The sequence below is a fragment of the Teleopsis dalmanni genome, chromosome 1 (genome assembly GCF_002237135.1).
Source record: "Teleopsis dalmanni isolate 2A chromosome 1, ASM223713v2, whole genome shotgun sequence".
Lineage (NCBI taxonomy): Eukaryota > Metazoa > Arthropoda > Insecta > Diptera > Diopsidae > Teleopsis > Teleopsis dalmanni.
In genome coordinates, this window is record NC_051846.1 from 206819460 (window position 1) to 206891548 (window position 72089).

The window sequence follows — 72089 nt, forward strand, 5'->3', positions numbered from 1 at the left end:
ACTCAGAATAATAATAATATGAAGAAAGAGAAATACTATTTGCTCTTTCTTCTCTTTGGAAGAATATGAACTGAAAAATGATACTGGTATAAAGCTACACATAAAGCAACCTAACCAAATTAAAAAAAACAGTAAGTGTTGGTTTATATTTGGTGGGATTAGAATACCATATATTATTATTATATTATTATTATATATTATTATTATACTATTATTGAGGACTCAAAATATATCAACAGTTTTTGTATGGTAATCGTACGGTTTTGATAAAGCACAATCGGTTTATCATTTCTATACACCTCTACAGAAATATATTATTTTTTCAGACTATATTACTACAAATAACTATAAAAATTCCTTGCTATCACTTTATATTCAAAACTAACTATTATCCCATGTACCTAAAAGCATTTATGATACAATTGTCTTTGCAAATTTCATTAGTTTATTTGTTTGAAATCTCAATATGTTCATTAGATCCTATAAGAAACAATATTCTTTTTCTTTTATTTATAATTAAAACATGTTCAGATTTCAAAGTTATAACACTTTGGTCTGACAATTTATTTATTAACAGTTTATTATGCTGACTCAAAAGTTTTATGTTTTAGTTGAAGCAGAACTTCCTCTTCACTTCAAGTACCACATAGGGCCTATTTTACTATAATAAATCTGAATACGAGATTCTCAATTTTTGAAAACAACCTGGTCAGTTTATAGAAGAGAATTTTTACAGAAGTTCATAGTTTAGAATGCTTAAAAACGTTAAGATACAGTTGAATACCACAAATAAAGTAAACTATTAAAAACATTGTATCGGTAAAAAAAATGAAAAGAGAAATTGGGAAGAAATTTGACCCACTGAAACCTGAGGTGGTATGGAAGAAGAGAACTTCTTTTTGAGTATATTGCTTATAAATAATCATTTCACAATATGTTACAGAAATGAACAGTTTTCTATAAGCTCAATTGTTGAATGATTATCTTGAGTACCAACATCTTTACTCTTTTTTATAGAAATAGAGAATATTTTATTTCTAAAAATAAATTTTAAATCTTAATATATTTATAATAAATATTTCGATATCATACTTTAATGTTACATTAAGATTTATATAGTGACTTATTTATAAGTCAACATGGCTTCCTTCGTTAACAGGAAGTCTTGGATTTTTTTCTTCTATAAGTGTGGAGTTTTGAAGTTTTTTTATCACCACTTTCTACCATGTCCATTTATCGGTCAATGGTTTTTTTATGAAAATAATCTTCAATGCTTTAAAACAAATCGTTGCAAAGAGTAAAATGAATAGAAGTAGATTATGAGGACGAGTCTTCAACAAAATATTAATAGAGCCCTATGGATATTCTTATGAAAAGAATTTTTAATACTTTAGAACTTACTGATTAAAAAGAGTAAAGTAAATGGAAAATGTGAAAAATTTTGATGGCTGTATCAGTTGCAGCCACTGCTTAGAGAAATGACGATCGGTCTCCATGTATACCATCAACAAAAAAAATATTCTTAAACCTTAAGTCATTGCTTTAGTAAACAACAAGCGAAGCCTTAAATAAAGTGCAAGATTGAACAAAATATCGAAGCACAATAAATAAATTGCATTTATAATACGTCACAACTTCCTTTCAAGAGTAAAGGATTAAAAGAAGGAGAATAATGAAGTACATCATTATTTCTAAAGTGGAACTTTAATTAATTATATGTTTTATAGGGCTTGATTTCATTATTAGTATATTTGATAGTCTTAACATATCTCCAGCATCCTCATAAAAGAAACAGATTAACATTGTATTGTATTTATTATGTTTAGTAAATTTAATACAGAAGATGAAGAAAAAAATAAACGAATGTGTGTAATTTCATTTCTACTTTCATAGTGATTTTTTTCTGCTCTTAAAACATAAAAGAAAAATAAAATATAAAATGAAAAATACTATTTCTTCTTCTACTTTACTTTATATAAGTAGAACAGAATTGTGCTAACTTTAATGTAAACTTTACTCCTGCAAACTTTTCAGTAATTACAAACAAATTTTTAAACTTCATTTACTTGATTAATTATAAAGTAAATAGCAGTAAAGATATTCCCATTCCACACTATTCTCTAATTTCACACTATTTTTAACAAACTTACGGTGCATAAAATATTTGTGAAACATACAATACATTTGCAAAAGTCTGGAAAAGTATCTTATCTCGTCTGCAGAATTGACTGACTGATGAATGAGAATATTTAGAGCAATGACAAAAACCTGTTAGCAAAATTAATAACAACTCATTGCCATTTGGAAACTGTACTACATTTTATCCCTAATCCTTGTGTTCTTGAATGAGCACATCAATAAATTGGAGCAGAGCATCAGAAGTAAAGTGAGTAGTTGAAACCACCTTTGGGTTTAAGATTATCAAATAGCAAAGGCAAGCTTAACTGAATTTTAATTAAAATGATTGCATTCAACGTAAAACCTTTGGGGAAAAAAAATCTTAAATCTAAAAAGTAAAGTGAAGAGAAATCCATGTACCATATATTAAGTAAAAAGCGAAAAATATTTAATAATGAAATGAAAAATGGAATAACACTCATACGCAATGTTGTGCAATGTAAATGCAACGCCGCGCGCCGTTCGTTAATTTTTCCTTGTGCAAATATGAATTTCAGTGCGGAATTGTAAGTGGATATGCATATATACATAGTAAATGGATTATTTTTTTCGTTTTCCATATGAAACATAAACATTGCGAGGAAAATTTTAATATGTGTATCTTTCTTTTACACGTCATGTACTCGTAGATAATTGCAAAAATATTTTCGTATGGTGAAGTCGAGGCGTAGTGTTCTTGTTTTTAAAGCAATTAATTAAAAATTATTAATGAACAGAAACAGACTATTTTTGGGCAATAAAAGCGACTTTTTATCTATCGACGCAGGGTTCCACTTATATAAATAAAACACTTTTTTCTACACAAGCTAATATATATTAATGCACATATTTATTTTATCTTAACGCGTAAATTTATCACATTACCGATTTCAATAACTGATAATATAAATAAATAAACCAAATTAAACGAAAGCACAACCAAATGCGACGAAGTGAGGAGTAGAGTGTCGTATGGAAAAGCTATAGCAGAGAAGAAAATAAACAGTAACATAATATCAGAATCAATAAATCACATTATGAATAATATTGTATTTATTATGATCGAAGGTTTTAATTTATTAATACTGCGAATTCATTGAATTAATTATGACAAGCGATGGTTTATTTATGGTGTGCCCAGAATGTGACTATGATTACGTTCAGCTGACTACGTTGACTATGCTGACTATGCTGACTACGTGGCCAATAAGTGCGATGTGATGTATGAGTAATTGCAAAAACTCAAACAATGGAAGACAAAAGATATGTAAACAATACAAAAGGAATTACTGGGAACTGTGAAAAAAATGTAAAAATTCGCAAGAATTAAGTCCAAAGGTGGATATTTAATCGTTTAATGGATATCAGAAGTATATGAGTGTACGACAATGCCGTAGTCCATCAATTTTCACAGGTGAATGCAGCTGTGAAATTAATGCTCTTTTCACTGTAGTAATTAAACAATTTTTGCAATTAAATGCAGCAATCAATTACTTTTTAATTAAAGCAAAATGAATGAATTATGGGATTAAAAACCATTTAAATAAATGCAAGCAACTGTAATGTTAATAATTCGAAAACCTCATTTCATTATGTGTCCTTCGGGATTCTGTTAAACGTGAAAGACTTAACAGATATTATTTATTATTTTAAAAATATATGAATTTTATGGTTTAAATGACTTTATTTGCTGTTTTAACTTTCAATTAATCATAGTCTTCTCATTTTCTAAAATATTAGTAAGGTTTCCAGTGTTCTTATTGTTATATGTATAACAATATAATAAAAATTCCAATGATTTTTATTAAAATACTATAAAAAAGGTTATGATTATAAAATGCTAATTAGTAATTAACAATTACGAATTTTTAAATAAAAAAAAAAAATATATGAAAAAACTAATAAAATAAATTAGAAACAAATACTAGTGGCTTTATCTTTCTCTAAAAAAATCTGAACTCAGATTAATCAGTCGTTTCTTATCTAGATATTAACTAAGAATCCAGCTACCATATAACTAACTATATATCGGATAAAAGATCACTATTATCGGGAAATTCTGTGAAATATAGTGTGAAACATTACACATTTCATTTGCATCTCCCTCTGGCTTTTATTGAATGAAATGAAGAGTTTGGAGTATACAATTAACAGACATTAGAAGTAGTTGAGAGAATTATCAGTATAAATAAATCTATACACAGTTTTTTTACTGATTTCTTAATTAAAAACATTCATATTAACTATCATATTTGCAACATAAGATGAAAAGTCACTGATACTAGCAGGTTTTGTGAAATACAGTGTGAAACATCCGCCTTTCTTTCTGTATCCATATCTGCTTTTCATTGATATAAAGAGGTCTGGAGCTTTCAACTTTAATATATGTTATTTAAAATTATTAAAACCTGCTAACAGATTCTATATATATAAATCCATATTAATCATTAGTGTACTTCCATTTGCAATCGCATTTAAAACATGAGATTTCAAGTCGACACTTGCAGATTCCAAGAAAACTAATGTGAAACATCTTTTTATTGTATCTGTATTTTTATCTATCTTTCATTCAATTAAGTAAAGTTTGGAGTCTTCAACTATTAAATATTAAAATTGCTAACAGGTTTCTTAACCTTAATACACCTGAATTCAAGTTATTCAATGATTTACTGGGTGCACTTCCCTAAATTATCACAATTTAAATATAAGATTAAAAGTTGAATATTTCAAACTGGTAACTGCTCTTAATTCATTTAGGTTAGGTTAAGATACTTTTTACAAAAATAGGAATAATTGCAATAGTTAGTCTGTTACACGATGTCCTTCCATTCTTACCGACTTTTGCTATCCTGAGCTATTTTTGTGAGTTATTGATTATTTCTTCTATCTATCTTTAGAGTGGCTGTTCTTTCTGCATTTTATGCTTTAGAGCTATTCTTTAGTATTTCTAAAATATAAACCAGTATATTTTAAAATCTGCTTCTTTATAAATGAAACTATATTCGTCAACTTAGGCAGCTAACTGTTGTTCTTCGCTAATTCTCTTCGCTTATTATTATGTGTTCATTTTTATATGCTCTAAAAAAATCCTTGATATTTAATGGTCTGAATGTTTGACCAAAACGTTAGTCAATAATGAGAATAACGAAAGATTTAAAATTTATTTTAATCACAATCAAAATTATTTGCAGATTTCTATATAATAAGATACTATATCTACTAGTAGTACTAATAGATGATTTCAATAGAAATTTATTTTTATTTTTATTCTATGCTTTTAGTGCAGTTTGATACCATTTTTTATTTGTTTTTTTTATTCTTTTTCTTTTTTTTTTACAGGTTATCAATTCCATCTCTGTCTATATAAAGACATTGTCAATGTCTTCAACAAGAAAGGCTTAGCTTTGTAGTGATTACAATATATTTATTTGAAAAGTTAGTAAATTATATTAAATACTATTCTCACTCTCCTCTTATATCTCTTCTATTTCCTATCTTCTATCTATCTCTACATCTATCATACATGGTTCGCTTTGTAATGAATACTATGTATTTATTAGAAAAGTTAGTAAAAGTATATCTCTCTCTTTCTATTTTCTTCTATCTTCTAAATTAATTAATTATAATGCACCCATAAGATGTATTGAGTTTTAGACGACTCTCCAAACATTTTAAAATGTCCGGTCTTGCATCGTTGTTTATTATATTTATGATTTTGTGGCAGAAAAAAGTGTTTACTGTATATATATTAATAATAATATAATAATAATAATTTTAAAACTTTAAACAATAAGAATAAATTTAGAAGAACAACCAAAAAATTTATATTTAAGTAACAACTAATAGAAATTGTTTCTAAAAATGATTTTATGATTTTATACATGGTAAAATTCTATTAGATATATATTAATAAAATTACTTTAAAAATCATACACATTCCAAGAACACATTTAATGCATCTTATACTGATTATGCATATTTCATATGAACATTAAATAATGGAAATATAAAAATTTTATACATATCTCAAAATACATAATAAAAATAATTGTTTAAAAATATTTAAAAAAGTATATGTATTAAGTTCTTATTTTTTATATAATTTTTTCTAATGATTTAATATAATCATAAAAAAATTGTTTATATAATTAATGTGTTTTCGTAAAACAAGTGTAAGAGTTAATTATTATTATAAATCTCAAAATTTTTTTAATAATTTATTTCAAATAAAAATCGATTGTCAATAATTTTTGTTTATTTTTTTTTGTCAGTAAAATAATTTTATCGTTTTCCTGCGTTCATTTTTTTTTTAATGGAATAATAATACAGTATATATTAACTTAATATTAATTTGCTATAAAACTAATAAATTAGCTAAAGTATTCTCTGTAAATATATAAACTGTTAATTATTTGTTTATTAAACATTTACTTATTTTAATAAATAACTGATTATATCTGTATTTCAAATCAATTATATCTTTGATCTATATTAGCAAAAATTATATTTTTTAAATATTTGTATTTAAAAATAATCAAAACTTTTACTTAAGTTTGCAGAAATAATATTTTTTTTAATTATATATTTAAAACAAAAAAACGATAGTCAATAATTTTTATTTATTTTTTTGTTTTGTTAAGAATATTAAATTAATTTTCAATATTCTTTGTTATAAAATTTTAAATTAATTCATAATATTCATTTTAATAAATATTTGTTATTGTTGTTCATCTTTTTCGAAAACCTCCACTTTTTACTAATTTTATTAAAATATTAAAAACAACAATAAATTTTAAAAATTCATAATATATTTTACTATTTAAGTTTTTTTAATTAAATGTTTTAACTATATTTTTTTTTTAATAAAAATTGTTGCAATATTTACCGAAAATTTTATCAACATTCATTTGTTTTTTTTTTTTTTGTAAAAATGAAACTTTTTGTTTATTATAAAATTTATTTGTAATCAGAATTTTCATAAACGGTTTTCTTTTTTTTGAATTTTCACAATGAAATGAAATAAACTTTCATTCACTAACGATTTTTTATTTAAAAATTACTTTGAAATTCCGCCAAACTTTTCCGCCTGCCTCAATATTGGACTTTTGTTGTTCAATACGCTATGAGTTCCCGGGAAAAACTGTTATTCACTTGATGCATGCAAAACCGTTAAACTGACTCGAGCACAGCCAGCACACATAAGAACTGTAACATTGCGTGAGTTTTTCGCTCCAGGAAAAAGCGCTACAAGTGCACAAAATCCAGAAAACTGCGGGGTAAATGAAAGCGAATTCGATACAAATGTACATGTACACGCACTGCACATTCAACAAAAGAAAGCTTTTAAGCTTAAACCTGGCTGCTGTTGTGTAGTAATGAATGAATATAACATTCATGTAGCTTTCATGTAAACAGCAAGAGGCAACAAATTTAAAGCTTTAGTCCAATTGAATTTGAACTAAAAACTGAAAGCACAGACGATGGGAGAGGGCTAACCATTGTAACCATTGTATGTAGCGCTACAATTGTCGGTGGGAAAAGTAAATATTAAACAATTGAAACCGAGCAAGCTTTATAAGAAAATGCCAAAGTGTAAACTTGTATTGTGGTGATTAAGCTGAGGTTGGCGTTTGAGGTTGTTAGTCTTCGCTGAAGATTGATGTGTGTGCGTGTTAGCAAGCTGATAGCCTCAATGCTTGCTTTTGTTTTATATATGCACGTGTGTGTGTGTATGTGTTAGTGTATGACAAAAAACAATTACGCGTTATCAACTGCTTCGCTTCTTAAAAGAGTTTTCTTTGTTAAGTGGTAGATGTTGTGGTGGTAGTTGTTGTTGTCGTTGTTGTTGTTGTTGTTATATGCTTATATACAACTTGCATATTCGCATATTCGCATATTCGCTGTTAGGCTTTTAGTGTATGCTGCATGCATGTCTGTTATTGTTTGCTCTTAGTGTATTACGGCTGAGATTTTGTGTTTTCTCATATGTTCGTCGATTTGTTGTTCCACTGCATGGTGAGTTGCCGTTTGTACGTATTTGCAAAAAGAAGAAGAAGAACAAATCATTTTAAAAAGACGTTGTTGCACGTGTGTGCAGCAAAAGAACTTAACTGTTGCAGCAACAATGTTGAAAGCGTACGTCGGCTTGTGTGCGTGAATGTGTTGCTTTGTAGTTAAAAGTTGTTAGTTATTTGTTGTTGAACAGAAACTTTTTGTTGTCTACACTTTTTCAAACTTATTTTTGGTTTAATTAAAAGTTTTTTTTTTTAACACTAGAAGGAGTACAAGGATTTCGATTTTGTATGTTGATTTTAATGAAGCAGATTACAGTTTCACATTTTTAATAAATCTAATAAGAGCAAAGTTTCTTCTAGAAGAAAGATTTCTTGAAGGTAAACTTGAGTGCAATATTCACATTTACACAGACACACATACGCACAATCTGACAGGTAAAAAGTTTTAACACTTTTTTAAAATATTTTTATTGTATAAAAAAAGTTCGACATAAGCAGTTTATAGAAAGATATACTGTTCTGGCATTTATTTTCTCAAAGACTGAATAAAAGGCATTCCACAGATATTTTTTCTTTTTTAATTCTATGCTTTTAGTGCAATTAGCCAGCACAAAAAAACATATACAGACGTTTTACCACAATCTTTTCTGTTCAACAGTCAATAAACGGCTCACTGTAGCTGTCAACCTAGAAATTAAGAAGGCTTTCCATAAGGTGAAGGTTGTAGGACTAATTTACAATTCAGTTCGATTCAATTTACCGCATACTCTATGCAGCATTATTGACTGAAGCCATTTTCTAATTTGCCGTACCTTCCAGGCCCGTGTAGGTTCAGAGTTATCTCGATTCTTCTCCACTTTCTCTGTAGTCGTTTCAAGATTCTTTACTGGGTCCGCGCCTGTTTAATATTCACACATTAAATATTCTATTTCCTTTACTCCCCATTACGAAACTATGCTACGCTAACGATTGTCTTATATATATGAGTTAAAAAACCATACGCACGATCTCTGATGTCCTTAGCACAGTTACATGATAGTATTCCACCTGGACATTTAAACTAAACCTAGATAAAACTAAACCTAGAATGCAATTTCAGCCGGAAACTTTTCACAGTCTGACAGCTGCTATCTTCACAATGTATTCCTAAGATATGGTTTTTGTGAGTTCTAGTCTCCTATATTTTTAATATAGGAATTGACTGCATGTGGGAGTAAAGTGAAGAGGTTTTTGTTGCAATTGTTGTGAATTCAATTTAGGAGACCGATTCATATGCAGTATGAAATTTTCAATGTATGACTTTATAAGTGATTAATAATTAATAAACCGACTATTTGTCGGTATGTGAACTTATTATTTCGATTTAATAATATAGTCAGAAATATATTTTCATATATATCGTATAACTTTGATACCATAAACTACAGCACACTGTAGTATACAAATAAAATATGTAAATTACACTTGTATTTAATATATTTTAAATGTTAGATTATCATTGAATAAATAATATTTTATATTGTTCATTAAAAAAATATTAAACCTCATTTTTCAGTGAACTGATTTTAACATTATTGAACTGAAATTCTAAAAAATTAAATACTAATAATAGAACTGTAGATAGAACCATCATAAACCCCACAATGATTTCAATTTTAATTAAATTAGCTTTAAGTAAATGCAGTTATCAGTTGCAGGCACTGAAATAAATAGTAAAAGAAAAAACAAGGGAAAAAAGCTTTACACTGCAATTTTGTTTAGATTAGAATCCGTTTTTACTATTAAATAAACGCCAATGGCAAATCTAAATCTGTTTACAGAGTTTAAGGATTTTTATTTGTATTATTACAGACATTCTCGCCTTTCCATAAAAATGAAATTAACAATAAAAAAGTGATTACGGAAGCTATCGAGGGAAAATACTAAACAAAAAAATGTATAAATAAAACAGAAATAAAGATAGTCTGATAACAATACAGAAACTATGGGATCCAGTATCGATTTTATGTTTCTATTACATAAACATTACAGCATTTGGATTGTTGTGGCGGTATAGAGAAGGCAATTAAAATCAGCATTAACCGGGGAAAAACTAAATTCATCCTATATCCATATTAAACAATATATATAAAGATTTATAAGAATTAAACATATAACATATAAGTGTAGATTTTAAAATAATTTAGATGTATTTCATTAACAGATAGATAGGTTAGGTTAGTTTGGGTTATACCAGCGATCCTAATCGATTCATGTAGGTCTATAGGCTCAATGTGCTACCTTACCGAATAATTAGAAATTCAAGATTTAAAACCACTTAGAACTTCTGGCAAAGCTTATAATGCTATTTGGGTGGAGCTCTTGCAGTTCGCAAAGATCCTTGAAAAAAAAGCCTCTAAAGTGATAAGGCGGCGCCGCACATGTGCTAGACAGAAAAAAACAGATGAGAGGCACTTTCACCGTCCTCTCCTCAACTTTGGCAGGTATGATTGATAGTCTTCTAGCATGGATAGCTGATAAGACTGATATCTCTACGGGGCATCTCAATGAGAGAATTGGATTTCCTTTTAGTGGAACGTGGCGACTGCAAAAAAGTTGAGTGATCTTTTATTAAGTGATCTTTTATTAGTGATCTTTTATTAAAAGACTCCGAACAGGAAGAACTCAGTGACAGTTTGCATGATTGCAACTTTATGGAACTTTATGTTCCAAGTGGTTTCCTGAAGCACGTCGTCGGGCTAGGTCGACTGCTTTGCAATTGCTGAAAATATCCCTATGACCGTGAACCCATATGAGAGAAATGTTGATCTGCGTCGGTATCGCGTTTAGAGTTGTGTAGTAGTAAAAGACTGTCCTAAATGTAAAATGGACTAATTTCAAGGACTTTAAGGCAGCTTGACCATATATTCCTATTAAGTCTATCATCTATCCCCAGACAAGCTATCACCTCTGCCTGAAATATACCTACTTCAGTGATCTGGAAGCCTGTAGTAAGTAGATGTGTGTATTTGGATAGGTAGGATATACGTATGTGTGGGTCTTTGAAAGTTGATTTGCTTAAACTGATTTGCCTCATTATGATACCACAAATCTCAGCAGAACTTCTAAACAAATTATCAGCTTTCATTGGTAGCAACTTTATTAGAGTCATGTTATACTAAGCAGTAATGTGTGAAACCAATTAACCCATTACTGAAAAAAACGCTAATAATGTTCTTCTCGGCAATTTAAGTATCCGGTATCCGAATAAAAAAATAAAAATATATATTTTCTATTTGTTTCTTTTGTTTAAATCATTAAAATAAACAGACTTAATACTTTAGAAAAACTATGCTTCCACTCTAAGCATTACTCGCATATGTTGAAGGATTTTTCTTCTTTTAATTTTTCAAGCAAAAACTGTAGTGACTAGGCAAGAGTAACACAAAATCCTGTCAGTGCTTTACAATAAAACAAAAAAACATAAACCAGAAGGATCAACAAATCAAACAACATTAAACCTTAATTAAAATTAAAAACAAGAAAGGCTCAACCCGACACCCACATGATTAGGTGCTCGCGTCAATCTTCTGTGAAACTAAACCAGCAAAGGATGAACTGCATTGTTTTCTGTAAATGAAGTTTATTTAATTTTTTGTGAAGGATTCTTAAAGTTTAATGCCAACTTTCCTGCGGTTACATATATTTACAGACGTAAAATTGTAGTTTTTAATTATTGGCTACTTTAATTTTAAACAAATTCAACCGGAAATTATTTAAAAAGGGTCAAAGGACTCTTGTCGCAATTTCGACACTAATTTAAATTTTAAAGTAAAAGAAAAGGGAATATTTCAAATAAAACTAAAGTCAAGTGGAATAGAAAAGAACAAGGATAATGAAAGGAAAGTAAAATGAAATTTAAGGAGCTTGTTTTATTGCCACTTTATGGTTCTTGATTATTATCCCATAAATTGAAATTTAAAGTAGTTTTTTGGGTTCCATTAAGGATACTTTTCCCCAGTTTTTTAATAGAATAGTTTGTATAAGTGCTTATAGGATTTGTAACAAAAATCGTTACTTTTGCAACTCAATTATTGTATGTTTGTATGTTTTCGAAGCTCCTCATTTTCAGCAGACTAAAAGGGAACATAATAATTTAGAAAAAAATTCACTTAATTTAAATAAATTTTAAGCCAACCTTTTGGTAGAAAAAGAGCAGATATAGATACAGTATATGTCCATAGAATTTAAATAAAATTGAAAAAGGAATGCAAAAGTAGCAGTAGTAATCTATGTTTATCTGACAAAAAAAAAAAGAAGAATAAACGTCATTGCTTTACCATATACTCGTAAGTACCATATGTATATAATATTCAATAAGATTAATTTTTCTACTGCAATACTAGAGAATCAAAAAACTTTTTTAAATTTGTAATAAATTTGTGTTAATCTAGTACAGTCGTGTTAATAAAATATTAAAAATTAAATTATAATAAAATATCTCTTAGAAAAATATGCTTCCAAATCTTGTTTTATTTAATTTTATGGCTACAGTATGCGCATTAAAGAGGATTAAAGCAGTTATGGAGGTCAAAACTTTAATCTAGTTACTAAATAACATATTTACTATATAAAATTTAAATCTCTATCAAATGGGATTAAAGCTAAATCCCACCAGATTAAATATTTAAGTTTTAAACAAAGTGAAAAATGTGTTGCAGTAACGTCTTTATTTGATTTATAATACCAAATATATGTATGAACACAAGCTCGAAATATAATGTAGGCAGATCGTCGAAGAGGTCATGATTCATATTGGACTCTAGTGCCAAATAAGAACAACTGTGTTGCATGATCTGTCATGCTTCCAAAGTTGATTGATAATACCAAATATATGTACGAACACAAGCTCGAAATATAATGTAGGCAGATCGTAGAAGAGGTCATGATTCATATTGGACTCTAGTGCCAAATAAGAACAACTGTGTTGCTGGATCTGTCATACTTCCAAAGTTGATTGATAGTACCAAATCTATGTATAAATACAAGCCCTAAATATAATGTAGGTAGATCGTAGAGGACGATATGCTTCATAATAAACTCTAGTGCCAAATAGAAACAACAACAGTGTTGCTTGATTCGCAATACTTTCTATACATGAGTATAACTCCTTAATTTATAAAAGGCTATAGTCAAAGAAGTCAAATTTGATACTGGATTGCAGTATTAAGTGTGTTCTTTGTTCCACATTACATTAGATACTTAGTACTATGTTATTAGACAATAAACGATGTGAAAGAGTATTCAAAATGAAATAAAACTAAATTTTTTAGCATTTTTATTTAAAAAAATTATTTTTCCAATATAGTTTTCTATTGCTATATATAAAAATGAATTTGTCGCAGTTTTCAGATAACAAAACATTTTTAAATCTTTCATAATAAATTTCTCTGAATTAATGGTTCTCCTTTATCCAATAAAAATAAAAATAGTTTTCAATAATAATTCTTACAGTTATAAAAATCAATGCTTATGATATATACTAAACATTTTATGTGTAGTATACAAATGTATATACTTACTTTCACACAAAATATTATACGTTCTACGTTATATACTACACTCTTGCTGTATTTATTCTAAGGATATTTGTATCTATCTACACTCGTGGCATTTACTGTGAGTTTTCGTTTTATAATAAACTCGTACGATTTTCTTCTTTTGATTTCACATGCAATTTCGCTTTAACCAATTTAATAAAAGGAATTTTTTATAAAGTTTCCATTGGACTCATCCAATCTAGCTTCGTTGCATGCCAAACTGCATTCCTTGCTTTTATTTGGTCCTAATCTTGTCTTTCGGCAACTTAACTCAGTTTTCGTTGATGTTGATTAAGACATTGGATGCATGCATACCTAATTCCCTGGTAGATATGTCTCAGCATACGTAATGTCTATTTATATATGGTATATAATCTGTATATTAATATATATGCTTTTATATGTATAACTCGATTAGAAGTGCAATTTTCGTAACTATTCGTATATTGCTTAGAGTAAATGCATTTACTTAAATATTTTGTAAATATCTTGAAGCAACTATTTAATGATAAAGACACACAGATTTAAGGCAAATGATTGCAATGAAATACATGGAATATTTTTATATTTATTTTTAGAGAATTAAACTAAAATATGGAGTTTAATTTTTACAAACAAAAATTTGAAAGAAGAGAAAATATGCACATTATTCACTTAGAAATCCTTGCCTGAAGTATATAAATATTTACTGGTTTTATTTTAAATTCACTAACTACCAAGTGTAGTGAAAGTAAACTATATATAATTCTAAAAACATATGCAAGCTTTCTCATATGCATTCCAACCTCTATATTTATGCACTATTATTTAAAGAGCAAATATTGTATTTATCTAATAGTTGCATATAAATCATATTTACGTGTAGTTATGTGTAGTTATGTGTAGTTATAAGTAACGAATAGCTGAGACATGGAATATTTCTAGTACATTATTTAGCTGTCAGAAATTTGGAAAAATGTTGGTTGCAAAACTTTTGCTCGTCACGATAAAGTAATTTTCCATTCAGACAAGCAGTTAAATTCCATTCGGAACTTTTCCCCGGTAAAAAAAAAAACTTGGGGAACTTGGGGAAAACCTCAAACGACATATATGAACAACATAATGAATTCCGTTACTGTCAGTGCAATTGTGTGTCCTACCAGGCAAATGGGCAGCTGAACCACATCACACGGCATCTGTTGAATGCATGCCATACGTGAACGAACACACAAAACCATAACCACAGTGCCTGCAATTGTGCTCAAAGCACCCGAAAATAAACCCTTCCATATGCATTATGAACACATGGAAGGATGCATTCTCCAATGCAAGTGCATTGCTTAAACTGAAATCATTTTCGTGCTTAGTCACTTATGCACTTAACGCACATGCAAACATACGTGCACGTACACGACAGGATTTATGCACAAAATTGACTTTAATTTTGGTTGCTCATACATGCAAGTAAACACACCCGAAGTGCTGCAGCACTGGGAGTACTGGAAGTACTGGGAGTACTGGGAGTACTGAGAGTACTGGGAGCACTGGGTAGTGGTAGGACAATCTTTTAAAATATTTTCGGTAGTTATCAGCAAGTATCTCACATGTAACTCTTCATTTTATTTAAGTGTAAAACAAACATAATTCAATCAATATAATCTTACCTTTTTACAGACGGACGACTTAGACGCACTAAAATTTTGACCCACTGTTGCTCCACGCTCCACTTAAAGCTATACTCGTACGCCAACTAAAACAGCAATAGCAGCAACAGTGCGGCAGCTGTGCCAGCAGCCTTAAACATATTACCTCTGAACTTCTAAAGTACATTTCAAGGCTTCAGGAAACGAAAAGTTTATTATTTCTGTTTAAGTACGAGCATTTCGGAAAGGTATAAAAAAGTAACATAATAACACTCGTGCTTATCGTTCCTGAAATGTGGAAACTTCGAAAAAAGGTATCTTTCTCGTCAATGGCAAAAAGTGTGCAGTGTGGATAAGAGAAGGCAACACAAGGAGTAACAACTTCAGCAGTAGACGTGCTTATATTCATAACAACAGCAATGGAAACATTGTGGTTACATGGAATCTTTTGCAAACTTTTTGAGATGTTGTTAACTATACTAAGCTCTGTCTTAGTTACAAGAGTAGTTAGTTATAGAAAGTGGAGCAAAAATGTGGAGGAAAATTTTGCAGGTACAGTTGCTGCAGTACAGTGGCAGCAACAAAGTTTTTAATTCCACCTGTAATTGTGTTGCAGACCGTGAAGACGACAATTGATTGTTACAGTTACCGCATTGGATGAATACGTATAAGTGGCCAGTAACCGCAAAGAGTCAAGTTTTTGAAGACCACTTCTAAGTTTGCAACTTTGAATGTATTTCATTTTAATCAAAAACTTTTTCCCAAGAAAAATAATTTAGTGCATTTGTAGTTGAGGTCAAGAAATAAGCATGAGGTTAATTAAAAATTAATTAAATATTAAAGAAGAAGTGCTAATGTTACGAAGTAAAGTTGTATGAAAATAGTTTACATAAAATTCATTGGTTTCATATCTTAAAATATTTCATAAAAGTATTGTAAATAAACAGCAAAGAAAATTTAATATAAAGGAAATATATATCAGTATTTTTTTACAATAGTTATTGTGCATTAATAAGTCTAGTATTAGGTTGGATTCGAGTGACGACTTTAAGTACTAAAACAGAATAGAGCAATCAGGTAGCAGATTATTGTAATCAAACTCGGAAATAGTAAGTGTAAACAGAGGGACAGGAGAAGGAAAAACAAAAAGTCACTATACTTCTAAGTTTCAGAGTTTTTTAATAAAATTAAGAAGATTAAGTACAGGAAAGTAAGACCAATGCTATAAGTTGTCTACATACTTAACCATATATTGATATGTTAGTTCTGTAATCATTCCCACCATCATCAAATTCTACTTAACCACAAATAATAGTTTCAGATGATTTAGCTGTATTATTAGTGGCCACTAATAAAAGCAATAAAGTAAGGAAAGTTGGTATGTTGGCCCGACGGCAAGCACTTTCCCGATACCGTTCTTTACGACAAAGTCAATCGCACTGACGAGATTCTCCCGACGGTACCACACCCGGCATAACTCTCTCTCTGACATCTCTACTCCTAGCATTAATCTTGCAGACCTCGTTACATTAAACGATAATCATAAAATATAATTATAGAAAATCGCTATTTTGGAGGAGGTAATATTTTAAGTACAGTAGATGTATTATCAGTAAGAGAGTACGCTGATATCCTAGATGACGTTGATTCTATGATTTATCACATAGTAGAATAGATTACTAGTCACCTATAAAAGTACGGTTACGAATAATATGACATTCAACTAGGCAAGAGATGCTGTATTTCTATTTATTGGACACATCAAATGGACTGCGATCTACAGTAACTTTTTCTCAAATTTTAAACAGCATCTAACCTACAACTCAACAGCAAGTCACTGGCCTAATATGTAGGGCCCATACTTGGTATTAGTAATCCATTAAATGTGGACTGAATTTTTCAATAGTATTACTTTATATTTTCAAATTAATATTGTTGATATGTATTCGACTTTATATGATAATATTTGATTGAAAATATTTATTTTACAATGAAAATGTGAAAATTGTTGATAATGAGATCTGAAAGTCACTAGTCTGAAAATTAACAAATTTATCATTTTCATATTCACAAAACAGCATTAATTTAAGTTGAAAGTTAACCCATTTTCAATGCAAACATCTAAAATTATGAAAAGCATTTCACGTAATCCAGAACCAAAATTGAATTTCCGCTCCTACTGGGCTGATATAAACATGCCTTTCTGACCTCAACGCCTAAATGTTAGTGGTTTTTAACATTTGCTTTCCCGCAGTGAAACAAATTTTACTTTCAGATACTTTCACCAGAGCAATTTGTGTTCTGGTCAATATTTTGATTCCGCTCAGCTACAGGCGACGCATTGATTTGCGAAATCAGCAGAGTTAAACGCCTGAAACGTAATTGTAGTTGCCGAATTAATGCAAATATTTTATTCCAATCACGTCTGGTACCTTAGCTTGTTTGAGGCACATATATCCTGAAAAAGAATTTCTTGTTACGAAAATGATTTTATTTATGTAATTTATTAGGATTTATTATTTTGACTTGCGGTACGTTAATGAAATACAAAAAAAAGCAATACCGTGAGTGAGCGTGTGATGGTTACTTGAAAGGATTTAGTTCCATTTTGAAAAATACAAAATGAAAGCAGCGGATTCATAAAGTACTTTTATATAAAACATAAGTTCAACGGAAATGACTTTTGAATCTTTCACCATTGAATCAAAACTGATCAGAGAATATAGAGCTGGAAGTCAGTAGGCTAATATGATTTGTAAACTCTTCACTCTTATTTGGATTTCCAATCATAGAAACATGACTTCGATTTATTTTTCCCTGCGGGTGACGGTTTACATTTCCTTGGAGACTGGCTTTTTCAATCTTTAACTATTAAATGAAAGCTGATCAGAGCATATAGAGTGGAAGTCAGTAGGCTAATATGACTTGCAGACTCTTCACTCTTATTTGAATTTCCAATCAAAGAAACATGACTTCGATTTATTTTTCCCCGCGGGTGATGGTTTACATTTCCTTGGAGACTGGCTTTTTCAATCTTTCACCATTAAACGAAAGCTGATCAGAGAATATAGAGTGGAAGTCAGTAGGCTAATATGACTTGTACCTAGACTCTTCACTCTTATTTGGATTTCGAATCATAGAATACATGACTTCGATTTATTGTTTCCTGCGGGTGATAGTTTATATTTCTTTGGAGACTGTTAAAAGGACACTTATCTACAATTTCATCTTCTAGCTAATAATAAGTGGAAGTCATTTAAAATTTCTCTAAGCCCCGAACCATCTGGAATTCGTATAATAAAATGAAATCGTTAGGAGCCTATTAGCTGTGACGCTCCTACACATTCACTTATTGCAAAAGTTGTGTTAACTTAGATGGAGAAGAAATAATATCAGAAAATCGTGGGAATTAAATATATTAGAGTTAAAATACAATATATCGATATGTGCTTATCAGCTAGGTCAAAAACGTTTTCCCAAAATTGTTATTCGATTGCAGACTAATAATTGTCTACAAGTTTTATAGTTAGCGCATTGGAATATATTACTTACCTTTTCTTCGTAATTGTAAAAATTTTCTTCTATATAAAAGATATATTGAGCTACGGCATATATTATTTTGTATATACTACCAAGAATTGACAATTTTTCTAGATGATTTATTTTAGTTTATTAATCAGATGAAAAATTTTTCATCCCAATTTTCCAACCCAATTGAAGACTAAGTATTGTCTAGAAGAATAACCAACAAGCCCTCGCAATTTTTCTAAAGTTTTAATTCGAATTACTTACAGTTTATTTATCAGATCAAAGATTTTGCTGTTGAGGACTAAATATTGTTCAGAACACTTGCCAAGAAGTTTGGCTAGGTAATTAAATTGGAGTTTTAGAAGTTAAACAAAAACTTTTCTGCTGATATGTTATTTAGTTAAGGAATGAATATTATCCAGAAGAGTTACCGGAAAGCTCGTGTAGGTGTTATAGTTAAAAGTAATTACTGTTTGAAAATAATCTCAAAAACGTGTTATTCAGTTCAGGATGTAATATTGCCCGTAAGATTAACCGGAAAACTTTGACGATTTTTCTAGTTGAAAATACTTACAGTTTGAAAGTTAGATTAAAAACTTTTATCCGAACATTTTATTCAGTTGAAGACTGTATATTGTGCACAAGATTTATCAGAAAGCGTAGAGTGATTCCTTAGATGTTTCAGTACTTACAGTTTATAAGTCATATCAAAAACTTTACTTCTATCCAGTTATTCAGAAGAGAATTAAATATTATTTAGAAGATTTATCAGAGAGGAAGATTAGGTAATTCTTCCTTTGCTGTTTCTTAGTTCTTTAATATAGGAAATATTTACAGTTTATAAGGAAAATTTATTAAAAACTTTTACGCTAATCTATTGTTCAGTTAAAGACCGAATGTCGTTCAGAACTCCTTCTTGAATGAAAGAGTTTGAACATATCAAGCAGATTTGACAATTTTTATGAAGTGTTACAATTTAGTAGCTTTATAATATTTAATATCGAATATACTTATAAGGTTCTGTACTTTTATACCTTATGGCTAGATATTTTTTAAGTATTTTTTTTTTTTTCTACATGTGAACTTAGTTTGCAAGTTCTATAATTTATTTGAAGCTTCATACGTTGGAAATATTTAACCATGTCTTATGGCTTGAATATCGTTACAAATATGAATTTATTGCCTTAATGAATACGTTTTTGAAACTACACAATTTAATGAAATTCAAAAAAATGATCATAAAAGAATCACGCATATAATTTTACTAATTTAGTGGTTATGGTTAGGAGATACATAAATTTGGGAGCTCAATTTCCTGGTGGCAATATACAAACAATCCGTGCAGCATGAAATGAAATTCGCAAAATTGATAAAGTGAAATGTTAAATGGTGCACTCAATTACGGAAAATTAATATTCTAAAATATTCTAAGCATATGTGGGATACTTCGGTACACCACATTGGATACATACACCTACACGCGTAATAGATTCAGTGCTGCAGTACAAGTACAGCTGGCACTGCTGCTGCTACTAATGAACCTTGGCAGTGGGAACGAGTCAATTGGTAAACCTCGAATTCACTGCTTGCCGCAAATGCCGTTAACGTTGAAATTAAAATGCAATATTTACGCTTCATCAATTGGAAATCGATGCATGGTTTTATCAATTAATTTTTTTACTTTGTCTTTAATTTTATAAAAAAAAATATATCGTATATCGACATTAAAAGTGCTATAGGCGAGATAACTCAGTAGGGAATACAATTCAATCAGAATAAATTGTGTGTGCAAATACGTTGGTGCGACGGATGGAAGACGACTGCGAGACCAGAAAAAAGCAGAAGTGCATTAAATTGGAAAAATTTTATATATTTAATAATATAATATTTAAAATTTTTTGCTTTGAAGAAGAGACAGTTTTTCCTGCGGCGGCATTTCCACATGCTTTAATTTCTGTATTTAAGTCAAATTTCCAGTGAATTTAACACGAAAATATTAAAAGTTAAAGGCAAATAATTGCATAAACAAACCTGTAAATTTTTTTTACTGCATTTTTAAAAGGATTTTCAACTGTTCTCCGCATATTCTTTTTGGTTGCCACATAAATTGTCCATAAATTAAAGCAAAAAATTGTTAAAAGCTTTTTCACCAATTTTTTTAAATTTTAACATTAAATTCTTTTTGTTATGTTAACCTCATCATTCTCATCATTTTTTCATAATAAATATTCTTTTGTGGGCCAATTTTAATATGTTGCTAGGAAGGATCTTTCCGCAGCTGTGATTAAATGCCAACACGAAATCAACGCAAGCCAGGCAATTCAGTCGTATTCTTTACGATATTCTCTTTTTTTAATCAACAAATATTTTAACAGGTTTCCACATACAGTCACACATATACTATAAATTATATATATATATATTTATATATCGTGTATCTATGTTTATATGTATATCCGTGCCTACAGAAAAATCTCACCGCATTCTTAGCTTAGTTGAGCCTTAATCCTTGGCTGGCTTGAATGCGGTCTTAAGTATGTGCACATTGGCACGTTTCAGATGTCTAATCTGTTAACGAGCCATTCAATTCATCATTGAATGACTGACTGAATGACTGAGTGAATGAACAACGTAAATGAGTAACATTTTTGGCATCAATAATTGTACTTTGCTTGTTGTCAAATTCCTTTGACGTGAATGTTTGAGATACAATGCCGGAAATAGGAAGTGTGCTCATGTAAAAGGTGTCGAAATATTTTCCTTCCTTTGTATTCATAAAATGAGTTTCGAAAATGTAGGTTGAAATAAGTAAATAAATTAAATACAGCAGCAATATTTTTATGAACTTGAATTTAGATGCAAAGCTTCAGCTTCTCTGGAATGATAGTACTTTTAACTCTGTCTTTTATTTTGTTAGTTGAAATACATATTCTGAGTTACCGAAAACTACTCTATCTTAGCTCTAATACTCTTAAGCTAGAGTAGTCTACATATGAGTATAAGTAAATATGGGTGTATGGTAAAAGAATGAGAGTCAAACCTATGAGGATAGACAGTTATCTATCTTGTTTTGTCAAGCTTTCGGAAAATATTGTTTACAGAACCCTACTACTAAATTTTGATGCTTGGTACTAAAAAATGGAAAAGGGAACAAACAAAACTCATTTATACGACAATTTAGTTTAGAAGTTTAGTCATCTGATAATTTTTAGATAAATAAAAGATAAATATTTAGATAATATTTTAGATAAATTATTTTAATTCAATTCAACCAGCATTTGGAAGTATTTAAAAATAGAAAATTAAAACTAAAAATAAATAATTCATATTGTATCTTAAAATTTATATGTTTTTATAAATTCAAAACAATACAAAAGTATCTACGTTCATTAATATAAATAAATAGATAAATCTCCAAATCACATAGCAAATGAAAAGACCAAAAATCCTTGTATATTTTTAATTTCTTTTTTCCGTTTTGCGTTTTTCGTTAACTGTAAAGCAGAAAGTGAAGAAATGGAAGAGAGAAATGCTTTTACTTTACGCTTTCATTAATCATGAAATCGCAACATATTGGATTTTGAACGTCTGCTGCTGAGGAGCACATCTGGTCAGGAAAGCGTCTCATTAATGTATCCTAATGCCTGTATTCGGCGCAGGATATTATTTTATTTTTGACATTATTGGATTTAGTTCTGTTTTTAATAAAATCTTCTTAATCTTACTGAAAGCTGTAGACGCGGCACTATATAAAAATTGAAAGTAATAAAAATTAAATATTTACTAAAAGTATTTAGGGAATATTTATTCTTTTAAAAGACTTATAAGAAAGATTTAAGAAAGTTTTTCTTGTGGACATAATCTTGACTAAGCAATATTTTTTTTAATTCCATAAAAAATAATTCTTGGTCTTTAAAGAAATTAAATCATATTATTTATAAATTATATGTTATCATTTAGGTTAGATTATACTATACCAGCGATACTAGGGTTCAACTTAGGTCTATTCCTATTGAAGCCTTATGTTACCGCATAAACACCTGAATCTTGAGAGCTTTAGAAACTACCTGGAGTTTTCACCAGACTTTAAGTTTTAAAAATAATCCCCAGCATAACTGAATAGAGATGCCCGTGTGCATGAGGAGATTCAATTTTCTCATGTGGTTCCCTAAACGACTGCCATCTAGCAGCGATGAGATTGCTAGATTTTGGCTTAAGAAAATGTGGCCAACTTACATACAGATGTAGCAAATCGTTGAGTTGTTCCATCTTGTAATAAATTATTTCAAAAAGGATGATTTCAATAACAGTTCACATGATACCAATGGTATAAATAAAATATTCAAAATATTAAAACATTTCCTTACAGCCTCGTCCGCCTTGTGTTCGGGAATACAGAGAATAGAATTGTTCAACGGCATTTTTGGCACGATTTCGACATAAACGGACATCTAGTTGTTGTTGGTGGAAATTTCTAACTTCAACAGACAATACATCGGAAACTAAGGTATTTGACATATGACAAAGTGGTTGCTTAAAAAAATCTTCTGTCATATGGGTGTTCGGAGTCTTGCCAACTTTTTCATTGAACTCCATTTAATATTTATTTATAGCAACAGACAGACGTGCGTTTTTTGTAAATCCTTTGTATATGTTTCAATCGCTTGTGCAGAAGTGTTTTCGATACGTATCTACTTTAATTTATATGTCAGTATGTATTGAATTATACGGGTATATAAGAGTATAACAATGGTACATATTCGTTCATACATATATATTCCGAACAGTATGTCCACGCATACTTTTGGTTGGCTTGGCATAAATTGCTGTCTGATATTCAATGATGTAGCCCAAATGTATCTTTGCCACAAGCGCAGAACGAGAATGTCGGGTAAATAAACCTAATGAAATAGTATAGCGGAGTCGTAAAACAATTGAGCAATTTGTGGCAATGAAATCGATTTTGTGAAATAATAAAATACTTAGTTTGGTTAAGGAAAATACTTATTCCTTTAAGCAATCTGCTTTAAGAGATATAAAATACATATAACAAGTGTGGAGTGTAAAATAAGCCAAAAAAAAGTGAAATCCAACAGATTTTTCCAGGCATATTTTGATTGTTGAACTCTTATGTTCTGAAAGGAATTGCAAGAAATTGATGGCTCTAAGGACTTGTATTAAAGTGCTCTTCTCTAAACAATGTGCACTGGATTTTTGTATTAATTTTCAACAATATTTACAACGAAAAATGTATTTAATATCAACACTCAGACAACTTCACAAAACATTTTGACTTGACTTTCTAATTGATTTGCAAGCTCATATTTTGTAGAATTTTACTTGATGTAAGTATCAATTTCTGACTGGTGTTTTCTTAAGTACCTGAAATTTTTCCGAAAATTTGATATTTAACAGGACTTCTACTTAACACTTACATAAGCTTCTAATCTTCTTATATTTTTTTTTTGATAGTTTTGGTACGTGCACATAAGCTTAGAACCTAAGAACATTAAATCCTCTTCAATTTAGATTGTTTATGAGTTGATATCTTAAGTGATTGTAGATACAAAATGTTTTTAAAATTGTAAAATATTTCCGTATGGTTGTGAAAAAAAAACATTCTGTTGTTATTGAATAAATCAGTTTATAGAAAAACTATAAACGATTAAATTTAATCCCATATTGAAGCACTTAAATGAAAGTACGAGTAAAGAAGTGGTAGCCATACGAGTAAATTATCTTAAATACAGCATCTTACGCACATTTCATTGTGGCATATAATACCTACACTTAATATACAGTTCTGATAAATGGCAAATATATATCAATCGTAGCCTTAAGTTACATATTCAGATACTATGAATTTACTTTAAGACGATTATATACATCAGATAGCAATTAAGAGGATTGTGTGAATCTAAGTTGCTTACGGCTTAGCTGGAGTATTTGATACTTTTTTTGGTAAGCATTCAGCGTACATAAAACAAGAAAAAATTATTCAACAGAAATTGATTTTTATGTATATAACCTCCAGACAAGCTATTATACATTGTGACCGAAAAGTTTTCGGAGGTTCTCATTTAAAATTCGCGCGCTGTATATTTTTCGATATTTTAAGTTTATGTAGTTTGGCAGCACTGTCCTTAATTACTATGCCAAAAATGAGCGCGATCTGTCAGACAGTTCGTTTACGGCAGCTGTTGAAACCAGTTCACCTCAGTAGTGCGTTGCGAAAAAAACAATGGAAAAAAATATTGAACAAAGAGTTTGCATCAAATTTTGTTTTTCGAACGAAATTTCGTGTGCAGAATCGTTGCGAATGCTACAAAAGGCTTATGGGGAATCAGTTTTATCGAAAACTCAAGTTTATGAGTGGTACAAAGCCTTTCAGGACTGTCGTACGACCGTCGAAGACATGCCGCGTTCTGGACGACCTTCGACCTCTACCACCGACGAAAACATTGAAAAGGCAAAGGAAATCGTGTTCAAAAATCCTCATGTGAGTGTTAGAGAGATAGCACGAGAGCTAGGCATCGGTCGTGAGATGGCTCGTTTGATTTTGGTGGACAATTTGTGTATGCGACGTGTCAACGCCCGGCTTGTTCCGATTCACCTCAATTTGTTCAACATTATCAACGATTTTAAGGCCAAACATTCAATAAATACCATCGAACAGCCACCGTATTCACCTGATCTTGCACCGTGTGACTTTTTCCTGTTTCCCAACCTCAAATTACCACTCAGAGGAACGCGTTTTGAATCCATAGAAGACGTAAAACAGAATTCGCAGAGGGAACTCAAAGCCATACCGGAAAGCGCCTATAAAAAAATGTTTTGATGATTGGAAGAAACGTTGGCATTTGTGTATCGCTTCTAATGGAGCATATTTTGAAGGAGATAAAATAAATATTGATGAAGATTAAGAATTTTGCGTTTTATTTAAAATTTCCGGAAGCTTTTCGGTCACAATGTATTCAAATAAAATATAGTTCAGTGTAACTAATTATCAAATATGAAAGCAACTTATTTAGTATTTAGATAATGTCAATTGGAATTTAAAGCAATTAGTTCACACAGGATTAGAATAATATAGAATAATATTAATTTGTTCTCCAAAAAAATATATCCTAATATAATTGCTTGGATTATAATTTATAGTTTATATAAAAACTCAATTAAAACTTTTTTAATATTGTTTATAAACTTTGAAACCACTGATGATGGATATTTTTTGTGATATCTGATATAGCTGTAACATTTTATTAATATATTTGTTTCAAATAGCACAGAAACGATTTACAATTTTATTACTTTAGGTTAGGCTTAGGCGTGAGTCTTCGAGTGACTCCATGTAGACCTCTTGATCCATTACGTTACCACATGGCTCTTATTATTTCGATGTTCATCATCATAATAATGAGTTGTTCAGGAGGTTATGGGAGATGAATTCCTGATGCACGATTTACTTTCTTCACGATTTTAGATATCAGTTTCGGATAATGCTTTGAGGTCCTCAAAAGACACGTTTTCAAGAAAATGCAACTCCACTTCTTGTCAATAGCTGATATCAATGATATCAATACATATTTATAAAAGCTGTTTAATTTGAGTTAAATAAAGTTTTTTTTTAATAGTATTCTTCTACTCTGCACCTTCTATTAATATTGTATCTACCATATTTCTTTTCCTATATTTGAAAGTGTTTCCTCATTTCCTTTGGTTATGAAATCTATTTAAAATTAATATAGATTGCCATGAATGTCAAAAAAATAAAATTTTTTTAATTAAATTATTTTCATTTGGAAAAAATTGTTAACTTCTACTTACATATAACAATTCATTCGCACGACATAGTCATAATTATATCTCTCCTACCATAAAAGTTGCATTGATCAAAGTAAGTAATTTTTTCTTAAGTAAAAAAAAACAAAAAGTCTATATTTTTCTAAACTTCAACAAAAAAGAAAATCGTAATTGATAGCGCTGAAGGTATATGTCTGGCAGTACTAATACTTTTGCATGCTGAGTACCTAACATTATAGAGATATAATGTGTTCTTCCTGGAGAAAAAGTCTCTAACATACCAGTACAAAATAAACAACTGATTAACCTAACAATATCTTTTGGTTCAAGATTCTGGACCACATCCAGCCTAATAAAAGTCAGATAAGCAAGCATATAACGCAAGCAGAAAGCATATACGAATATTTCTGTCAAAATTTTCGTAATCTGCTAGTGTTAATTATTTTTAATTACAATTTTGAAAGGTAGTAGTATATAGAAGTATGTCTCGATAGGAAATCGCTGATTAGGATCAGAGCTATTCACATTGTATTAATGAAGTCATATTGTATTATGTTAAGCCTTTGGCATGAACCCATTCTCCTATTATAAGCAGAATGGTACAGTTGCCTGCGTTTTTCAGACAAGTATTAATTGTGCATCCTATATAATCAACTTAAATACAATTGATCGAATATGAAAGCGATTTTATGACTCTTTAATCTTATCTTACCTTATCAATCTTATTGAGCCCTTGCATATAACATAATCCGTGACATTCGTATTGTTTTATTGAGAATCTCAATTGTACTTTAATTAGTGGATAAAAATGTGATTAATATATATTAACGCAAAATTTATTTAATTTTATTGAAGAAAGATTTTTAAGTCTGAAGCTTACTGAAAAGTTTTAGACATTTTTCCTTTCTTATACCGACAAATGAAGCTTTTTTTATTTTGGTTATCAAATCTTTTCAAAATTAACTTGGGTTGCGATGAATGTCAAAATAAAACTTTTTTAATTATATTAAGTAAAAAAAAAATAAAAATTCTATAACCTCTATTTACATTTACTAACTCGTTCCCAGACATCACTTATATAAAAAGAAGCTGCTTGAACATAGTAAGTCAATTCTGGAATTGAACTACATTAATACATACCTAGATATAATATATTATTATCTTATAATACAAAAAAAAAACTTAAGACTTTTCTAAGCTCCATTTATGATGTAAATCGTAATTACTAGAGTAAGAGTTATTGTGTCGGTGATATCTGAGTTTAAGTCTCTTTGCCTATTGACTTAATGAAAAATGGGTCAAGTAGGTATACATACTAAGAAAATTTAGCTCTATTGTATTTCTAAGGAAAGTGTCCTAAACTAACCTGAACAAATTAAAAAGATTAATAAATATACCAATATGCATTGGTCGAAGCGTGAAGACCTCATTCAGTTCAATGAGAACCAGGTAAGGTTTTGGCTTGGATATGAGAGTGTGATCTGATATGATAATAAGCAGACTTTTCACTTCGCATTTTTGATAAGCGGTAGACAGCAGGAGAATGTCTAAGAAGTTTAAATTGATTTGTAAAAGATATCAAATCATAAGGTTATTTATTAATTAGCATAATTTTTGATCATATGTAGTCCCAATTAGGGATGTTGTGAAATAAACAGTTTGGTATATCTTTTAAATTTCAGTGAAGTATGACTTTAAATATAATATTATTAATCATAGATATCATAGTTTTAATATCAAATATTTACTTCATTAAATAAAATTTTTTTTTTATCTGAAACAATTACAGAAGTGTTTGTTGCAGGATATAATCATTACCGCTGTCACTCAAATCTGATACCAATAATATTAATACTTTTGTGTATTACTCTATACTTTTGTAAATATATAAATTTGTTTTTAATATTTATCAATTTTAAAATCATATAATATATTTTATAGGTTTGTACTGAAGATAACGTCACTAACCATCCCTCGTCTCATTTTCGTTGTAATAATCCAAGTAACTATTGGTTGCTCAGTTTACACAGACTTCTATTACATATTCGGTAAGTTACATTATTTCCAAAACATATCTGTATTCTGCGCAAATATCAAAGGCAGTACCATGCTTCTGAATATGATATATAAAACTTAGTGATGTTAACACTTTCCTTGAATATCTTTATAATAATTTTAAAAGATGTACCGAGTTATTCATTTATAATTACATATAACAATAATATACTATTTTAATGGAATCATTACTTGTGCATACTATTTTATCAGATAGAGTCTGTCTAAGTTATTCTCTGCAATATTGTTTTATTAGTTAAAGATCTCAATCTAGAATGTATTTGCTGGAATATTCACTTAGTTCATCTAAGTTCGTCTGACGGAAAAGTTTTAAGGATGTCAGTTAAAGTTCTTAGATTTGCTACTAAGTCCATGAAATGCTTTTCTTTCATTAATAAATGAAAAGGTAAAAATCACACTTTGCCCAGTCAAGTAAATGTCGTATGTGATTGATCTTATTAATGATTTAATGATGCTGCGTGTAATTTCTAATAAATTGCCTATTATTGCCTACTATATTTTTAAAATGTTATGTTAATAGTCCTTACATCTCATTTACTATTAATATATATAATATTAAATAATTAAATAATAAATTTTAAATATTCCAGATTCAACACACCATGTTTGCCAACGGAGTGTGAGTTATTTAATTTATCTACTACTATACTTAATTTATATACATATACATTAAATATTAAAATGTTTTTCTGGTATTTAATACTTTTCTATTCGTATATAAAACTGTTAAATTTTTTTTTAGTACCACTTCTGTGGAACCAGAAATTAATCATCATTTGGAAAAAGTGAGTAAAAATTTAAATTTAGAATAATAAATAAAATGTTTTATTCTTATTTTCTTTAATAAAGTAATGTTATGAAATAATAATTTTTATAAAAATTTATTTATTATTACAAAATATTTTTTATTACAAAATTTTATTTATATTCTTTTTACAAATTGTTTATAATGAACTGTAGTTAATAAGAGAAAGCGCTATAGTCGAAGAAACAAATTACCACCAATGTCCGTATAACGCATATCACAAGATCTCTGAAGGGAAATTTCTGGTTCATTTACCAAAATGTGAAAAGTTATATAAATCTGATAATAAAAAAATCTGTCCTTATAATATAACTCATATAATAGATGAGCATGAATTAGAGGTTAGTTAAAAATTTTAGTTTACTTGCATAAAAAATTAAAAGAAATATTTTAAGGCTCATTTGATTACCTGTGAGACCCGTCCTATCTACGATCGTTATATGAGATCTCAAAAATTAAATCAAAACAACAATGTACCAAAATTTGAACCTCTTACTTCAAAAACGTCCTGGGATGATGAGCCCCCGGTTTTGACGTACAATCCTCAACAATATTGTTTGGCCAACCCAGTTTGTCGTAGCTTAAAAGGTGCGTCTAGGCTTCGCAGGCTAGCATTTCGAAAATTCGAACGCAAGCGTATAGCGGCCATAAAAGCTCGTATTAGTTCTGAAATTTAGGATTATTTTTTTTTTATCGTTTGGTTAAATTTTACAATGTTAATTTAGATTTTAGATTTTATTTTTACTCTAATACTTTTCTATATTTTTGTACACATATTTTTATTTTCTAATAATTAGGATTTTATTTGTTTAACGATTACATTGTTTTGTTAAGAAAAATAGATATGTATTAGAAGATAATCTAGATTCATTGATTTAACTAAACGAAAAAAGTCTTCCATTAGTTAGTAGACATTTCATCAAAACACCAAAGAAAAAAGTTGAAATTTTGCGTCATTAAGACCTTACCTTGAGTCTTCATTAATATGTATAACTGTATTTTGACAGTAAAAATCCTATCCATAAGAAACAAAATGATCCCGATAGAACCAAGATTACTATCAGAATTAAAAAACTGTGACCAAAAACTTCAAATGAAATCCATTTTTCATACATTTTGGATAGTCTATAGAATGGATTTTCAATAGATCGTTTAAAAAAAAGTTTCCATAAACTATTTTCGGGATTAATACACAAAAGTTGTTTATTTCATTGATCATTGGTTCTATTACGAGTTACATTTTTCCTTTCGTTCGAAGTTTTCATAATCACTAATTGATGGTAGCAAAGCATATTGTTGAGGATTGTCGATTTCACTGGAGCTCAAAAATACCGACGTGATTCGTATGTGACCAAATATTGAAGTAAGCAAATTTAGACATTCATTTCATTTGTTACGGGTTAGTTTTTTGGAGTCATTACGATCATGGTAACAATCTTAGCAGTTGTAAGATTGTGGTATGTGGAGTACAGAAATGTGGTCGGTTTGTCCTAGTGACTTGCTGACAGTGCAGCATCATACACCTGCATCTTCTCTCCTGCAGTATGAGTATCAGCAAGTCCAAATAATAGCTGATTGGACTTTCAAATGATAAAGGTAATCTTAGAAATATTAGAAACATACTAGTAACAAAATAAATTGGTAAACTTTACTTTCATTTTATATAATATGAAACCTATCTTCTATTTAAGTCTAAACACTAACGACGATTGATGACACCAAACTGTCGTATAATTCAACATTCTAATACCTGGGAAAGGTTAAGATATTTAACGCTGTTAATGTTATGTGGATCCTCACCAACGAATTTATATCAAATGACATATGGCATTGACATTGATGTGCTAGGTTTTTCCACGCGATAATATCATAGACTGAAAAATGCTAGCAAGAAGCTGGTGCTGCTGCAGCGACAACGAATAACTTACATGAATTCGTCTTAAACTTCTATTGAAGTCCTTCTCAACTCCTCCAACTACTAAATTGCAGCTGGTGTAAACTGGATTCCAATTCTTTGCTGCGGTTATCACATTGCGATGGGAATTGGTTTCAAATGTGAACTATGTGTGCTTGAGTTATCGCAGATGACAAATACTGCTCATATTTCATGATTGTTCCGTGTCATTTGCTGCGGTTATCACAGCACCTGATTAATCAGGTCTTTTCACCTGATTAAGGTTGTTATTATAGAGGTATTATCACCGATAAATACTTTTGAACTATGGTATGTTGCAATATATTGCAGCGTGATTGTTTTGGCAATCTAATGATTTAAGAGATCGATTCAGAGCGAATTCTCCTATGCTGTACAAAATAACGTATATCGACGATGCTAGATAGCGATGTTGTCGACAAACTCCCAAATCAATAAGTATCTCGTCACCAAACCACTGAAATTTTTATTTTCTTTTGCAAAAATCAAACGATAATGGCTGATTTTTTTCGGTGGTTAGCTTCATTAGGAATCAAGCATGATCTTACCACTTCTTAACTGTGAAAAGTGGAATAAACCTAAGGACTGACTAATAACTGTCAATGTACATTACAATACGGACTGCGCAAGCTTTTCCATGATAGACAAATCAGTTACCGTAATACATTTTTTAATTCTCCATCAAAGATTTTAAAGTAATTCAGTATACGAATAAACGAATCCAGCATATGATGGACTTCTGGTGAATATTTGTTATAAGATATCGACCTTTTTTCAATGGCTTCAAGTCTTGAATAATAAATCTCAACTATACTATTAGTTTTCGAAGCAGTGTTTACTATTAAATAAGAGAGCGTATTCAAGCCTGGTAAATCTGAAAACTCAATATGTTGATAAATACATCTGTTTGTCGGAGAATATTGTTCCCGAGACATTATTAATATCAGTAATTATGAAATCATAGACAAGTGGTAAAGAGGCGAAGGGCAAAGAAAGAGCAGTTATACAATATGGAATATAGGTAATTGTGGACAATTACTTTGTAATTATTAAATAAACAATTATATTTTTAGATACATTTTAATAATTATTCTGGGATAATAGCAACTATCTTTGTGGATATCCGATTTCATTTCACAGCCATTCATAAGTACACACTGAAAACCGGAAAACGAAGTTTTTCTACGTTTTTTTTCAAATGCAGAATCAATTGTGATTGATTTCCTCCGTTTTCTTGTGTATTAGTTTATATATATATATATATATATATATATCATTCATGAGTTTGCGCTATGTTTTGTTATGTCTGGATTATGGTTTTTTATTGATTTGTTTTTGTTTACTTGTTAGTTTTTAACAAATTAAAACATATTTTAATACTGAAGTCCGTTCTATTTATTTCTATCATACTTTATTTTAAAATGAATACTTTGGAAGTATGTATCCAGTTTAATTTTTTTATGCAGCATTTCGTTTTGCAGGTATTTCCATTAGTATCAATATTGAAAAAAATATTTGTCAAAAATTGAAACCTTTTTTGATTCTTATGAAATATACATCCTCATACACCATGTAGATTTAGAAGTTTAATTAACCTTTAATTTAAAATATCCATATCTATAAATCTTCATATGCAAGTGTTCATTATCGTCATCAGTGACTTATGTTTTCATACTTTCTTTTAAGAATTGGAATAAAGTAGACTTCTCATTATTAACGATTTTACATTAAAGTATCAGATGACAAATTTAAGCACTCTTGACTATAGCAAGTACCACCAATTGGTTAACTTAATATCCCAAACGCAAGTTATTCTTTGATTTGATACTGCGTTCCAATGGGTATTATCATCCTTGAGTTCAGAATTTTTTGTTAACTCAACGCTTAAGAGTAAAGAATTCACTTAGGAATACTAAAAACATACGTTACAATCTTAATTTTGTAGTCAGAAACTAAAACGAACAAAACATTTACAAGTTTTTATGTAAAATATGCACATGGGAATTATTTTTAAACGTTCAGACATTTTTAAGTGTCCATTTTAAAAATTTAAATTTTTAAATAAGTAAAAAAAATAAATTTGATAAGAATATTCAAACTGTTTACAAAAGAGCTGCAGCCTGTTGCCGGGCATAACAGGGTATACCCGGAGCACAGAAGGTTTATTAATGTATCAGTCAGTTTGAGTTTATACAACACAAAAATTTTAAAAAAAGGATATACATTGTGTTAAAGCTAACATAGTTGATTAGTATAAATACTATTAAGAATTGTGAAATCTATCCTACAATTAGCATTAATAGAACATTTCATGTTTTCATTGAAAATATTAAATAAGCATCGTTCTAGCTAAGTTAATTTTTTAATAGCCAAAAAAGCCTTTCAGATTTTATTTAATAACTTACTTGAGCAGAAATAAGATTTCATTATAAATCCATTATTAAAACATTGTTCATACGCCAGATCAAGAGAACCACCAAAACAGGTATAAGGACGAAAGCAGATGGTTTGAAAACAACTGTGTATAACACTTCCATTTAGATAAAAATAAAACAATCTGAGAATTTTTGAAGTTTTCAAACAGACAGAGATGTTTTCTACTTTTTAGAATTTAATGATATATTTTATTTTGCTAACAGATTATATATAGAAGCATTTCAGTACCCTAAGATGTTAAGCTTTTGGAGCGCTTGTCAGCTAGCTTTGAGAATACCATATATATAAATGTGCACAGCAATCGTCTTCAGCTGCTTCAACTTTGTGCAAATCTTCTACAGTCGCATACGTTAAGTGCACTACAGCAATTGTGTCCATTTAAGATATTCTTCCATGTCTCTTTCTTCTAATTATGTCTCTTATACGTTATTAGGTGAGGCATTGTTTTTTAGATTCATGAGATGACTATACCGCTATTGCCAGTGAATATGTCAATAAAGTCAATCAATATGTCAATCATTATCATACATATTATTCGGAAGCAATATTCGTCTCAATCTGCTTTGAACACGAAGTGGAATCTCATCATTCTCTGATAACACTCATCAGTTAGTTGTTCAGAACTAGTAAAGAATAACAGATCTTAAGAATTTTTCTTTCGAATATTCCTAGCAGTACCTTATTATGCTACGATAGTGGCCGTGATTGTCTCATACAGCAGCATATGTAGATTGAGTGGCCCCTGCAGCGTATCTTCGCTGGCGTACAAAGAGTTCAACATCTTAATTGCCTACCGATCCCGTAGTATCAGTTATTCACAATGAGAATTCTTCAACTGATTTTTTTGTTGGCATTAGTTTTAAGTCAACAGAGAGTTCTACATATTAACTATCTACCGAATTTATAGTATCGCATATTAGCTAATGAAATTCTACATTCGATGCCTTGAGTGATATGGTTTATGTTATTTGTGCAGACCCAGACCACGTTAAATGAAATTCTTGTGAGTTTCAAATATATAGCCACAAGGCAGTACTCGGTCATCTAAGTGACATATGTTTCTTCCTTCCGTTTTGTTATTCTTAGTAGTATAAAGACAAATATGCAAGAGTCGAAAACTTTAAGCTTATAAAAATTTGATGGAATTTTTAAGGTTGATATTTTATATACTTTAAAGAATTGCAACTATTAACTTATTTTTACCCTGTATATTTTAAACTCAAGAGTGTAGAAAAGTTGAAATTAAAAAGTTGAAGGCATCGAGAAGGCCGTTGACAGTTTTGTAGTTTTATTTTGCTTTTCGTCAGACAATCGCCCGCTATCTTATGCATCAGAATAAACTACGTCATCTTTTGTTGCTACTGTTTTTACAGTCCCTCGATGACGTACTTTGTTTGTTATTAAAAATTATTTTACAATTTTGCCTCAAATATTCCATGTTCCCTTTTGATTTTCCAATGATTGCAATTGATGATTGAAAGCTAACAAAGTCAAAGTTATGAAGACCCTAAGGAAAAAATATCGAATAATTTATGATTGCATAAACAAGAGTATTTTTAAAAATGTGTTCCATATCGAAAGATAATAAAAGTAACTTATGTAAACAATTGTACCAGACACATTTGCATGATCACAAACCATTGTGAAATTTATATAAAAATTGCTGTTAAACTTAAGCCAATTTATGTGCATTGCAGCTATTTTTGCTGATGCTGACCCATTTCAGGGACACTTGTGAAGTGTCAAGTTAAAAATCTATAAAATAAATTACTGAAGTCTTGCAGAATATATAATATAAGCTATAAAAATTGTTTGTTGTCAGCAAGTTTTTACAAATAAATCAGCACTACAGTGGAGATACGATTCTGGACATACAGTGCGTATGAGTAATTAAAAGGCAGAAACAAGGTTTGGTGTTTTGTTGAGTGTTTCTTGGGTAAGGAACGTTTAAAATTTACTTTTTGCATAAAACCAAAACTAAATTAAGAAGAAAGTCCGTTGTGTTTCAGAATATTGTGTTTCAAGTAAGAGACCTTTATTCCAGCACTTTAGTTCGTATTTTCCTTTTAAATGTTAAGTTTATCAGTCACCAAAGTCAGTAACTCTTTTGTGTCTAAGATAAGTCTTGCAAGCAATTGAGTTAAAAAAGAATGTTGAGGATTGAGAAATATTTTCAACTTTCTGGTTGAGCTTTAAAGAATTTTGTTCGAAACTTCTAGAATTTGTGTTTAAGATACTTTTGTTGTAATAAATTTATTACTGCATCCAAACTATTAAAACTTTGAGTATAAAATTGTAAAATTGTTTAGTGCTTTCATAATTACACATGTAACAAGGAACTATACTAAAAGCTGCTCCCAACAAACGGCTGTGTGAGGGACTATGCTGTTCCAGATATGCTGGAACAGATATCCTTTTATCTGAATTTAACTTTTTAATAATTTAAATTTATTACTTCGAAATGCGTACTCTCTGGTCCGCAATTCTTGCATGGGTGATGGGTGAGTAGTTGTATTATTCAGAGTTGAAGTTTTTATTTGTTATTTTTAAATAAATTTATGCAAATTTATGCAGCTTTTATTTTTGGTGTTGTTTTGTTAATTGAAATACAAAATCAACACAAGTTTTTAGGAATTCACAATTTATACTTTATACTTTCCACTTTAGAGGAGTGAAAAAAAGGAATCGTGGTAGTTTGAGCAATTTTAGTTTGTTAAAAATACACAATTCTTATTTTATTCTCGTCCTGGACTCTGTTACTTTTTATTTTTCGCATTTTAATTAAATTCTTCACTGAATTTTATTTAAATTCTATGCATATTTAAGTAACCTCAATTAAGAATATCGCTCGAATTCGCGTACTGGGCGTAGGAATGGCATTCAAATAATGGCATTTGGCATTTTTTTACAGATACTTTTGCGTGAGCTTTGGAATTCGTTGTTATCTTTTTATTGATTGTTTATGTTTCTTGTTTTATGGCTTTTTGCTGATTTAAAGTTTTTTATTATTTGTTTAAATATTTACGTACCATTGAAATTTTTTAGATATTTTTCCATTTTTTAACTCCTTTAATAAAGCATATCTTTGCACCTGCAAAAACAATAAATTGCGCTTTTCTCTCGAACTCAATAACATCAAAGCTATGATAATAAAAATAGCTTTGAAAGTATTTGAAAAATCCATACAATTTTATTATTTCTAAAGAATAAATAAGTTTAACTCAATTTCATCGCTTTGGTATTCAATTTTTATGGTATCGAGTTATGCGTAAAAATTTTATAAACAAAAAATGTTTATAAATACTATAGATGCAAGCTATCGAGATAAATAAGCAAGTTTTTAAAAATAATTTATATGTTCCATGAGTGACTCAATATATAAGTGTTATTCGAATCTTTATTTTATAGTCAATCATCCAATTTAATTTATGAAATCTAATCTTTGAAATATATGCATGAGAGCAGATGTGATAACAGTTTTTTTTTTTAATTTTATAAAATATATTTTCAAAAATATATGAATAGAGTTTTATTACTGAAATGCATAGTAAGCTTTTAGAATAAATAGAAAATAGGGTAAAATGAAACTCTGACTGTATACATTGTCTTGTAAAAGCTAAGAATGGTGATTAGGATGCGAAGAACTATAACTACTCCACTTCGATAAGTATTGTATTCAGCACCGTTCAACTGCATTTCAATATAAGTATTTAGCTCAACTGTCGTTATAATTAGAGTTTAATTTATAGTAAAAATTGAGTTCTTGAGTATTTTACGCTATAGGAAACATAACACGTATTCCCACTTTTTGAATTTGATATATATAGCAGATTTTGAATAATGTGAAATTGCAAAAATCTTGAGAAACTATACTACATATTTATATTTATATATTAAGCCAATGGCATTTACATTAGATTAGGTTGAAGCGGCGGTCTTGTGTATCAAAGGTCATTTGAGTATAAACAATAGCTCCTTTTGATATTACGACTGAGACACTGTCCGTATACTGGACCCAAAGCATTACCTTGAAGGTAGAATATCAAAGCATCACACGAACAGCAACACTTTGATGCAGTAATACTTACCTATTATAGTAGTATATCGTATCTAGTATAGTATGTAGTATAGTATAAGTGTATAAGTATTTTTATTATTATATTATTACATATAAGAAATATGTAACATGGCAACTCTAGTTTGTTAAGTTCGACTTTCATTATATATCATTGAATTTTTAAGTGAATAAAAATATCACTGATAAATAGAACAGTTCGTTTCAACTAAATTTTGAGTGTTATGGCAATTCATAGTCTGATGTGAAAAGTCAAATTTAAAACTTTGGATCTTATAGTATATGAAAAGATGTTCCTTGACGTAAGGATACTTATTTCCTTTTAGTAAGATTGTACGAAAGCTTCCAATTTTCATATTTTTTGCAGTTTCGGTTTAAAGTCACCGATTAATGTGTGTAACTGTCATATGGCCTCCATTCAATATTTAGACTGCTTGTTAGCGGTGTTAAAATCGTACTGGTTTTATACACAGATCTCCGACATTTTAGTGCAATGAAACTAAATAACAAATTAAACCGCTAGCTTTGTAAATTGTGATCCAAACGTGATGGTTAGATAAATCGATTTTTGAACTAAATAGATGTTACAGAGTCTCAAACAACGAAATGAACTACTTCGAATCAGTGTAGTTTACATGTTCCCTGTATATTTAATGTTCTGGTTTTTAATTAAAGAATCAATAACCACCTGAATCTTCTATAACAAATACTTCTTGTCATGTGCCAAATTAATTTAGATGTGCCAGTTTCTAATTAGAGCATCAACGACAAGGTGTATCTACTATATTAAACACCTTATATCTTGTATTGAAAAGTTTAGTTTTCTATTTTAAAGCTACTGCAGATCAAATTGACTATTATAACTTTGAAATGTGTCAAACAGTTTAAATTCAACTGAGTCCCGGCAAACAACATGAGCAATCGTATAATCATAAAACAATAATCTAATGAATAAACACACATCGGAAAAAGTAAACAGTATTTCCATAACTCCCCAACAGCATATCAATAATGCTTCCTAATACGATTTATCAAAGCAAGTATCTCAGATTGACAATTGGGAAAATTGATATTTGTGGAAAATCAAATGCTCCGTGTGCATAAGTCAAGCAAATTCATTGGCTTCCCTGTCAAATGTCAACACATACGGATGTGTGAGGTGTGGTATGTTTGGACAAGAGTTCTTTGAAACTTTGTTACGTAGCTTCATCTCTTTATGAGCACTGACAGAGATTAATTTGCTTATATTATTAAAAGGAATTTTATATGTGAAGTAATTTAAATATTTTATGTTTTCGATGTGCTCAAATGTGTTATAAGCGCGCATGTTTAATGTTTGGAAGTCCAATTTTTAAATTTAAAAAAATATATTTACAATTCTTAAGCCTGCCAAAATGGGATATTACATATTATATTCCATTGTGTTGTGTTGTGTTGTGCTGTGCTGTGCTGTGCACGTCCTTAGTTCTGTATTTCTGTGTTTCTGGTTTCTGTGTTGGTTAAGCACATCGGCAAACTGCCAAAAACTTACGTACGAAAAGTAAACAATATTTAAAATATCCTCACACAATTTTTATGTTTTCATGTAATAAAAATGTAGGAAAAGCATAAACAAACGTACGTCATACCAGTCACATCAATAAGAATGTAACCCATATCAAAATTCATAAAGCCCTGACAAAATAAACAGACGAAAAAGCCAATATACACGCACACAGATACGCGCACACATGTGCAATAGTGAAAACACAATAAATTTCACAGGAGGCGGGGAGTTTATGAGGCAAAAATTAAATTGATTGAAATTTACCTTAAAGTTGATGTGTTCATATGAAATATTTGCACTTAAAAGTGCACACGGGGCGTATGAGTATCGCTTATGTCTGCCGCTCGGCATATTAAAGCTTGTTACGTATACGCACCGCAGGACGATGTGTTGATACAAATGTGTTGACATATGGGCACAACGCAAAGGTAAGATATGTTGCACATAAATAACGCACAAGCACAGCAACAAAGCCTGAGAAGTAAACAAGTTGCTGTGATGTGTAAACAAGCTTCTTTGATACTCCATTTTTTTTTCTTCTTTTTCTACTTCTTTCTTTTCTTTTATTAAAATAAATTTTTCCTTCCGGCAGGTAATGCACTGTGATAAACTCGTACTTTACTCAAACGCTAAAACACCTTCAATTACCGGCATATAAAATGTACATTAAGTAACATGTAGCAAACAAACAACAATACAACACGGGCGAAGAGAGAAAAAAACAAATAAACTCTTAGCAAATAATAATAAAAAATAAAACAACAACAACAATCACACAACACAACAACAAGCGTATTTACAAATTGGAGGTGTGCACACAATTCGAAAAAGGATGTTGTGCTTGGCTCTGCTAAGCGCTGCTCGGTTGTTAGGAGATTTGCGCTATTTTCACTTGTTTTTGGTTTTGATTTTGTTTTTGCTTTTGTATTTATATTTCATACTGGCGTCGACGTAATAATGGCGTCTATGTTGTTGATAACAGCGACGACAACAACAACAACAACAACAAATTAGGGTAATGTGTAATTAGGTTTATGTAATGTTATCCTACCTACCTGCGTGCTGTGCTGTGCTGTGTTGTATTGTGTTGTGTTATGCGCTGTCAACAATCGAAGTTGTTGGTTGGTGCAGTTTGGTTGGTTGGCATTGTTAGATTCTTTTTTTTTTCCTCAGCGACGTTTTCATTAATAAAATTAAATGCGACTACAGCAGCGGCAGCGGCAGAGACAACGACAACGCCAACGGCAACGGTACTGACGCTGACAGCAGCACCTGTTGTGAAATATTGTCGACGTTAATTGTAAGTGGGCGATTAAATAGATTCCATTTCAAAGTTACACTTTCGCTGTGCCCTTGTAATTTACTCGCGTGCTTTCATAATTCGTTTTTGTGTACTTCCCCGTTTTTTTCCTTTTTTTATTTTTGTTTTTCTTTAATTTATTTGAGTTTTTCCTACTTACGGCGTTTTAATGAAACGATTACATTAAATTATGAATCACTGTTGACTTTTCTTCGATTAATTTGGCAAATTATTGTTGCGCACATTTATTAATTGAATGGACGGATGGACGGACGGACGACGGTAATTTGTTGGGAGTGGAGTACGTGAGGTAATTAGCTTAGCACAAACGATGTAATTTTTAATAAAAAAAATGGAACTAATTTTTTTTTAGAACTACGCAAAAATTCTTTTACAAGTATTAGAGAGAAAAAAATATTCAAATAAAAAAAAATAAATTCAATTAAAGAGACAGAAAGACATATGAAAAGGATATCACATAATCGATTAGAAAATCAAAGACTATCTAAATAAAATTATGAAAAATAAAATCACATAAAATTAGTAGATATGGAGGGTACAAATGTATCAAATTTAGGTGTTTCTATTAAGAAAATAGAGTTTTTCGTCATAATTTAATTTAAAATCAAAATAACGTATTTTTATATTTGATTGCCATTGCATTAATAATATATTTCAATGTAGTTGTAATATAACTAAAATCGTATACATGCCATATATGTTTAACATAAATCACATCATAAATACTGATAAAATTTAAACACCAACATATTATCTGATTCATTGTATATTTAAAATTATGTTAAACTCAATCAAGTGGCTATTTGGACGGTATTATGTTATGTGAATCGAAAACAAGCTACTAGTATACAAGCAGATATTACTTCCAATTTGGATTTACGAATCTTAACTCTAGGTTTGCACGTCTAAGCCAAATAGACAGATGATCTAACGATATTAAAACAACAACCTAAGAACAATTACCAATGCTATATGTATGGTCTATATTAATGGTCTATAAATCTTTTATCACCCTATGGTACATTCTTCTATGCTCCAAAATAGTTCATTAATTAATATTTGTAGCGAGGTACCGGTTTCATTTAAGTACATTTCGGAGCCTTTTCTAGCCATCTCGTTAGCTAACTTATTCCCATCAATATATCTATGCCTAGAAACCCCGCCAAGATTACTTTAAGAGCTATTCGAGTGACATATTGTGTTAACTTATACTTGTCTGGCTGGTTTTTTGATTGCGTATAACACGGTTTAAAAGATTCTGCTGGTAACAGGAAAGGTAAGGTATTACTATCTTGTATACATATCTCTTGAGTAGATATTCGTTACCCTTCTACTATCCGTCTTTAAGTCATTTGAATAGTTAGCAACTCCAGAGTTATCTGTGTGAGATCCCAAATCCCAACTTTCTTTGGTACGGTAGAAAGTTCGAATTCGAATACTTAAATCCAAAACTGTTATCATGTAGCCTACAACTGACTCCAGACCAGTCTAAATCTGTGCTAACTGTGTTTAAATCCGATATACAGATGTCAATAAGACCTTTAGGTGCAATCGAAGTAAATACATGTGTCATTTGAATTAATTCCAATAGCACACCAATAGTCCTAGTCCCAGTTCAAAATAAATCTACAATAAAAGTAACTTAATAAGTGGTTTCGTTAGTTGATGTACAAGATTATTAAATGTAAAAAGCAACTAAAATTCTAATTTGTATTTGAACTTCATCCATAAAGTTTTGCTTGGTTCATAGTTTTTGTTTTCTTGCTTTTATTGCTCATAGTGGACAAACAGGCGACTTCCAAACTAGTAAATACTTTTGAAATGATGCCTTTATGTCTTCTTTCAGGTGTGCTTTATTTGCTTTCATTGAAAGTGATTATCTCCAAACAAAGTTAGTTCACATTCAAATCTTAGCTTAAATCAACTTAAATTGAGTTTGTTTCCAACGCTGTGGTACTCCCGACATTCTGAGGGGAAATGATAAATTTGCTAAGTCAATGCGAGTAAGTTTTTATTTGCCAGCATTTCATACAAACGTTTATCGAGTGATTTATTACATCATTATCATCAAATTTGCTTCAAATGACCACCTCAGTGATAATCTACGGACACGTTCTATCTACGGCAGCGTGTGGGAAAACTTCATGGAATCTTCTTATGCGGAAGTGTAAGAATTCATTTGAGTGTGGGAGTCGTACATCAGATTAACACTGCAGCTGGACACAGCAGTGAATTCATTTAAGATGTAAACTTAAATTGAGTGTGTAACTATGTAGGATTAAATTTTAATGAGCAGTGTTCCTGTTAAAACGAAATAAATTATCTTCTGTCTCTTTGAGTTGCTGCAAAATGTAGTCAGTTGCTATGCAGGGAAACATCAGCAAAAAATTAAGCTATTTCTACATCATTCACGATTTCCTTAGTAAAGGATGTTAACGTATGGCAAGCTGCTTGTATCTTAGCGACGGATATGTGGGAAAAAGTTTCAACAGCACGCATATATATATTCTGCATACATGCATTTTCATTTGTATACATATTGCGATTGTGTTTCTAGTTGGATTAGGAGTCTTAGTAGAAGTGTTTATTACTATGCTTTGGAATGAAGAAGAGTTCATAAAAACCAACCTATGCAGTTAACAAAAGCCGCTGCTTGAAAGTGAAATGCCTTAATCTGGATAGTTTTGGGAATTTTCACTAAAACTACTCAATAGTCCCATTTTTACTTTCTGTGCATCTCTTGGTCTGGTTCGAATAGATGTCAAATTGTTTTAGTCAGGTTTCTATCGATTATTGACCTATTAAGACTGTCGTATGTTCTAGGAAACCGTCGTTCTCTATGAATTGTAAAGCCATACTTTGTGATGCTAACTTCAGCTCTCAGTGGTCTTTCATCTAAGCTCTGTTGTTAAATGATTTGAGTTGATAATCAGACCAGTTGATAATTAGAGAATAATATTCCGTAAAGTGTTTTTTGTTGAAAAGTTTCATTGCCAGGCCATGTGTATGTACTGCTACGTCGATTCGTAACGTAAGTCTTAAGTCTTTTCGTATAACCCTTTCGAACACAATTGGTATGACTGAACTGACTGTGTTTGTAGGTACTTTTGGAAGGCTTGCCGTAAGTTACAGTGACGTAGAACAGGGCCGAACTGTGTTAATCTCACAACAAGGTTTTAAGTATGTTTTTGAGTATTTTTTAATAAAGTCAATATTGTTTCTTTTGCCGATTCCTATTCGATGTTTTTGATTACTGCTGGATTCGCTTACCTGCAACTGTAGTTACTTGCATTCCCTGGTGCCATGGAACTCTAACCAATTATATAAAGTATTGATGACTCACTTATCTCAGTTGATGGCTGCACTACTTGACTATCTTTGAGTGTGTGCTATAAAGGCACAAAAAATAGTAGTTTTACGTTTGATTGAAATGTGTAAGTCATTAGTTTTAAATATCTTTTTAAAATGTTCAGATCAGCAGAAGTATTGGAAATCTCGTTGTTTCTTAATCGATTTGCTCAGCTTCCTTTTCAACAAATACTTCTGTTGGAAGGCTCCAAAAACGTTGGAACGTTCTTGCTTAAATTAGGTAGTTTAGTTTTTTTATAGCAAACATCTTAGCTTGAAAGACAATGATAATATAAGATGTGAGAATATCCACTCACTCTTTCGAAGTAGATTTATGCCGGAATCTACTTTAAATTCTGTCTTGAACCATCCGTGTGGTTGTGGTGACACCATTGAACTATGTTAAGTTGTTTTTCTCGTAAGTTGATATGATTTTTGTTCACAGAAATTGGGCTTTATTTCTCAATTGCCTACTTAACTCGAAGAAACATCTGTTAGCAAGAGTGATCATCATTTAATAAACTCAGTTATATCTTTTTTTTTCCCGTACCTTTATGGAGAGACTATGGGTGGAAATTCTTGGATTACAGATTACAGTTCAAGTGAGTTTGTGGGTTCACTAGAGTTAAGTTGTAGCTCTTAAGTCTAATCTTTCCACATCAATTTTTCTTTAGTCTCTAAATGGATATATATATGCAGTTTCAATGGAATTGTATGAGTGAAGAATGTCTGCAAGAATTAATTAGATAAATGTGTCATAGCCGCAGTATATTCTATGCGTACCTGTGTTTATTCTTTTAAAGAAGCCAGTAAATTGGAGCTGTATAAGTATAACTCTTTAAAGATATGTTAAATATATGCACATAATACTTTTTTCATATTAAATTTCACATTTTAGTAAATTTTTATGGTTCTTTGAATTGCATGAAGCAATAAAAGATACTACATTTTTAAGTGTTTACTCGTACCATTCTGGAGATAAAATTACATCTGAGTTTGTAATTGAAATGTTCATAAAACTGCGCTCAGTAGTCTTCAACTATTTACACATAAGTTATATTCTTCCTTCATAATTATCTTCTCACTTTTCTTAAATTATTTAGTTAAGATAATGGAAACGACTGCAATAAAATAGGAAAAGTAATAAAAAGGATAGGAGTGTACAGCTTTTTGTGCAGAAGATGTGTGATGAAATTCACTACTGAAATTATTTTTTTTAATATATTTTATACTTTCAACAGCATTTTGTAATTAATTTTATATGCAGTAAAGTTTCGAAAAGGATATTAAACTAAAAGTTATAAATTTTTAAATAAAGAACTCATCGAAGGAATGTAGGAGTGACGGAATGAAGGCGATGCTTACTGTCGTTCAAAGTGAAACTGGTAGGAAAATCTGCTAAATTTTTTAATGACTGTTTGAGGTGTAAATGTGAATAGTTTTAATATGCAAAAAGGGCGAAAGTATAAAAACTGCTGAAAATTAAAACAGCATCTGGCACAATTCTAACTTTTTTACGACGGACGATGAGATGCTCAAAGTTGAAACGACGATAAGCCAACCATGGAACTGCATTTCACAATATTCAATCAATTTTTACTGACCTATCAGCTTCATTCAAATGCGATGAGAATGAAATTCCATGACCTCCATTTCAATGGGTGTAGATTCATATTCATATTAGTACATGCAGACGTATGTGTATATCGTATGCTGTTCATGTGTGTGTGTGTTTTTGTTAACATACCTTTCGATACTGTAATAAGAAAACATTGAATTGGTCTTTAAAACAACAAATACAATAACAACAATAAGAGAATTAACTTGCACAAATAAAATACCTTATCATCGCCGTACAATGCAAGTTAACAGAAATCATTTTATAAGCATATTCGATGAACTTTACTGTTTTCTAAAGTGAATTCGCTTGCTTTATAACTGTGTGTCCAGCAAAATGTTCTCCTTCATTTATTCCCCTCTAAAAGTGCAAAGCTTGCTGATTTCAAGCTTATAAAGTGTTGCACATATAAGCTCAGCACAAAACTTTTTTAAGTTTTAAGCGCAGACAAAGACCGTAATATTGAGCGTAACAGAGATCGTAATATTACGTTCTTTGCTGTTGACTATAAGGAAAACGTTATTAGCTGTTTCGACGTATGAAAAATTTGCTGCATGAAAGCTTTGCGTGAATTTATTTTAAGGCGAACTGAGAGTGTTACTTATTTGTGCTAACTTATCTTTATCGTATTTTATACGATACTAAATCGGTGTAATATATATATAAATATATATGTTATATTTCAGAGACTATTTAAAATAATATTTTTACGTATTTTCAATTATCACAAAACAACCAAATTTCTTTGATTGAATGGAAAATATCAATTAATTGCTTTCAAAATAACTGATATATATGTGGGATTCCAGCTGGGACATAGTCGCTCACATTCTACAACGTCTACAAGGCGACGATAAATATTCGCTGATAAGATGATCCACACTTACTCAGCAATTACTTTTTGAATTTTGTCACACACAACATACTTTTTCAGGAGCATTTGCTTCATGCATGCCTTTTCCAGTCGCATGCATTCAGAGCGGTTAGTGCTTCTGGTTAGTTCTTCAATATATTTTTCCTTTAACTGTCAATTCAAACATTATTTTCGTATGCAAATTAGCAAAAAAATCAAATATTAAATAATATTTTGTGACAAGAAGATAAGATTAGAGATCCTTACCTGTCTCGCAAATGATGTTGTCATGGGACACCAAATGGAAAATGACATGGACGGGAAGATGAGATTGGATGGTGAATTTCTAGTACGTTTGAAAGCATATACTGTGTATTTCTTTTAAAGATCTTCATCGGATATGAAAACTTAAAAATGGAAATGTACATAATATAGTAATTGAAAATTCTATGTATGCAACTTCCACTTTGTTGTATTAAAACTTCGGTTCTATATATATGTTGATCCTTTTTTTCGTTTTCAGCGCAACTGGGCACTTTTATTTTTTGATAGCTGGGGGTACTACAAGGTCCCACCCATCTCATTGACTAATTTGACTATTGCCTATAAGCTTCATGATTATTCAGTGATTGATCTAAGATCTGCGTACCTCTCCGTGCGGAGAGTGATTACTCTAAGATTAGTCTAAGTGGTAAGTAGGATAGCCTGTCAATTTTCGCATATAACTTCAGGGCTCTGTCCCTTATGTATTTTTTGATCGGGTCTATTCGGTACTAACTGTAACTATTATTCTCTAACCACTATTATTGGTGGTATTAAGCAATTAAAATAAATTATTCTGAAACACTTTTTTTGTGTGATTTGTCAACAACACTTAACAGTAACGAAATATAAAAGACCTTAAATGTCGCGCTAGTAGATTTTTTTTCTTGATTTTCTAAAATAAATAACAAAATTGTAGTTGCCACAGAGACAACCACAATTCGACAATTAAAACAACAAAATAATGCAACACTCACTCATGCTGGCAACATTGTCAACTTGATTTAATTCGTGTTGATGGCAATTCGTTTCAAGAGCTGCCGATGCCATTGCTGCTTTTGCCTCATGACGGTACTCCATTTGAGGTTTCCGAAGAAGCACTTTGTTAGTGCAAATAATGTTAGCACGTCCTCACTTTGACTAAGTCAACACAAGCGGCTTAGCGTCGAGCCAATGCAATTTATCTGAAAATGCTGTCAAGACGAAATGCTTACAAACACAAAATTCATTAGAGAAGATAATTTTGTAGTTTTCATTATTAAATATTACGAATCGCATTTAAATTAAATATTTCTTAAGATCATGTTTTTTTTTTCTAGAAATATTAATGTTACTAATGTATTTCCTATCTTGGCCGCTAATAAAAATAATTAAATAAACAGTAGAGGTGGGAATAAATCTGAGGTGTTATACGTGTTGCCTAAAAACTGTCGCTTCGTCAGAAAGAGATTTTGCATGCCAATCCAAAACACAAAATTAATCAAAATCGTTAAGAGTAAAAATTTAATTGTTTCTGTTGCAATTCCTTTCAACATAAATCAAAACAAGCAAATAATAAACACCGCAGCGTATTTTCCGCCCTGCTAATGTGCATACCGCACTCGTCGCAATGCAATTGCATTTCTGCTCATTGCATCGCCGATTGCATCCATATCTACTGTGTTAGCGACTCAACACGCTTCTCGTCTAGACCGGACTTGAACGTGTTAAGCGACGTACTGAGATCATCTGTATTTTGTTTAAATCTACACCAAAACATTGCAGCAGTCATTGTTGTTGTTGGTGCAGTTGCAGTTGTTGTTGTTGGTTCAGATGTTGTTGCTCATATTACAAGCCAACAAGTTCTTAGATGTCCACCAGCCAAACTTTGTAGAGCTGTTGATGAAGTCACATTTGAACTCTGAAGATTGCGCAGACAAATAGTTGTGATTTCATATTTAAAAGAATTTTTGTCCAAGTCATTTAAATTGTATTAAACCAGCCGCAGGATAGATTGTACAATAAAGTCTATTTTACCAGTTAAAGAACGGGTCCATCTAAGTCAAGAGTGTAGTTTCTAATATCCACAATTAATATTTGGCAATTTGTTGAAAAAATGAAAATAAAAATAAAAATATTGCCAACTGCCTATCACTTATAACGAGTATTTAATGTTTATTCTCAAGATTACAGTTTGAAGCTAATCTTCGAGACGAAAATTGTCTTACTGTGGACATGATTCAAAAAAAAAAAAATTCTATAACAAATAAATTACTATATATAGTAGCTAGTAGCTCTTTTGATTGGAAATGAATACACTTAGAATAAGTTGGTTTGTTTTGTTACTGTTTAATCTTAAATGGAAGCCTAATCACAATTATAATCCCTCGTCCTGTTGTGGTTAGACTTAAGAGTAATTATTCAGAGGTCAGGTCATGAACGTATGTGGACGGGAATGGTCCACATATAATTGTATTGATGGTGAAGTTATAATTTTAACATGTAAATAGGACCGTTCTACAATGAACCCTCATCTTCTCATTTATATCAGAGAATATCATTCTTGTAGCTGTTCTTGTAGCAAAATCCACCGTTGAAAGATCGTTTAAGTCGGGGAATGAGAAGCTATAGTACACATAATGCTTATTAAGAGAATTGAAATAATATTTACTCTATTCCTATTTAAATTTTTGTTTACAATTTAGGAAGAAAATGGAACTTATTCCAAAAAAGAAGTTGTTTGGGCCTCTAATATAGAGTATTTTGATCACGCTTATGTACTAGGATTTTAAATCCTAAACAAATCAAGTCGTGCGTGTTCTAATACTACTCAGATTTATCTTCATCAGTGCAAAGCAACTTTTTTTGACTTTGTTATCTCTACTGTTCCGTATTGATGATGAATTATAGGCAGCCTATCAAATCATCTTTAGCTGATATCCAGGTAAGTTTAAAGTCTTCATAGAAAAAAATGAATATACTTAAACTTTTTAATTTAAGTAAAAATGAAAGCGTAGTTATATCAAAATACACACATTTCAAATCTGCTTATCAAAATATATTTAATTTAACTAATTGTGTGTTAATATAGTCCTATGTAAAGTCCTTATGAGATGTATTATAACCATAATCAGCAGTTCTTTTGCTACTTAAATAACACAGCACATCATTTATAAAGCTTCAGTTATATTACACGAATCTGGCACTATATTATCCATATACCAACAAAATGAGAGGCTTAACTATATTACATTTACTGTTCTGGAGTATAAATCTAGCGTTTTGTCCTTAATTTTATAGTCACAGTTATATTTATAGTTATAGTCACAACATAGGAGCACAGGTAAACTTACTTCTCGTCTTATGTCCAATTTCTTTGCAAATAAGCTTTCTGGAAATCTATGGGCACTACTGTTAAATACTAAGGTGGATTCTTGCGCTGCTATGCCTACTACATCAATCCTCATAGTCCAAGACCACGAATATTACGTGCTTGACAAAGAGGCTTGGTGGAAAAGCTTTTTCAGTGTGTTGACACGGTTTGCGAAATGTGGTATGAAGAGCCATTAGTGAAGTGATAGCACTCAGATGAAGGAACTAGGTTCGTTGAGTGACTATGTGCTACAGGATTAAAGAGTTCTCTCTATAATCCACACTACTCATTACGAGTTCCATAAAATATGTTTTAAAAGATATAAAATTTTTCTTGATATTTTGCATCAGCGATTTTTATTTGATTTTCATTGGACCCAATTTTTTCCACTGTTCCACTATGCAAATGCCTCGAAACTTTTGTTGATTCTTATGTGCACACATGTGTTCACAGATTTTCTAATGTGCCCACAATTTTGTGTGCAGTTTCGTATCTTGCAAAAGTATCCATTCACTTTTCGGTTGGATCCTGTTGCAATTCACATTGCTTGATTACAGCTTGTTAAAGCTCTGGGTGATTCCATGAAATTACTATATATTTTTATGAATTTTTTCCACGCTTAAATCTGTTAAATCAGCTTATGCCGTGTGTTTGGACTAATCTTCTGCTTAGCTTACATGCCTTCAGCTTGTATTGATTATGTTTAATCAAATATCGCATGATTATTACGAAAAAAAAATACTTAAAAATTAAACAAACAAAATTCGTAGATGTAAAAGATGTAATTTTGTTGTAGTAACAATTTTCGCTTTAATGCCGCTAATTGAAAATCCAAAACTATGTATCTTTCCATTCTCCAGAGCTTTTCCCTAACTAGCCAAGCCAAGCAATGTGTGAAGACGTAGCGGCTTAGCGGTTTCAAGTCTGACTTTATCAAAACAGACTTAACTGATTAAAGTCGTTTTACCAAATTTATTTACACAATAACTGCGATGTTTCGCAATTTGTGTGACGTCTCACGTCAAAATTATTTACTTTACTCTCAACTTTTTAACGCCTTTTGTCGCATTAAGCATCAGCAAAAAAAAAAAACGCTGCCATTTAAAGTAAAAATGTGTAATTAATTAAATCGCTTGTTTAAGTGTGAACAAATTACTTCAATTCAATTATTTTTCTTTTCACAATTAATTAAATTATAGAAAAATAACAAAAATGCCTCTATTATAACTCCATAGATCGAATTGAACCAAGTAAATTTTTTTTTATTTGTGCTATATTTACATGAAATACGATTAAGAACAGCTAAATATTCTGAAAAATGAAAAATATTTATTATAATACTTCAAAATAAAAAAAATAACCAATGTGCTTCATTGGTTGGTTTGGTAAATCGCCATTACAGCATGAGTTGTCCTTAGACGCGGCCAATAACCTTCTTCAGCCAACCTCATTATTGACTTGCTGTAGCCTGCTAGTAACGAGTGCCTTTATAACGTTGATCAACTGGTTTTTCCATCGTAGATAAGGTTATCTTCTCGACTCTCTTCTTCTCAGTGTGCACTATTAGAAGTTACAATTGCCCGTTTAAGTGTTAATACGAATAAAAACGAACCTTATTCGTTTTTTGTGACTTGAAAGCTAAAATAATCTCTAAGGTTTATGTCCTTACAGTCCAACTCTACGATGTAGCCGCTTGGTGGCTATCGCTTAATATGAAAAGTATGCCAGTGAACCTAGATTGAATTCAATATGAATATATTGTCTCTGAACTCCGAAAAGTCTTAGGTCAACTACTTCACAACCCCTAAAACCACAAAAGTGTTTAATTCTCGAATAAAAAAGTATTACCTCTACAACTAGACAGCCCACCTTTAAAACGTAATCATTTGATAGCCGTCACATAAAATGAGAAGAAAGCTAGTGAAGCTGGATTGATTTTAAGAACAGTCTATTTCTAAATTAAAGGAGATCTTTCCAACTATCTAACCAACGCAGTAATCGAAATAGACATAAATAGTGGAAACCACTTCTTGAATACTCTAGCATTCTTACAGAACTTCACTATATTCCTCAAGAGCTTGGCTATCGCATGAATTAATCAAACCTGGTATTATATAGAGCGACTACTTAATCGTTTTATACAAAAGCAAAGAGTTAAAAAATAACCCTTAAGGTCGATGAAAAAATTCACACAGATTGGGCCAAAATATATGTCAAGGTTGAGTTTCTTCTAATGTATTCAGTAATGAACACATTGTATCAGACCTTGCCAGTGTGTTTAAAATGAAAGTGATTTGTTACCAATAGCGTACTATATATAATATACATACTAAATCTAAAGTTATTTTCTCTTTCAATATATTTATGATATTCGCCAGCTAAAAACTTCATAAAGCCAGGCTCTGAGAAAAGTTTTCAAGGTACCATGGTACATTAGGACGAATGACATCTTCAGGGACCTCAAGATTGATTCGATCAAAAAATACATAAAGGATAGAGCCCTGAAATTATTTACGATAACTGACAGACTTACCAACACCGCGTTATCGAATCTCAGAACGGTTACCGGCTCCTCGATTATAGGTAGGCACATCTGAAGTCAGTTATTGCTTAGTCTGATGATATGATAAACAATAATCCAGTCAGGGCGTAAAGAGGGGTTTTGAAGATACCTCGCAGTTAACAGAGTTAACAGAGAGTAAAAGTGCTCAAGTGCACTGGTTCAAATAGCAGTAATAGTAATTCTTATATTTTTCATAAGTTGGCATTGCATTTTAATTAATTTATTAAAAAGAAAAAAAAATTTCATAAATTAAATTATTTATTATAGTTAGTTTCATCAAAATTTTTGGCTTCCTTCCTGGCTGTCATTTGAACTGTGGCATTTGCTTAAAGTGTGCAGTCAAACTGGCTAATCTGGTATGTGAGGTTAAAAATGATATTAAATTCGATTTTCACTCACCATATATTTATTTAGGGTTCATGCATCTACAAACACCACATGTAGTAAAACGGTTATCTTTTAAGAAAAATGTAAGATTAGCTAAATGGCGATTAATCCTGGCATATGATAATTATTGAAGAGCTTAGAAGTAAACTATAAAAATGGCGAAGAAAGGTAAAAAAGGTAAAAAGGGAAAAGGTAAGAAGAAGGATAAAAAACCAAAGAAGGATAAAGGAGAGAAAGGTAAAAAGGGAAAGAAAGGTAAGAAGGGGAAGAAGGGTAAGAAGGCAGCAGCTGCAGCCGCTCCAAAACCAGAAGCCGCCCCAACTGAGACGGTAGCACCAGCTGCCGTTGAGAAAAAAAAGGAAGGTTGTGGTTATGATGCTGATGACTGTGGCAAAGGTATGATCCAATGTGAACCAAATCGTTATCCGGGTTTACTACTTACACCTGAGCCGCTAGCAGTTGTTGGTTCTGAAAATGGTTCCTACGAAAGTATTTGTAAGCTTTTGCGTGCTGGTTTGCGTTGTGCTGAACGCGTGCTCATTATGACACCATGGGGTTATTACTGTCTATTTCGTGTGCAAAATCCTATGAAATGCTGCTTCTTCCTATACGATGGATGTGTCTGTAATGTCAATCGTTTCCGATACCTGGATCTTAATGTTGGCACAGCGGGTATGTTATATTTTGATGACATACATGCCGTAATCAAGTACATTATACAATCTCGTGCTGATCATCTATTCATGAAGATGCTGAAGAGGACCACTGTGGATGAGATCTGCGAGGAGTTTTCGTATCGCCATCGTAATACAAATTTCAATACCAGCTGTCCCAATTGCTCTTAAACAAAACAAAAGTTCTTCTAAGATTTGAGGAAACGTTATTGTTTAATCATATCTTATGTATTGGTTTTGCACATTAATAATGTGTTGAACTACAAAACCAATACGGAAAATATTGCCAAACAATAACGATTGCTCTTAAGTGCTAAAAAGAAAAACATCAAAGAATGCAAAACAATACTGACAGCCAAATAAAAATTCGAACAGTTCAACCAATACATAATGGTCTTTTACTAACAGTTGATATAATTTTTAATTACTGACTGAAAACAAATACGTAGAGGTTTTGTAAATAATTTTTCATATTTTTTTATGATGGTTTACTCTTACTGTTATTAAGAGTAAGAGTAATTTATGAGAAATTTCTTTTAAACACAACGATTTCTAAACAACTTCAATAACAACCCTGTTATCTTGCAGTTTTGACTACGGGTACGACTACTATTAATACCTTATTAATATCTGAGAAACGAATGAAGTAAGGGCTATCAAAAGGGAGTTAAATATTCCTAAATTTAATTTAAAAAAAATTTAAAAATATTAAAACAAATTTGTATTTTTAAATTTGATTTCCCGCTTTTTTTTAATTAAAGCTTTTTTATGTGAAAGATTTTTTCTGGATTTTTTAAATACTCAATACTGAAGCTTCAAGCTTTTTCATACTTTTTGGTCTCTTTGTTTATATATTCCATTTATACTATTTATGCGAATAATATTGGTTCTAAGAGTGAATATGGATTATTGAATCAACCTACTGATTTCACATAATTCTATCGAAGAATATCTAATGAAGGTATTTCGTAAGGTGTTGATGGCTTTATTGGAGTATGCCATTGATAACACACAACTTAATAGAATAAAGTTTAATGAAGCGATAACGCATTATTTCCATATCCAGTATGATTTCTCCAATTGCTTGTTTAGGATTGTAAACTGAAATCATTTATTCTATAATTGCAAAATGTTATTTATAAAATTTGAAAAACTATTAATATATTATAATAAAATTAATATACTATTTTTTACTGAAAATGACTTTTTTCTATATTTGTTTAAAGAGCAGCAGAGCTTAAGCGGTAACTGCATAAATCCCCGACGAACGGACGTAGAGGTAAGTAATTATTCAAAATTTTATTAGCCAATTGATGCATCATACATTAATTTCATTGCTAAATTATGAAGAATATAAAAATCGACAAATAACATTCATATATAACTAAATAATAACCGCCCATTTTAGTAGGGCACTATTGAAGTTATATTCTTCACAATAATGCAGAGTATTAAAGTTCCCATACTGAAGTCAATGGATGCTGTGACTCCACTTCACTTTAATATAATATTTATTACTGAATTAGTTAGTTTGTTTTCACAAGATTCGAGAGTCTTCTTTTTAGTATGGCATTAAAACATATTGAGGAAATTAACAAACTTTATGAACATAAATGCAAATAATGTGAGAGTGTCTTTTTTATGAGATACTAAATTGATGTTATATGCATATTTACTATATCTTAAATGAACAGCACTTAAATCGAGAAATCGGTAAATATTTAATATTACTATTTTAAACTGAATATTAAAAATGTATAATAAAAACATATATAAAAATATAAATAAAAAATATATATAAAAAATATGTATTAGAATGATATATTAAAAATATATATTAAAATAAGATATTAAAATGATATATTAAAAATATATATTAAAAATAATATTTTACTTACAATGTATGTCATTATGAGTATTCATTTTAGTTATGTTTTAACACACAAAAAAGCTCGTAAGCAGCATTTTAATTTTATGTTAATATTAATATTTTATAGCCAATGGATTTCAACCTAATGGATTATCTGCGGGCAATAAATCAAGTCAGTTCTCATTTTTTTCAAGACGCACTTGTCAAAGAATCCTTGAGAATATCTATCTGAATACTTAGGTGCTCTGCCAGTACGAAGAGACGTAATATAACATTTCAATTTAACTTTGAACTTTGCTGCCTGTTTTGGCATGTATCTTCAGCAGTCAACAGTTAAGATGATAATAAATTTGATTTGTGTTTCGTTATTAAATGCGAAAAACTGTTTTGTATTTCATAAACGTTTCTCGAAATGATTTTTTCAATTAACATAAATCGTACATAATGAATTGTGAGATTTTGAGAAGTGTGAATTTTTTGGACAAGCTCAATAGGTTCATGATTTGGGTTTATTGACAGCTTTGGCACAAGCCGTTGCACTTGCATGCTGGCAGCAACCGAGCAGCAACCAAGTAGCCACTGAATTTTAATTTCTGATTAATAATTTGCATCTTCTGAAGAAGTTCTACTTGGCGATGGCTATTACATCCATCCACACATCCACAGCCATAAAAGGTACGCGAGCATTCGAGTTGCCTGCTGTGAGTGGTTTTCAAGTGCAATTCGTTGTTGATCAATTGCTGAAAAATGACTATGCAAGTGATTGACTGCAACTTTCAATTCAAGCACTCGCCAGACTGTTGATTTCAATGGATTTTCAAGACTTCGAAGATGCAGCTTCTGTGTCAACAATTTGTTGATAGAAGCAACAAAGCATTAACATCAACGATGCTACTACCTTTAATTTAGTTATGACATACAAAGTAATTGGCGATTGGAAAATTTGTTAACTGATTTTTATAGTTCATCTTTAGTAAAGCAATGGAAATAAAGGTCTCTTGGGAGACTGACAGCAGTAGGTCGCCATCTGTTTAAGTTGGTGAGATTGTTAACTAAAAGACATGAAACGAAAATTAATTTAAATACAGAAATGCATTGATTTCCGAAAACGGTTTTGTGAGATCCAAAAAATTAAACTATCTGTTAAACAGTTTCGAAATAAATTAAATCCTTTCACAAAATAATGTTTATTGGATGCTTTATGATCATCGTTTCACTTTATTGAGTAATTGTATGAAACATAGACAAAGGTTACTAGGGTTAAAAGATTGTGGCTTATTAACCGGAGTGTGGCAATAGTTTGGTACATGAGAATAGAAAGTTAAAAATAATTTAATTTTTTATACAAAAATATTATTAAATCTGTCATTAAAATTAAATAGTTCTATAGATGACTTACGCGTTAACTGCACCTCGAGTTTGCGGATGAAGTTTAAGACTTACTTCAGGTAGAGATAAGCAATGTATTAGTAAAAATAATTAGTAAAAGTAACTTAAGGCAGCTTAAAGTCTTTAATAAGATAAACTATTTTTGTTTACAAATCAAGACGATCTCCATGCCATATTCTGTACTAATAAATAAAGATCAAATATTGCAATTAATATTAACTAAAAAGAACCAATAACAATCACTTTAAGATACATATATAACACTGTAAAAACTGTAAGAAAATATTGTTATGTGGTTTTAAAAAATTACTAAAAATTGGGTGTACTTCATTGACATTGTAAGAAAATCCGCTGGTACCAACTGAAGCTATACGCTGCATATAATTTCCTCCTCTTGGAACAAAGCATAAAGTTGGGAAAAGCAATTCTATTTGAGTTTTAATTACAGGTACCACAATACTCTCTTCAAAGAGTCAACCAGATTTGATCCAATTTAGCAAATATAATTCTGCGAGTCAGCAGAAAAGTCTTCCATGCACAAACATTAAGAATTAAGTCGAAACTGAAATATGGTTGAACGAATCACACCTCCCAAATGCACTTAGTCATCTCGCTATTCTCTGAAACATCCTATCCTCTGGTTTAAAATAGGGACATCATGTGTTTTTCTAACAAGGAATGGCATTAGTTCACTCCTAAGTTCTTTGTGTCCCTATTAGTCACACAGTCGGTATATACATTGCATTTTAATCTAATCAACCATCACATGCCGAGTCCCTTAAAGTGCATTCATCGATGCCGAACTGCAAAATACAGCTATATACATATAGCGGCCACATAACCGTTACTTCAGTCTGATAAGCGAGTATCCCGTAATTCGAGTCTCAATGATCTTGCATCGACCGCATTACCTCCATCCAAATTATTGCCGAAGTGTCAAGAATTAAACTTTTTCTTCATATCTCTTCTTATTACATCTTTATTGAATTTCTGCGTTCTATGGCGCATTACTTCATACTACGTATGGACAGATCTTGAGGGCAAATGTATCCCAGATTTCCTTTAAGGCTCTATATATATGAAGCTTGGGAATAGAGATATCCGTTAAAAATTGTTAAAAATAGTAAATTCATTCACATTTTGTACAGTTCTTAATGCAGCGTGTACTAATAGACGTATTGCTGATCACGGAACACTATGAGACTGTTCTCTCTTCCCTCTATTATTTAATATATCCGTCGATATTGTTATATCAGCTGCAGTTGGTAAAAAGCCACGTGTTCATAATAATAGTATATTTACATCCTTAATGATGATAATTATATTAAGAGTTTCATTTGTTTAAAAGGCTTTAAAAAATTTAACTGCACATAATAAAATCATAATAAAAAGAGGTGTATAAGCAAACTGAGAAGACTGCAAATTAATGTTTACAGATTATATAAAAAATTTGCACATTTCAAATAAAATACATGGAAGCTGTTAAAAAAGTGTAATAAAATTCAAAAAGTAATGGAACCGTAGAGCAAATACGGTAAATGACATAACGTTTAACATCGAAGACCACTCAAATATTTGGAAAGAAAAAGTGCAAACGCAATGACATTTGCAATTAAATAAGTTTCCGGTAAATATCGTAACAACAAAAAACTTTATATGCAAATATTAATAAAATTTAAAAAATATAAAAAAATAAAAAAATTGTTAAAAATAGTGAGGAAACTTAAGTCACTTAACGCGAAACGTTAATTTGCTTAAGAAAACAAAAGACATCAGAAACGAACCCGGCGCATCAATCGAACGTTATGAGGAAACCATTCAACCGAAGCAAGACTCCAAAGTACTTGTAACGAATAATCAATAAGTAAATATTGAACTAAGTTTGCATGACATTAAACTGAATTTAAATGATTTATGCATACACGATTTTGGGATGTGATGATGATGATGATGCTGATGCTGGTGGTTATATTGATGCTGATGCTGATGCTGATATTGATAGTGATGTTAATGCACCATCACTCTGAAGCTTGTAAAAGCTTTACTAATTTAAATGTTTATTTACAGCAAAGACGTCATTTGTTAAGTAATATAATTAATGACAAAAAACGAAAATAATATTAAATAAACAGAATCATTGTCCACAAATTTCAAAAGATATTCTGTCGCAAGCACTTGAATATTAATTGCAACATCGGCAGAAACAGTAGCAGTATCTTTAATGACTCGATATTGGTAAATCCATTCGATCGGCAATCAAATTCACTCCAATCAACAATCAATTTTGCTGAAAATCCACTATGTGAGAGGTAGAGGTGCTTACCGGTAGCCACAGGAATTTCAAATTATTTTTGATTTGAAAATGTTTCACACACACAGCATCATCAAACAGGAGCAGTTCTCATATGGCTTGCGGTCTCAAGTGGGTTGCATTTATGGGCCGCATTTGGTTGAGTGGTCATTGCTGGTCAGTTGTCAGTTGCCAGCTGAATGTGTTGTTGATACAAAATTGTTGCTATTGATCTTTACTGCTTCAATTTGGTTTGCATTATATGGACTTGGCCTCTTGTTGTCTGTTTTTATGGAAATTAGTTGGGACTGACAAATTGGTTGATTTGTAGCACAGCCTCAATATTTTATTGCTCAACATGAAGTCTTTTTTGGCGTTGGTTGTCTTATTGTTGCTATAAAGAAAGTTTCGCAGAAATAAATCAAAGTTTATTGGCATATTTTAGTAGGAAATGAGTGGTGGATTTCATTTAAAAAATAGCACATTTTAGCTACGAGTACAAGCGTCGTTGGAATTTATATTTATTATGACGAATCATATAAAGTCTATAGTGGGTGAAGAATTATTACGGTTAGCGAAATATAACCTTCTTTTGTTGAAATATTGTACTGAAGTGATGGGAGGTACATAGAAATCTCATAGTCTTTTTTGTACATGTCATGTATGTAGTCGTGCCAGCTACTCGCACCTTTTCAAACACGGTAGTTGTTAATTAGGTACCCAAATTTAGTGTAAAGCTAATTTAAAACAAGGGATGACACAGTACCTGTTAAAATAATAGTAAAGAATTTGTCTTACAACTCAATATTAGAAACTATAACGTTTCTTGCCAAGATTCGAGCCTATGTGAGCTTAAAATGCTAACTGATTTTGATGAAATTGAAAACGAATAGAACAGTAGACACCTTTCCGCTACTTCGTTTATTGAAATCTAATATATTTTTTATTATGTCTTCTACAGGCCTAACTAGATTTTGTGTACGATAACAGGCAGCGACTACAGGTGTTACTAGGGATCTCCTTCTATTTCTGTTACAACATGTAAGTTCATCTTAAACATTAGTATCGCATAGCCTTTTCTCAAATGTGAACGAATTGTTCGGATATCTGCATGTTTTGTAATGGGTTCTAAAGGTGTACTTAGCACTTGTTAGTCTGTTTAGTATATCATCCTTACACTGTCAATATTTGATGTTACTACCAGAGTTATGGATGTCAAAGAAATCATTAATATCTCAGTTTCTTGATACTGTATAAGATAGATGCTATAATTAGATCTTCTTCGTTAGCTGATTCAACTGCTAGTATTTTCCATATAATTTATGTTTGCATTATTATATGTATTTTACTAGTTTTAACAGCTATTTGTGTGAAGCTATAAAGTAATGAGTGGAAGCTCATACAAATCCTATTAAGATAACACATAAGAGAGAAATGAGTACTCCAGATGTTAGTTTGATTCATTCGCTAATGGATTTTGCATGTATGACTCAACTGTGTCATACTTCAAGAGCTGTCGATATGGACCGATGAAGTAATGAGTTCGAATCTTGCAGAAAACTGATAGAGATTAGATGTAGGAGAGAAAGTCGCTGATTTGATTATTCGATGATAATCTGGAGACAAAATGGTCTGTGCGTGAATTCTGACTCATTTCATTGGTTTCATTTCAAGCAATGTCTCAACGAGGTTACGAGAAACTGAAACTGCTTAAGTGCGATTGGTTGTTTGGTTAAAGTAGTGACTTAGCCTTTGGGCTCAATTAGCGTTCTCTGTTCTAGTGACATATTCTCCGTATCACACCTCTTATTGCTTTTTTGTGTATTTTAATAGATTCCGTTAGCTTTTTGATATTTATTGAAAAGTGGTTCACATAGGACAGCTGTTCTCTGCTTCCAAAGAGCAGGGCATATATATTGAATATTTTTAGAATTTACCAAACCAAAAACAAGTTTTAATGAGTGTCTTATGTGTATTAATTATTTTATTTTTTTACTAAATAATTTTTAAATTATTAAAAATATCAATTTCAGTCTCGTGTGGTAATAATTAAAAATTAAAAATAAAAATGAGTTTATAGAACTCCATAACGAATCGTTTTAATAGCTAAAGTATCTGCAAAATTTTTTGATGGCCATTGCCAATAAATCCATGAATATATCTGGTAATTGGTAGTTTTTCTTCATGTAACAATTGAACTTTAAATATCCATGAAATATTACATTTTTGCAATTAAAAATTTTATATTCATAGAACATTGAGTATCACATACGAGTATCGTTTTTATGCTTACCATTAAATTTTGATTTAATCTTACTAGAAATCTAAAAGATAGAACAATTAAATTAGTTCGATTAAAGCGACCTCTTACATTTCATGATAAATTCTGTCCAATCAGTTTTGGCTTGGAACTGTCCGTGCTGATTGCAATCGCGCTTCAATTGAAGACAAAGTGATGGCTTTGTGCTGCCAATAATGGTCATGTTCGTATGCCTTACATTATTATGAATTGTACGTGATTTAATTGAAAATAATTAATGCAATTAGTTCAGTGCGGATGACATTTGAAAATGGTAAATACTAACCGTGCCTACTGCGATCTATGTTAATATGCAAGGTCAATAGCAATAAAAATAATGCAACAAAATCTTAGGATACAAAAATTAAAAATATGGTTAGTTATAAAATTTTGCTTAATGCTGTTATTGTTCTATGAATTATTTAAAATATTTTAATATTCTGACTTAGAGTTCATTAACGACAGTAAATTTTTGGCTTCAATATTCAGCCTTCACTTTTATTGTAATTTAGTCGCTTGAGCAGGTCAGTTTATTGAAGTTATGTTTTTTTTGTTAATAACGTTTTGAATTTATGATATGATATGAATTTAACTCATATGCAGTGCGACATATTTAGTGTCATAACATATTTAGTATATAGTATTAAAGTTATTGTTTTTAAAAAAGACCTACTTACTTCCTTATTTTGCCATAATAATCCGTTACCGGATATCGGCCTGACATTACGTTCTACACTAGCGGTTGATTTTACGTTTTTACGTGAGGGGTGCCGAATCCTACGCGCAATCCAAATTGAAAGTACTGGGAAAAGGACTAGCTGTACGCACTATTAGTTCATTATTCAGTGGCTGTCAGGTAACTATCCAGGCGTTCCACGTGAAAACTGTATGATAATTTGGATTGAGGGCAACAAAGATTGAGCTGGCATTTTTCAAGTTGAAGGAAATCAGACACGTTGCCTTGTGTACTCGCTCCCAGGGGCTATCGCCACCTCCACCCCTCCCATTGTTATCTACCTTTTCAAGTAAATTATCAGCAGTGAAATGCTTTTATATGCTTAAGTTCCATAAAGGCTATAAACTGAATATGTGACTACCTCAACACGAGCAGCATAAAAATTGATGAAATACTGATGAGTTGATCCATTTGGATGAAAATGATTGAGGAAAAATGATAATTAGAACATCAGGATGTGAAAAGCAGTTCCTTTCTTCTTAGTTTATTAGTTGTTATAATCTTATTTCATCTTATCAACTTCATGTAATGTTTTTATATTTCTAGCAGCTTTTTTATTATTTAGCATAAATCTCGAGATGAATTGGTTGATTCAAATTTCTATATTAATAATATTAATATACTATAGAATAAAAATTATTTAATATTTCTGTTAACATAAGGTAGGATTGACTTTTATTCGGACCTATAATAATGTAAAGTTCTAAACTGTATTGCGGTGTTGATTTGTATTATATCGTAACATGATTTTGATAAAAAAAATACGTTATAGTATTAATGTACTAGTTTGCTTAATAATAGAATACTATATCGTTAATATAATCATCATTAAAGCTTAGTAAAAAACATTAAACGAGTCTTATCTAAGGAAAGTGAAAACAACTAACCAATTTCAATCCGATAAAAAGTCGTCTGAACTTGAGGTTCACTTATGAAAGCAACTCAGCATGTTGAATCGGATGAAAGGTCATCTAAGCGTCGAAGTATCTAGTATAAGTACCTCAGCAAGTATGATACGGTCAACAATTTTTTCTTAGAAAACGGAAGCTCTAAACAATGGTGGTATGTACTTCGATAAGTATGAAGTTCTATGCAAAATATATTGCTATAGATCAAAATATGTTTAGTCTTGACTTTAAGTAAAATCTCTTATACCAGATTTGATAATGCGGTTCCAAGATCATAAAAAATCTTGGGATTTGATTCCAGTATAGTTTTTCTTCAGTATATTATCTCTAAATTATATTGCCAAGGCATCTATCCCAAAGGTTGTCCACTCCTTTTGGATGCAGTACATACAGTTTCTGGTGCAACAGAGCAACATTAACTATTTTTTTTAATCTGATGTCATGGCCACTCAATCAAATCCATTTTGTTGGTTTCCACTATCACAAGATCGATGTATATTCCCTCTGCTGATGAAAGGAACTTCTGACGGCATTAAAGGCAGTTAAAAAATATCAAATCGTAATTTTAATTTAACTAATCTTATAAATACTTTCAATTACTAATACTTTCAATTAGTAAATTTAAATAAATCATTATTGCTAAATTTTTCATGAGAAAAAACATAGCGTAAATTTATTATAAAATTATCAATATGAATATAAAAGTGACTTTACCATATGTTCTTAATTTTTATGATCATATCGAATTCAATATATTAACTGTCTCTATATATAATATCGCAACTACATACTAAAGCTTGATTGATATGTGGAGTTCATAATGGCTCAACTTATTCATTGTCTGACTTGAATATTAAAAAAAGTTTATTTGCGCTTTTAAATTAATCAAAAAGTATAAATTAAAATCAAAACCAAGCTATAAAATGCTTCAAAATATTATCTTATTCATGACAATTTGACAATTTAATTTAGTGCATATAAAATGATTTAAATTTTTATGACATCATTTGTAAGATACGTACATTTTGCTTCTCTTGTCTATACACATGCGAGCTGAACAAAAGTATCTAATTATATATTACGTATAAGTATGAATCTTATGTAATTATTTTAAGAACAATGGCTTAAAAATGAAGGGTTATTGTTGTACCTTAACAAAGTGTAACGAAATTCAAGTTGAAAATATTTAATTGACATATTGTAGTACATTTTCCAGTTTATAAATTCATATAGACATGTCAAAAAGAAACTTCCTTATGTAAATATTTTATTGCTCTACTTCAAGGTCTTATTTGAAGAACAAGAAAAAAATATTCTATAAAGCACAATGAATTCAATTTTTCTAAAATTTATTTAAACACCAACTCATTTGACTTGAAAGCAAAGAATTTGGCAGCATTTGACATTTTAATTGTTCATTTTAAGAATAATTCACTTAGTCGAAATCTGTACAGAATCATAATAAATTGCTAGTGTCAAAAGAATTGACGCTCCCTTAAAACTGACAACATTTATGACTTTTCTAAAAGATTTCGTAATATTCAAATACAAAAGAACTTAAGTTTTGATAGCATTTAACAAAAAATCTAAACTCAAGACTCAAGAAACGAACTCAGCATGAAGCGCCCACAACATTTCTGGTAGCATTTTTAACGTGGCTTAGTGCTTTGGTATGAGTTTATTTCAAATTATTTAACGTACCTCAGATACAAGTAGATATATTCGATAGAGTTTCAAAAAAAAAAAAAAAAAAATAGTTCAAGTGCTCTTAGACGAATTTATGCCTGTGCCCGAGGTGAGTACACCATGCGCCACTCTTCAGGCGCTATTTTTGCTAAATTGTTGCCTTTTGTTGGCTTTTTAGCTTTTCTGCTGTTTATTTACTTAAGTTTTTTTTTTTTTGTTTAATTTCTAAATTTAAGGAAGCAATTTGGCAAAACACCAAAATAAAATTGATACATTCATTTAATAATCAGTTTTGGGTCTTATTTTAATTTGGCTTAATACTTCACATTATGAGGCTTAATGCACAATTATAGTACAAAATTAACCTATTTCCTGCCCCCGGTTTTGAATTAATTAGCCCCACATATTAACGAATACATATGTGACGGTATGTATTTATGCTTTTCTACACGGTGGCATTTGTATATATTCAGTCAAAATTGAACTCTTGTACAAATTCATAATCCAATTTGTCTAGTCATGTTTTGCCTAGCGTTCGACACACACACAAAAGACTTAAGCAACAAACTCGTTTGAATTGCTTATTACTTATTAAGCGCAGATAATCTCTTTTGTCTGAAGTAAAATTATTTAATTATTATTTTAATTTTTTTATAATTTAATTAAAATAACATGCCTACAGAGATATTGAAAATTAATGTATACACGTTTAAATTAATTCATTAAAGCGGCAAGGAAAATATTAAAAAACTATAAATTTTTCAGTTTTTTTATAATTTTTAATTAAATTATTTGTCACGAGAATGAATACAAATAAACTTATACAATTATTGTTTGATTTGATTTTTATCAGTTCAATTTCAAAATCACTAATATTAAAAAAATATGTGAATAGAGAGACAAACAAAATAATGAACTCACAAAAGACAAGTCTTTAAAATCATAGTTTAAATGTATTAGATAATATAAGATTAGATAAATAGAATTATTATAATTACTAAATTTTTTTACTTAGCTGTAAGTTCTTCAGAAGTTTTAAATAGTCTCAGGTGCATCAGTAACTTAACTTGTATAGTTCTGAGTTATTTAAATATGTCAGATAATAGGTAAAATCAAAGATAGTTAAAATCACAGACAGTTAAAATCAAAGATGGTAAGATCATTTACTTTTCTACATAGTTGGCCCTTACACAATTTTTTCCTTTTAAATCCCGACCAGACACCCAAAAGCACGATCAGCTAGTGTGTTCGAATCATATTATCCTTCTGCCATAGATGATTCGATTAACTTTCTAAGTATATAGCATTTTTATCCATTCACACAACAAAACAAGTGAATTTTAATGGTTTTAACTATGACAACGTCATAACATATGTCATACATTTATCCTTCTACACTTGTTAACACTTGTTAACACTTGTTATTAGTGCTTTCGGGATAACAATTTTTTTTTGTGAGGTTTCCTCTTAATTGATTCTAACAGCTCTCAGCAGTGTTGGCCATTCTCCAAGCATCTCCACCAGACAGCATGTTTGTAAATTCTCAATTGTGTTTTACGAGAGTTGGTAGCAGTAAACACTTTTACTCACACTCATTCATCCATTCATTCATTTGATCCATGCAGAGAAAATATGATCAGATCCTAATTTACAACACTAATTCTATCAGTTTTTTTGTTTAAGGTATTACAGGACGGATATCGGCGAAAAGCTCATTGGAGCTAATGCCCAAAATGCTGTTACTAAGTCAAAGCCAATAGAAACTCAGCTTATTGGCTGAATTTTTAAGTGAACATGGTCTGTAAAGTATAAAAGAACTAAAGAAAATAGAAATAGCAATAAAAGATATCGACACGAATATCTGCATATTCCATGAAACACAAAGAAAAAGTTCCATCCATACTCCGTGAGTCAGTGAGTAGTTCCATTATGCTTTCACTGAATGAAATGTAGTCTGGAATCTTAGAACCAAAAACTGGTTCCAAGTTTTTTATATAACCAAATATACTGGTTGGTTATATAAAAATATAACTAAAGTATATTCTTAAGTTTGTTATTAACTTTAAATGTGTTAGGTTAAAGACTCTACTCGGCCATAACACAATAGATCCTATAATACATCTGATCTTTTTGTACTTTGCGAGGTCAATAATTCTATTCTGCTTTCATGTAACCGGATGAGGTGTGAAATCTCCAAACATTTTTGTTAGATTTTTTTAATTATTTTTATAAATTACGGCCAGAAAAGTCCTTTTGTACCAATTTCACTATTTATTATACAAAACCCTTTAAAGCTTTGTGAACACAGTCCAGAACGAAATTTAAAGAAGAGTTCTTAATCTGTTGACAGAAATTCCATATGAAACAAGTTTCTTCTGTGGGTTATTTAAGTTGGACAGACACAAAGAATATGCATTCATCTTCGAGGCATAATCTGCATTCCGAAGTAGCATATTGTCGTAGTTTATGAAGGTGATATTTCAGGTCTTAATGACCTGTAATGAAACCCCTTATCAACCTTAAATTACATTTTGAGAATTTACGAATGTTTTTGTAGGAGGACGGTTTTATCAGTGCTTTGCTTTGTCTAAATTGGTCTGTTTACTATTTAAGGTTCTCCCCAGGGATAACACAATGAATGTCATAAGTGGCAGTGCAACATTATTTCTTGTAATAATCAATAATAAATTAGATTTTCTATATTTAAACAATTTTTGTTTAATTTAAATAAATATTTATTACAAAAATAAATTACTTTTAGCCTAAGCTTGACAAAATTGATTCATTTGATATATTGCTACCGGTTTGGTTAAATATTCTAACGGCACAACCAAAACATTCAATTATTTACTTCACATTTTATTATTAACAATATTTATTTATGCATTAATATTTTTTATTTCGGTTAAAAAATGGATAGGCAATTATTTTAAATTAGAGCCGCATACTTTGAACTTGCTCGCAAGGTAGGTATTTTCTCAACTATTTGACTGGCCTCACAGGCCAGACTGACAATAGAAGCTATACTGCATTCTTGTCAATATTTTTTCAAATTTATATAATTCCGTTTACGCAGTTCCAATGAAGTCAATCTGTGCATTGGATGTGTGCAGGTCTCGCAAGTATAAAGCATTTCGTACGCACCGGGTGCCTTAGAATTCTATTGAAGTGATTTATGATTATTAAAATACGAAAAATAAAGTTGTCAACTTTATTTAATTATAACCTTAGCAAAATAAATATTTATGAATCTCCTGGATCGTTGAAGTTTAAGTGAATGGTCCAAGCAAATTAATTGAAAATTTGCTCGTTTAATTGGTTTTCTTTTTCGTTAACCGCTATTCAAACATCGTAACATTGTTCGGCGTGAATAATTTCCACATGGAAAGACCTAGAACTTATTGAAGTAAAAAAAATAGATAGATAATATAGCAAAACTTACTGCTAATGAAATTCAAATTTTACTCCACAAAGATTGTAATTTATATTTAAATTACATATTTAACAATCCGGTATAGTTGCTGCTCTTTTAGTAATTACTTCATATCTTAATTACTGTAATTAAACTTTATTAATATACATAAATAAAAAAAGAAATTGAATATGAAATATGTTCAGGTTAGGCAAAATAAAGTGAGAAATTGAGTGCACTGATATATTAGACTATAAATATGGTTTGTATCTGAAAAAGTTTTACACTTCAAGTGCTAATGAAAAACACATAAAACTTAATTGATGCCTTTGTTGTTAAAAACCGATTCCAATTTAAAACAATATTTGTCTGCAAAACTATGTATGTCTTATGAGTTACAATATTCGAATTTTAATAGACAATAAATATTTATACCATCCAAACTATTATTACTCAACTGAAGACAATTCCTGGAGTACATTTAAACGATCCCGGATTTGTGCATCTCATCAAGGTGTTCATTTGAGTCGTTCTCGAACTGGATTAAAACTGAGCAGTTGTATTAATAATGTTCTTGCGATGCAGTTACCTAAAACTTTAATGCTGCGAGAACTCAAGGCAGAAGTTTTACTTTTCAAAACGAAGGATTAAGGTTTAAAAATGCCTAATGACGTCGTTGCATGCCCGGTTTGCGCGGACTGAAAACAATCCACTTCATGTGTCAGACTGTTTCTGTCCTAGAAGTTTACCCGGAATACTTCAATGTACTTCAGGATAGGGTCTCTATATTGGTTTTCCAACATACAGAACGACTTAGAACTAATCTAAGTAATAGAAATATTTGAAGTGGTGTATCTTAAACCTAAAAGACAAAAGAGAATATGTTAGCATGGTATATGGATGGTATTTTCACAGAAGAAATTGCCTGAGCATTAGTTTATAGGTTGGACTTCAAATACTTGCATGAGTTAGGTAAAAATTCAACTATCTTTAAACAAAAATTTATGCGATGTAAAGGTGTGTTTTTATCAACCCAGTACGCAACTATCGGAACCTTAAAATAACTAACAGTAATAAAGACAGGATTAAAAGCTCTCAATTCTAATCAGGTCACATCAGTATTGGTGATGAAGTGTCTTGAAAAGATTGTGGGTTTCAGGTTATGCTTGGAGATCCGACATAAAATAACAGATAAGCCTGGCATGAAAGGAGTAGCATCGATGCTTATAGGCCTGGAATCTTTCTGTGGATGTGGAGAATGTTAACTCTTCATATTCGCAATGCAGTAAAGAGCCCAGGAAAGTTCTACTGTAGCAATGTTTCAGTGCTTTCACTGTCGAAACTGTTTTTTGGGATTTTCAACCTACAACGGTTAAACAACGGTTTAAGGATTGTACATAACTCAGTAAGACCAACTTTAGAATTACAATAATTGTTCTGATGAGGTACTTCGAATAAATTGTCACTTTACAAAATTAAAAACTTTTCTTTAAGAAATTTTTTTGTAAGTTTTTTAGGGAAGAGCATCTCAAAATAAATACTGGGAACTTTTTTGGCAATGATGCACAAGCGAACAAACCTATAGGAGTATCTTATAGCGGATATAACATAAAATTCATTAAAAAAAGTTCAATACGACATTTCGAGGAATTTGGATTTAGAGAAACACTCTCAATCTATTAAGGCGTGCTCCCCTAGGTCAATAATACAATTTTCGAGGAAGTTAGGTTTAAGAAAATACTTTGAATCCACAAAAGTTTGCCTCCCTAGATTGCTAGAAACTTTGTTGTAGAAACAAAAGTGCACTACCAAAGTATAACCTTATTGAAATGAACTGATTAGGCTTTTTAATCACAAAGTGAAATACTATAATGATAAAAAAGGACTGATTAAAAAGACTAAATTAAATTGATTCAAGACTTTGCAGTCTCTGTAAAACTTTTCAATAATTTACAACTAATTAAAAGCTCCAATCAAACGAATTTCCTTCCGACAATAATAAGCATTCGAAAATTGGCGAACGAGTGTAAACAGCATTCCTCATTTTTATGTAGTTATTTAAATAAAATTGATAGTTAATTGAAGGCAATAATCAAATTACAAAATTTTTAATTGCATCTACAAATTCCTAACAATTACATTTTCGAACTCCACCCGCAACATTTAGTGAACTTTATCAAGGCTGACTTCTATCTAACAAATTGACAGTTCACTTAAAGTATCTTTTTCGGATTGTTTCAACAGTTTCCATTAGTCTTAAACCTTTTCGAAACTAAATTGACAAACGCGCCAACACAAAAAAAATTTGTACCTCTTGTCTTTAACTTCTAAAACTTAAGTGTTTTTCTTTAATTTTTGCATAGTTAATAAACTTGTATCTAAACGTCAAATCTTACGGTTAGAGCATAAGGAGATATGGTCCATAATTTAATTCATTAACGACATTTTAAAGAACATTAATTGCTCACTTAATTACGGGCGTTTAGCGTATTGAGTTGTGCGCGCATTTTATGGCTCGGACGGCAGCGAATGGTGGCAACTTCAGTCAATCGCTTCGGGTCATTTAAATTCTTGTTCCAAAACATATCTCACACAGTTTTTTATAAAGATAATCACACTCTTAATAATTTAATTATTGTAAAAATGCCTAAAATGCTGTATGGATTGAGTTTAAGTTCAGCATAAATTTTGGTATTAAGAATAATGTTGACAAGATACTTCTGTATGTTCTACTCGCAGCTAATAAAATATCTGAGATATTTAAAAATGCATTTGTAGTAGTTTTTTACTGTGAATGATATATGGTATTATAAACTTATATAGATTCATTATAGCTGCTTACTATAAAACTTCTGAAAAATAAAATTCTGTATGTATCTAACTAAAGTATCAAACTACAGATATTTTGTCTGAAGTCCAGCCAATTAAAACCATTTTTATACATTTTCAAAGAAATCATTTTTTAAACGCTTAGTAACTTTTATTTTGTATCTGCATTTTAAAAGCGTCGTTAAATTCTAGCATGAAATGACTTATCTTTTAAAGATTTTAAACAAAAGTTTTAAAATTTTTAAGCTCAGATAAGGTGTTAAACTTTCAGAAAAAAAAGTTTTAATAAATATATTAATTGACTCGACTACAACTATATGATGTCTGCATATTTTTAGTTTCGGATTAACGATCGCGTTGGTTAAAGAAATATTAATTAAAAAGTTCGCATCCTTACTAATACTGATGCTTTTGGAGAATAATGTTATGTTATGGATATAAGAATTTAAATTAATGATACATAAAATTTTCTCATTTTACATTAACTAACCTTTTTAGCTTAACTAATTTCTTGGAAAAAATTTGTGGGAATATAATATCAGTGACTTAAAAAGATAGCTCCTTTATGTAGGGAGTAACACATGAGTTTAGTTAGTTTGGATTTTATCGCTGTTTGAACATTTTTAAAAAATCTTTGGTGTTAATAGAGGAATGAATTTTTTCATAAATCAAATACTTTATTTTAAGAATAAAATAAAACACATAAAACATACTTTTAAGTAAAGAATACTATTAAGAATTGAGTTTATCCACACTTATTCGAATGAAAATAAAAATAAATATGGCTGCAGTATATTCTCATTTATTCTCAATACTTCACTTATGTCTTTCGGTGACGTCTTTTATAAAATTTCCAAACCTAAAATATATGGTACGTGTTGGGTAACGACTATTGAAATTGCTGGCACGATAATCTCTATGAGCTACATCGCGACTCT

At 30.5% G+C, this 72089-nt stretch overlaps 1 protein-coding gene and 2 long non-coding RNA genes across 3 annotated transcripts; all 3 read left to right on the top strand.

Annotated features, from left to right (window-relative positions):
- Positions 1–28496: 28496 nt before the first annotated feature.
- Positions 28497–29393, top strand: LOC119668226. Its single transcript, XR_005251470.1, has 3 exons — positions 28497–28582; positions 28645–28751; positions 29370–29393. It is a non-coding gene; the product is annotated as an uncharacterized LOC119668226 (long non-coding RNA).
- A 1382-nt stretch (positions 29394–30775) lies between these two features.
- On the top strand, positions 30776–32740 carry LOC119675058. The gene is made up of 3 exons (XR_005252220.1): positions 30776–31180; positions 31276–32538; positions 32591–32740. It is a non-coding gene; the product is annotated as an uncharacterized LOC119675058 (long non-coding RNA).
- A 20190-nt stretch (positions 32741–52930) lies between these two features.
- On the top strand, positions 52931–54116 carry LOC119675064. The gene is made up of 2 exons (XM_038086254.1): positions 52931–53027; positions 53086–54116. The coding sequence occupies exon 2, from the start codon at positions 53214–53216 to the stop codon at positions 53901–53903; it is 690 nt and encodes a 229-aa protein (XP_037942182.1). The 5' UTR covers positions 52931–53027; positions 53086–53213; the 3' UTR covers positions 53904–54116.
- The last annotated feature ends 17973 nt before the right edge of the window (positions 54117–72089 follow it).

Coding starts and splice junctions, on each gene's coding strand:
- LOC119675064 (XM_038086254.1), top strand. CDS start 53,214: ATGGCGAAGAAAGGTAAAAAAGGTAAAAAGGGAAAAGGTAAGAAGAAG.